At 38.3% G+C, this 72,089-nt stretch overlaps 2 long non-coding RNA genes across 3 annotated transcripts; one reads left to right on the plus strand and one right to left on the minus strand.

Moving 5' to 3' along the window:
- Window positions 1-5,418: 5,418 nt before the first annotated feature.
- LOC111265344 (uncharacterized) lies at window positions 5,419-21,907 on the minus strand. Of its 2 annotated transcripts, none has more exons than XR_002683401.1 (4): window positions 21,761-21,907; window positions 21,511-21,615; window positions 14,015-14,313; window positions 5,419-6,226 (listed from the first exon to the last, which is right to left on the minus strand). It is a non-coding gene; the product is annotated as an uncharacterized LOC111265344 (long non-coding RNA). The 2 variants fall into 2 exon arrangements; XR_002683400.1 differs by having other exon boundaries at window positions 14,015-14,343.
- A 174-nt stretch (window positions 21,908-22,081) lies between these two features.
- On the plus strand, window positions 22,082-44,153 carry LOC147752824 (uncharacterized). The gene is made up of 2 exons (XR_015313021.1): window positions 22,082-22,353; window positions 42,231-44,153. It is a non-coding gene; the product is annotated as an uncharacterized LOC147752824 (long non-coding RNA).
- The last annotated feature ends 27,936 nt before the right edge of the window (window positions 44,154-72,089 follow it).

Consider the following 72,089-nt stretch of genomic DNA (forward strand, 5'->3'; position numbering starts at 1 on the left):
ATTCAATGAGTTCGAACCAGGTATTACTAAAGGTACTTCTTTTCTTAATTTGGCTTCATGTGTGATTCCATAAGACAGCGGGGTAACCATCGATGAAGGAAATGAAATGCCGAACTGTTGCTTTTTACACATTCAACTCAAGGGACGATTTAAAGCCACATTTATTCTTCATCTTATTAAACGGCCCTCCTAGTCAAATAAAGCTGAGGAAATCAGTCGAAATTTCCTTCTACATACACAACTCAGCGACATTTGGTTCGAAGAGGTTCACAATGTAGCGAGCTCTAGCTTGACTCCCCGCAGCAATACCACGTTAAAAACTGACCGTGAGCTTGACCAAAACGGAGGTGACAAAGTTTAGAGAGGGAGGCATGACAGCAGTCACTGATATTTTATACATCGGCAGCTCGCCTCCTACCTACATTAACCAATTGTCGAACCTACGGTTGCTATCCTCCACGAACGGAAGAATTTGACTGTGTACATCACAAAAAGGTGGAGAAAGGCAGTGATGGCCGCGTGAGTAATCAAATCGTTTCATCGCTTATCCCTTGCGGCCGCTCTCAGCTTGTTCAGTCCTAAAATAGCTCTTATCGCTATGGGATGCGCGCCATTTAAAGAATTTTACACTGAACAACATCGAACAATTAAATCGCGTATAAGTTTCCGTCTTCGAAAACGCACTGAACTCTCGTATCCCCTAGCCGATTCAATATTGTTATCCAAGGATCTACCTCACCGCTTTGAGCTCCTAGCAACAGAAGCCCTTAAGTTCAACTTCAGGCACTGGAAGCAAAATTAGTGCAGATTGCTCCGGGTGCGATGAGGGATAACGAGTAGAAAGGGACAAATCGGCTAAACAGATGCGCCGTCGTTCACTTTGCCGCGTATGGGTTTCACCGTAGACTATACGGAACACCGGGTTTTACGAGCCTAGCGATAGATGTGGGCGCTCCAGATGTGGGGCAAATCACGATGGAAGACTTATGTAATCCTTATGACGCAAAGTATTTTAGATGGATCTATATTTCCTATTACTATCAGCTAAGGTAAATTAATGAAATGTGATTGATTATTATTACTGTGATCAGACATACCATTGTTGAATTGAAAAAGGAAAAGTCGAACATAAGTTTGTCCTTTTCGCCAAAATATGCGATTTTTTTGCTTGGTCAGACCAATTCGATCTTTGATTAACCCAAACAAATTGACTTCTCAAGAATCATACTTTTTGGTCATATTCCCCAAGAAAGAGAAAGTTGCGGGAGGAGGTAATGTCGAGTAGATCCTATGCAAAAAGTCAATTGAGATGAATGCATTTCGGGAATAACCGAACAAGAAAAATGTAGCAGCAAATGGATGTATTGTTGTCCGTTCATCTGGGCTGGGTAGCGCGGACAGCTTCGATACGGGTCGGCATTAAGGACGATTGGTATTCGATCGGAGGTAGGATGTGTTGTCCTGGCTTGGCCGGGTTCGCGCGTGGTGTGCAGTCTTCGAGTGGAACTTCGTAACACACTTCTGTAAAGGGTGGTGTCGACGGGGCTGCTGGCTCTGTTTGTGTGTTGGCCATTGCGGCTTGAGGGGAACTTATTGGAAACTGATACGATGATGCTACAAACCCGGATCGGAAAGCAAGGACAAATAAAGCAATACCGTGATTCCTCAGCACTTGTGAAGTATGCTAAGAATCTTTTTACATCCATCTACAGTAGGCATCCTTTATTAGTTATACACACGATACATTAGCTACAACATTCTTTAAAACGTGCGTAGTATAAACGCTCATTTCGTTAAATAGCAAACGCATGAATTTAAATTCTAGTCTGTACCTTTTGTTAATCGCAATACGAGCGTTGATTATATGTTAGAATCAACAATATTTTGAATTGCAAAATCTTTTATTATTTCGAATAGTTTATAAAGCACGCAGGGCGTAGGGCAAATATACAGTAAGAAGAAGGAATATTGTGTAAATCAAAAAATTATCTGCATAGAGCTTCAACAATAATCTACCCAATATTCAACGCAGACCTTTCAATCAAAGCCCTTTGGGATTTTTTTCAGGGATTTGGTCTACAGAGGTTAAACGCATTACCGAGCCCCTATAAACCGATACGTTATACGTTTTATATCAGGAAGCGTATTACATTATGTAACGAGGTACAATTATGTAATGGAAACAATTCCCACTCATTTATTTTTGTTGCTAACTGATGTTCTGTATCTTCACAACATTGTTTTGACACACCGTAATGTATATAATAAGACTCTGTAGCCGAAACCTATGAGAAACCCGATGGAAATCCGTACTAAATTTCATGCAGACGGGTTGTAGGGCAAGACACACGTTGAGGATTCTTGCAGCAATGTATACATAGTGAGATGTGGGCCAATGCACTGTCATGGTAGAAAATTCAGACTTGTTGCATCACGGTTTTGGTCTCTTGCATCTCACAGACTCGCGTAGTCCTCCAAAAACTTCTTGATAGTATTTTTTGGTGACCGTGGAATCTGACGGGATGAATTTATGATGAATGATTCTCAGACGGTCATGAAGAATAGGCTTTGATAGGATTTGGTCTAAACCGGATCCTGCTATTTGTTTCGATCAAAGTTCGTTTTTAAAGCGATACTCGAAAAACTGCTTCTTGGTCTCGTCATTGCAGTCATACGCTCACATCTGGTCATCCGGGACGACGCAGTCATTTAGGATGCTTATCTGTCCGACATTCAGCTGATTTAAGCATAACCTTCCCCATAAACCATTTGACGTCAAACGAGCGTCAAAATAGGCCTACATGAGCAAACTGAGGTCTATATTTGTTCTGCTATCATTCCTGTAGAGATTTAGCGGTTGGCAAGCACGAATTATTCCACTCTTTGGACGTTTTTATCTGTAATCACTGTTTCGATCAATATTTGGGAAAAATCGCAAAACGCTTAATATATATACTTATTCAGCTTCACCGGAGAACTTGAGATTATACTAGATTGGTACCTCCTGCGTGTAGTAGAACGTCTGTCCTTTTGGTCGAAATGAAAGTGACCATCACACCCAATCATCTCGTGACGCGAACACTCAGGCGACTTATCAGATTCAAAAGACTTTAAAACCGTCATGATATTTTTGCTTCATTCTACATAATGTTTAACTCTGAACAAGCACAGAGTAACATAACACGTTAAATAATTTAATTTTAAAAATTTTCGACATAATTTGAATGACTTTTTGAAAAGTAAGAAATAGTCTAGCAATCATTATGTTTTCGCGAGGGTAGTTCTCCTGATTTATATCAATATATTCACGACTAAATCTATATGCCTTACCTATCTAAATAGTCCTTTCTAAAAACCCTTTTTAGTTCCTTCTTAAAACCGAAAATCTTTAGCATATTAAAATATAATTACAAAATGATACAAACATTTATTTCTGGTGAATAAAGAAAGTTATTGCCCTAAACATTGGTCCTTACACGTATTTTATACTATATCGCGCCTATAGATTCTAGTGCCTTATCGTCTACGTTGCGCATGTCTTCCGTCCATCGCTCCTAACTCGTTTTTCGGTTCAAGATGAGATCTGCTCACGCTATCACTGAGATATATGCTGAATAAGACAGGCAATGTGGACGTCGTGTCCTTCATTAGACAGCTCTAAAGTATGGTTTGATTTTGTCCTGTTAGGAGACTTTCACTTGTCTAACGTATATGCGTATAAGGCAGAAACTCCAGTCTATCTTAATATGGGTATGCTTCCTTGTTGCCCTTTTATTCTTGGTCTTCTTGTTTCTCGTATGATTTCGAGCCCTACTAGCTCTTTGCTCGTTTCTATTCCGATCCTATAATTTCTGAGGACGCGGAAAAAAGCAGATTGGCCTTACGTGTCTGATAGACGTGTACCTGACACCAACCGCAATTCAGTTTGCAGACCATTTATGGATGGTGATGGCGGTATTAGCTGCAGTGGGGGATAGTAAGATGACGATAAGCAGGTGTTACAGCAGGTCGAGATCGCTTGCCACAAGCGTAGTGGAGTGGATTGGGTGCTCGAGTGGATACGAACTGGCTGTGCAGAACAGATTAGCCGAAAAGGTTGCCGTCGTCTAGTAAGCACGAGTTGTCAACAGTTGCTCAGAGATGGGAGAAGCTATTGTGAATAAGGTAATTGGAATAGGGAAAGTAAGAAGTGATGGGATATATAGGTACTTTACTTCAGGCACCCTTTATGTCTCTTTTGCTGAACGAAACCCAGTTTAAGTCTGCGGAATTCCACATCGCAGTCACTCCACTATCACTTCCGCCACGAATAGGCCGTGCTGCTACGCGGATGTCATTTGTGCATCTAAGAGGTATGAGCGTGGGCGAGTATGCGTTAGTCAGATGAGAAAAGAGTCTCGAGGGGCTATCCCGACCAACCTCACGCAGACAGAACAAGTTTGTGTGTACTGCGAATGCCGAATTTCCTTCCTTATAGCTCAACAGCTAAGAAAAAAGCAGCGTATATACCCTATGATATTTACATGAAACTAGCGTTAGAGGCGCCAAGATGTTAACGTCTGAAACGTCTGTGGCAAGAGAGGGGTAGGCGCCCCGAAAACAGATGATGAGACAGCAGATGACACAAGATAAGGCGAAAAATGGAAAAGCAGCAAATTTTTTTATCCTTTTGAAGTTGTCTCAGATGTTGGATGATTTCGTAAATGTTATTTTCATTGATATTTTAATTCAGCCAGATATAAGATTTTATATATTCTTAACTGTTGCCTTCACCAATAATGTAGAATATCATTATTGCTCTAAAACCAAGCAAAGCGAAAACTCAAGAAGACAAATACTACACGACAATCTATTGTATGTTCCTTTAAATAGTATGTATAATAATGCAGTGTACAAACTACAAAGCTATCATACGTACGGACTGACATTGTAGTCAGTTTTTCTAAGGAACACTGAATTTTCCATATTCGTTACGTCAGTGACGCGTGCATCAAAATTTAAAGGAAGACAAAGTTATCATTATGGGACGCGGCGCTGCACATATTTGTTTTTGTACAGTGCCTATGGGAAGCACTCTCTGTCTAGCATATAGATGCAACACTGCTAACATGCAAGCTCCCATTCAACGTAATCAGCCATTTACCACAACCTAAAGTTTTGTTATACACACGATAATTACGCAATCAGGCTATACATTTATTAACCACTTCAGGGTTCTAAGACATTCATATTAAGTGATGATGAAAAACTTTCTCAAATAGCTTGAAAATCAACATAAATACATATTCAAGCTACATATATCGCCTAACCTTGTATAAATGGCTTTCTTTCTTCATAAAAAAAATTTGTACTTAAACGTAGCTGGCAGAACTTGAAACAGCAACCCCTGGCCCTTTTCAACCAAGGCTTTCGTGCCGATTCAGTCCTGTATAACACTCACAGACTTTATTAAAATTGATTTGTCTTTGATAAGCCAGTGTTAACCATTTTCTGACACACCTCTCTATGACAGGGACCTAAGGATACAATTAACAATAAACCGTTTGATACACGCAACTTACTTTTACGCCGCCAGAGTAAGGCTTAAACATCTTTTGAGTACCGGTGTCACAAGCGAGTAGCGAAAGCACGGCTGCAAAACACTTTTGTAATAATTGCGATCTCTAATTGCGATATTACATTTTACAGAAAAAAATTCGATTTTATGAATCACTGAACTGCCGTTCAGCAGTTCACATATATTATATATAATGGCTAATGCCGTTTCTCCAACAATCTATCTAACAAACATCGGCTATTCACGCTTGCATTATTTTAACATGTAATTTTTAAAAAAGTGTTCCCATCGAAAAGTATAAAGTAATTTTCTTTCAGGACTTTTTGGAAACTTTTAAGGTGCCTTATTCTATTATATGACGTAGAATTTGTCGTTTCCATATACCATTATATCTCTTTACTAGGTTTTTAGCTCAATCCTTGCAAATATAAGCTCACTTTTCTATGGATCCACCACAAGAGAGAAAAGCTCTGTCGCCTTGAAAAGCTAGCGCTTGCCCTGCATGGAACAGGGAAGCGTGCACGGGAGGCATATAAAGTTGGCTGCGGCGCGCTATCTCAATGTTGCACTGAGAGTACAGCTGTTGTTGTGTTGCTCTTATCAACTAGAGACTGTCCCCCAGCGATGTCTGACGGCTTTTGTTGAATCTGGGTGGGACTTACCCGCAGACTGTGAAAGATACCAGAGGTTACATTTATTAAACAAACTGCTCGCCAAAGGTTTGAATTTATCGGGCAACGTCATTATGATATTTACTTGTAACACGGCTTCCAATAGTTAGGTCATATGTTGTATATGGCAATGCATTTGAGATAAATATGAAGCTATATATTATCGCATACAACTGTTTCAAGTGATCAAGAAAACGACGTCTATTTTATGAACCACTATAGCAAAAGAAAGGATCGATAATTTGAAAAAAAGATGAATACCAGTACCCAGTCAATTTCGTGTAAATTCCTATCTGGCATTCGCAAAGAGCGCCCTTAACAGATGTATCTCCAACGCATAGTTCCCGTGAGGATAATATTTTAATATTACTTAGATTTCAAAAAGAAGCTTGCGTCGCGCGAACCATATGGTACCGCGCTCATTATGCACATATGGAGATCCACGATCACAACTTTCAATAAATGTGAGATAGGGCTTCTCTACGATGAATCAGAAGGTTCGCGAATAATTTGTAGGAGGTTGGTTATTAATCCATGAAGGTTCTTTATGGCACAGCAGCAGCATCGAACGAAATAATTCAATTTTAGTTGGCAAGTCCTTTGAGCGAATGTTGTGGCTAAGGCCAGCAGCCGATTTTCATTAAAGTTTGCCAGTCACCTTTTTTAGAAGTTTGAAAAAAAAACTAAGACAGAAAGTAAAAGGAGTTTTTTCATTATCAAAATTGGATGCGTTACTCTACAGAAGACTAGCATCAAGCATACATGAATATATTTTAGAAGGGCAAACATTGCAAAAATACGGCCTTAAAAAACGCATTATTTAACTCGATTGTATAATAAGGCAATAATGATACGAGTAAAAAGTGCATCAAAGACGTAAATAATGCGTAAAATACCTTGATATTGCAAAATGTATATATTGTGACCAGCAGTCGTATTGAGTGTGTTTTTAATGATTATACACATACAGAAATTAGTATTACTGACGCCACTGATCCCTTAATAGCTAATAACGCCGCATACTGAAAAATATATTGAATATCTTTTTGCGTAAGCAAAAAGATCGGTCTTCTAAAAACACCAAAGTGGATTGCTAGGTCTTGTAATTGGAGCAGAACTTAAAGAATTCCACCTGATGATACAACTTTACAAGAAATGACATATGGACCATAACTTAGTGCCTCAGCATTTGTCAAAAACCAACATAAACAAGGTCCACAGGATAAAAATGATTCTTTTGGCCAGGAAAATCGTCTTCACATAATTTATTAGTCTATGCTATGCGCTACTGCTTCAACTACCACTTATCTAGCTCGCTGAAAGTTATCAAAGGACATATCGTAATTAATTTGCGAGATTTTTGGTTTGCGAGATTCGATTTTAAAGACCGAGTTATCCTGATTCCAAGACAACTTCGCTACCCTCCCCTTCACCTCTGTCCTGTCAGCCTCTTGCAGTCATCCTGAACTCAGACTGGAATAACTCAATACTGATAACTGGAATAATAATAAGGTCTTGCAGTTTTGTCGCCAGTGACTTGGTTGTTCGGGTACAGCTCCATTCATCATAGCGAATCACTTTTTTTAATACGGTGAATCTATTACGTTATATCCGTGACCCCCTTTTCTCGGTGCAGTTGCTTTGCTTAATGTTATCCACTTTTTTTTCTGTTGACTAGTTACACCCAACATAATTCACGGCCCCACTACAGTTACCCCACTACAGATACTAACCCTGTTATCCTGCAGTAGTAATCATGTTTTCCTATTACAATATTCCAATAACCTCATTACCTTGTTGTAATTAGCCTGTACTTTCGTCACAATTGTTTTAATTGCTCACGGTGCAATTCATCGTTCCGGTATGGAAGTTGATAGCTTCAAAAAACTAGTCTACTCTTTGAAATTTTTAACATAACACCGCACTAATTTTGCATTATTTGTGAAAAATTTCCGGTTTTGCATGCGGGAAAATATTAAATTAAATTTACAGTGCTTGAAAACTGAACAACTCTTTAATGTAAACCTTTCAAAATTTGTCAACGATTACCGGACAAATCGCTTACAGTCCTGTTTTTTTGGTCTTGCTTGGAATCCTGTTCAAAAATAATATTCACTCTATTTCCAAAGTTAACGGTGCAATGAACTCCAAAACAAGGCTTTACCATCTCACAAAAAATTTGCTTGAAGGGATTATTGCTGAGGGACGATTCCAAACACATAGTGAGACATTCGATTTTACCTGCAATTAGACTGATCCGCAGCTTTTGCATAGAGTTCTTTTTCCTACGATTTTAGTAAGTCTCATTCGTGTCGCCTATTTCCTATTATATGATACTATCAATTTCCTTATTTTTTTATCCCAACTTTTTCCCCTCATCACATTTGACCCGTTATCAGACTTCGTGAATCCAGCTTCCTAAAGAATAACTGACATAGATATTAAGACTCCCAATGTGAACTTAAGTTATACTCCCCCTGTATATTTGAAACTGACCCCTGGCTTTATACGCGGCACCAGTATGAGGCATAACCTAACCTTATTTTTTAGCCTAGTAATTAGCAACCTTTACTGTACTGCTATTTGTTCAATATTTGTCTTATGGGTAAAGGATACATATAGGACATTTTTTTAAATATAGGTTTCCGCAAATTTTGTAAAACGTGGAAAAATTAACAACTTCCAGGTGTTCTTTACACTTATTGAGCAAATAGCTCAAAAGATCATACTTGCTTAAATAACCATTATCCTCTACGGAGGGAAGAAACTATTGCCCAAAGAAACTAATAGGCAAAACTTCATAAGTTGCCTACCCCAGAATAAAACTCTCTTATCCCGTAAAAAAATTGTCCAAAGTGATCATGTTATATGGGAGATCTTAATCACACAGACAGACGCTCAGTTTCAGTAGAATGTGGATAGAATACGTTTTCCAGCAAGCTTCGCTTTGCGCTCACTGGTATATGGTTGCAGGTTTCGTTAATGTAAGACTAAATGTTGAGTGTAAAATCTCGGCGATGGGATTCGGTCATTTTCATAGTGTTTCGGAGTAGATGTAACCCTTGCAGAGTGACACACATCAAGTGTTATTACAGTATGCAAGCTTCCTCTAACTTTCGCTTCGCCTATTTGACAATGATGCAGACAATGAACTAGATCTTGCGGTTCATAGCAGTCAAGTTTTCTGCCGATCTTTTTGATAACCCTTTCTCTTTTTTAACTTTTTTCCTAATAGCAGCTCATCGGAACAAGCTTAGCTTTAAAACGGCTCGTTTTACACACAGACGGACACAGAGTTATGTTTAGTACAATATGCATCGAGAGATAGAAACTCGTGACAGTCAAGGTTTTTAAAGGAATGGGTTGGATTGATTAGTACATTTACGAAAAATTCAATAAGTCTGGCAGTACATCATTTTCCATAAAAATTATAATGGCGTTATTTGGCTCACTTTTTTTACTGTGAATTGATTCTTCTGAGAAATAGCCAGCACGTGATTTCGCTCCCATGGGCTCGTTTCTTCATTCGAGTGGCTGCTGACATTGAAGCATTATCACATTAGCACATACGGTTAGGACAAATGAAAAAGACTTCCGGGGAAGCTATCAAGTATATGTAGTATATGTTCGAGCGTAGATAACTTTCCAATGAAAAAGAGAAACCGAGATTTTCAGTTATGCGGTAACTTCTATCTTTAGCAGCGTTCTTTGGCGACTATGAAAAAAGTTAAGCTAACAGATTGAATTTTACTGATTTTAGTTGAAAGCGTCGAAAGATCGTTCTCTGTTTTCAGTAGGAATTCAGTGGTTAAGAAAGTTATTTGGGCATAGACCATTTTAAATTTCTACATAAAGTCTCGGCTCAATTTATACCGTTATAGACGTTCATTCCATTTAAAAAACGTTGTATGTACTGTTGTACTGGCGTTCGCACTTGTTTGATGATCAATTACTCCCAGAAACAGAACAAAAGCAAAAAAAGCTTTCGAAACAGTATTTTTCTCTATTATATTTGTTTTAGCCTTAGGCTATATTTTTTTCAAGAGTCAGGAACGATTCAGTAGGAATATATGTTACTCCATACGCAATGACATTAGTCGATTGTAGTCGCAGACTTTCATGTAGTTGAAAATTAATACGCCTTATAACTGTACGTGGCATATTACAGTACGAGATTAACAATGTATAAATGTTTTACTTTGTTGTTTATTTCAACATTCTGGGATCAGCTCCGAAGAAGCACAAAAGATCTCTTTATTTTTTGGACTCCCTTACGTGTGTGGGTTCAGCATTATATAGAAGTCTAATATGCATCTTCTATCTCGATGACATAGAATGGAGAGAACTAAACGTCTTACTTCAAAATGCGAAATGTGATAATTTTTGGATTAGATTATCAAGACTAAAGAAATCTAACCTACATATTTCTTACCGGAAGACATATAAGCTAAAATTGTACAAAAGATGACATTTAGCGTTGTGCTCTATTGTAAGCTCAATCTGTTACTATTCTCTAAAAGTTTCCAGAAACTCACCAAATTATTATGGCCGAAGCATTCCTAATTCGTGCAATTATGGTCTTAATCCTATTTGTAAATAGGTGACTCCTGTCGAAATTTATTTTTCAAGAAATTATTTGTTCTCACAGTACAAAAAGAAGTAAGTGTATCAACTGGAACATAGAAACGCAGGAAGCAGCTCCCCAATGCAACTTTCCAACTCAAAACTCATTGCGCTACTGCTAAATTACGACGGACGTCAAATGTTGTTCTCTCTGAAAGATTCTCGAAAAACCATATCTAATAACATCTAGTACTTGCCAGCCTATTTCATGATGCCGTTCATATCTGCATTACGTACCACCATCTATGTCATAATTATTACTACCATTAGCGCAATACTGCTTTCATATTTGTTTCACTCTTACAATATCATATATTTTCGAATTATGAGCTTTATTTTTCTCTTTTTTTTCATTTGTAGATCCTAATGTTTTTTTTTTATATATCGTCAAATCAAATATAAAATATATATTTTATATTTGATTTGACGATATCAGCTTTATTATTTAATTTTTGATGTCAAATTCTACTTTTGACAACACTATCATTCTCATTCCATTTAAAATGTTAGATTTTAATATTCACACTATTCAACCTGTCTGAGTAGATCTGGAGCTTTAAAGTCCTTGATTTAAGTCTAAAGAAGTTTCCTTCCATTTAATATGGCTTTACAAGCTCAATACTCTCCAATCAGTTTTATCATACTAATCATATATATTGTTTCTCTTGCTTATTTTCTCCGTTGGGTATGCTTTATCTTCAGTCATGCCCCCTGTAGGTAATTTAACGTCTAATATTTTGATGTTAGTATCCCGTGCCATCAGTGTCTTCAGTATCTTTGCTCGTGCCTTCTCCCATTAAGAACGAGATCTGCCGAAATCCGCTTTTAAAAATTGCGTAGCGCAGACGTGCGCTTACTAGGCCGCAATACTGTACGCTGGCTAATTGTACGTTCCAAAGGAGTTAGAACTGTAATCACTAGCACAATCAGTAACAAACGTTCTTTGAAGCATTAGGTTGCCTTATTGAGGACTACGTTAGTCAAAGACCACTAAAAATGTATGTGCGTCAAAAAGGAATATGTATATAAGATTTTTGACAAACTAAATCAAAGACGTAGACAACTCGTTTACTCTATGAACTTGTAGGACAGTGAGTTGGATCAGATTTATAACGAATATTTCTTTCGGCAAGCGATTTCCGTATGCTTGACTTAAATATTATAGATAAAACTTTTTTGTACGAGTTTTTTACGACTCGTATGTTTAACGAACTGCTCTATGTTTATATCTATAAGAGCTCTCATAGTAGCCTAGAGCAAACTCCACACTTATCAAAAATAAAGGTCAACTGCTCTAGTTGGAACACAATTTTTGCACTTTGACTAAACCTGGATATATTAATCTGAGTCAGTTTACTAATTATAAATTGCGTTACACGAAGAAAAACTTATTTGCAAATAAAGTTGCCACCTGAGCATGTAAAATACTTTGGGTATAATCGTTGAGCACTAAGGGCAAAGCTTCATCAACTCAAGCGCCTATCAAAATCAGCTATTCAGGCTTAGTAAAACAACCGGATCTTCAGACATGGTTTGAACAAATGGCGAGAAAGTATTTTTTAGATCCAAGATAAGAACCGTACGTTCATTTTGGTTTGTCTATTTATGCATTATGAGCGTGATTAATATTACTGTACAAATTATTGGAAAAAGTGGAAATCCGCACCGACCAAGACCAAACAATCTGATTTTTTGGTTTACCAAATATTTTATAGAAGAATACCGTCATAGAATTTACAAGTTTAGTATGGGAATATAAAGCAAACCATAGACACAGGAAATTGTAATCTGTGTTGTCGCTAAGCTAAATTATGCTTAATACGCGCGATACTCTTGCCTAGATTCACATAAACTAAGACGGCTATTGGCTAAACAAATTTAAAAAAAAACAAACTGGGACAAGCTCTTGTATAGCCTTGACTTGTTCATATATTTGACAGAGAACAGGGCAGAGTTGGTAAGCTTTTAGTTTCTATAACACATTATCAATCCATATCCATATCAATACATAATCTCATGAGATCCGTAGGGTACTGCATACGTGGCTATAACATGTGCACCAGCAAAATGACATCTTCTTACGGGAACTTAGAAAGAGCAAACCTTTGCTTGGTCACGTTAGGATTCCAAATGGTTATATGCAATCATAACCAAAATAAATGTTGAATTCTTAGAACGGCTTTAGTGTTCTGTTATTAAGATCAACTTTTGGTCCGTATTTCCTCGCGCATATCTGAGAAACCGGTTTTATTGGTCCATATATGTCCGCTTTTGCTGTGGCTCAACTTACATGTACCTTAATACTTATAGAAATACAGCCTTAATCTCTGAACTAGCTCCTCACTGTGTCTCCTGGAGAAATCGAATTTTCAACACAGGCACTGTGCCTACCTTGCCTGTGTTAGCTTGACTGTAGTTTCAAGATTGTCTTTCTCTCTTATAGTCTTTATCCAAAATGGTTCTGTATACGATGGCGCATTCAAGATATAGATAAAGTCGATAAATGTGAAATGCAGGAAACCACTAGAGCGAAAAAAATGGGATGGAAAAAGATGCACAAGCAAGGTGGCAGATGGCACTTGCTTGGTAAGGGCGAGCTCTGAGTGTAAGTTAGGAACGGCACACTGATGTCCTCATGCAAGAGTGAATGACAGCCGACAGAAGAAGAATAATGGGGCTCGTGGGCGATACTTGTGGCCCTGATATGCTTTTAGAGATGATGGTATGAACATTGCTTTGAAGGAAACGAGAAGCAATGTTACTTTGCGAGAATACTGCTAACAGAGACGAGCCTAAGCTTACAATCTATGGAAGCACTCAAAAGAGCTGTTAAAAATTCATCGTTATTAGTCATTATTTGATTAAGCTTCTCTTACTGGTAGAGCGACATGTCACTTGATTAGATCATTTTACCCAAACTGCAGTGAGTCCGTATCGAAGTTGCATACTATCGAATTGCCACACGAAGTCAGCAGAACATAAAAGCAAGATGCAATATAACATTCACTTTCTGTAAAACATTGGTAAGAATCTCTTCTCCAATAGTGCCTAATTTCTGTCTCTATCTAATAAGGAGGTCCTGCAACAAATTAATTCAATCCAGATCAAAGATACTTAGGTGATTTCCAATTTGACGACAAGAGAAAGATCCACAACAGCTTACCTAAACCTGCGAGAACAGCATCAGGGAGTGGGCTTCGTTTGCCTAAATGAGCTTGGTCAGCAATGAGCTACGCGTCAGCACATCGGCACTGGCGAGGGTTTCTGCTAGACCGAAGACATTGGAAAAAGCGTCGGGAGTTATTTATTATCGACGCACCTCGGTCCCGCATTGCTGTTGGTGTCCTCAGAAGAACGGCCTTCGACGAACCAATTGCCGTTCAGACAGCCATAGAAGACATATTGAAAACGGATGCGGTCCTCCCCCATTCGTCCTCGGTGGCTCCTCGACGTCTGATCTCACTGAGTTGCGGATATAAAGCCGTTATGTGGCTGTCATGTGGCCGTCACGCCAAAAGAGAAAACTCACGATTATTGAACACTTAACAAATATAGACGACATTTCTATCAATGCTACCGTCTACTGGAAATGAAAGCATCATCGGTTCATAAACAACTCGTTTAATTCAACATCGCGATTAAACAAGTGATATTGCGCAGTTAATTACGTGTCAGTAATTTTAGTTTCTACGTATTTTCGCAATGTAGTTAAGTTTACATTTTAATCTTCACACAAAACTTATTATGATTTTTTACACCACAATACAGTACACAAAAGACATAGTAGTTTATTAACTATATGTAATTATTAAAACTGATTATTTTTAAGCAGAACGAATTCAGAACCATATCTTCTAGAGCTGAACGGAATACACGTACATATCACCGTTTCTCCTGTTTACAAAAATGAATTACGCTGGTTGAAATAATACTTATGTGAAACCTCCTAACTAGACCCTGAGTATGACGCAAATTACCTGTTACGATCTTGATAGTAAGACCCATTTTATTGTTCGAAATTTCTATGAGAAAGAGAGAAAAGAACAATAGAATCTTTTTAGCCTTATTTCTTCGAACCTATTCAAAAAGAGCTGTGTTGTTTATCGTCTGTCCTATTAATATAAATACCTCCATCGATCTTTGAAAATCTGCCAAAACCAATTCAAGTGTGTCTCTATTCACACTAGGGGATCAAAATGTGTGTCCTTTTGATTTTTTTTGTGCCATATTTTCTTCATTCGAATAAATGTTTCGAAATTTGAAGCTGGTCATGCCGTTGACGATTGCCTGAAACATGTTTTCAGACAAACTCATACAGATTTTGTTTACCTGCCTGCAGTGTGTTAGGTCCAAATGCATGAGGAACAGAAAATGCTAATGGAGAAACCCACACCTTGTGTTTACGACACGTCAATTACTCTTAAAGTTAACTGATACGTCATTTTTCTAAAAGGTGTATACAAAGTTCACGGGACCAGCCACTATGTTGTAGACAGGTTAAAGGTCAATGTTGTATTGACGAAGCAGACAAACAATAGTTATTTTCGGCTATTTCAAAAAGTGAATGTTGACAAATATGCTCATAATAATGAGCATATTTGCCAATACGTACGTTGAGAGCTCAGCGTTTTCTTGCATCATCTTAATGGCTTGCTGAGTCTTGTTAATGTTTCTTCCCATTATACGTCCCATTGATGTTCTTAGGGTTTGTATAAAAATTGATAAATTACCATGTAATGCATAAAATATATATGTTAAAAATATCATAATATTAACTTCGTCAAAATATTTTTGTTTCCTATTATTTGCTTCTATTACTCTAAGACTTTGAGGAAGATAAAATTTGATTTCGATTCACGTCAGTCCCGCAAGAGTAATACTTATATCTGTGTGAAAATGATGTCATCTCTTGGTTTCCCCTTACTTTTTCGACATAGGGATAGCAATATTACATGCATGTTATTTTGTCAAACTGCATTATCGTGTGCCAAGTTACATGGCGAGTGTCGAATCGTGATTGACTGTTTTCGGCTTAACTTGGCCACACCGCCGGAGATACGTATTTGGAACCCGGCTGAAGACTGTACGAACCGCTCTGCGAGTCGTTTTCCCTGCCTGGTTTTTCTAGTGGCTATCTACCAACGAGACTGTTCCAACGAGAGGCTTCTCCTTTTCCTTTTTTCTTTCTCGCACATCTTTAGATTCCCCTAATTTTCAGGGTGATTCCTAACTCACCCTGACTGAGCTTGCCACCGGTTCTACTCCTTTAGCAGTTTTGCGCTTTTGCCCTTCGGTCCAACCATGTCCCTGTTCTCTCCGACCTATCCACTCGCCTTTTTGTAGTTCTTTTTTATCTGCTTCGTTCATAATCATTAAATCTCTCCCATTTGTTAATTGCTTTTTTCAGTCTTTTTTGGGCAGAGGACAGGAATAATAGCGTTTCATCGCTCTAATATGCCCTGCTCACTAAAAAATCGCCACATGATTCCGTACATCTGCCATCACTGAATGAAATGGAGATATTTTTTTCGACATCTGCAAGTCGCTTGGAATTAATGTTTCATGTGCGATAAATTACAAATCGGCATTCTGAGATAAGTAATATCTAATTAGATACCGAAGCTTTCACTTGGAACTGTTAAAGCTATTTCGTCTTTGCAATATTTCCATTAAAAATTTAAATTTATGTAGATATTTTTAGAAATATAAAAACCCAATAAAAGTCAATACACTATCTGATACTCAGATCTATCTATACGACATTAAAGTTTATTTGACAGTTTTTGTTCTTATGTAGGCACTTTAGAAACACAAGACGGTTAGACGGGGTGGCGGTCGAACAGGATTAAAAGCCACATCGACGTTGGACGTGGAACCATGGTGCTGCATTTTCGAGTAAGCCGTAATGTACGAACAAGAAGAGTGACAATGTCGACCAGGAAAAACACGACAACGAGCGGAGAAAGATATAGTGAGAGATTCGGACAATTTTGAATGAAGCTGCAAAACAGATGGCGCCATGGCCATCGCTCTGAGCGCCGATGCTCCCGTACTAGTGAAAATCTCGCAGCAGTAGCAGCACACCAAACATGGTAGTGGAGTAAAAGGGAAGTGGAGGGGATTATTTTAATTTCTCTCACTTGAGTGAACTGAGGGGCTAAGACGGAACGACGACGATGATAACAGCAGCGGAGCCGGAAAAATAAGAGGAAAAGAAAAGTGTCTGTATATGTATGAAGGATACGAAAAGATGGGGAAGAGAGAAAATAAAGAAAATAGAGATTGACCCTTATTCTTGTTTTTTCCTGGTCGCAACGGTAGAAGTTGAAGCAACTGGTGGAGTTGGAGGGGGAATAGTGGGATCTTACCTCGTTCGTCGTCAAGCTGGCGGAGGGAAATAGCCGTCGTAGACCACGTCCTGTTCTTTGTTCATATGCTACTGACGGTCCGTTTGTCCGGCGTTCAGTTAACCGAATAAGCACCGCGACCATTGCACGCATGACTGCGTCGGTACGTCTGCAGCTAGCACCGGAGAGACGGACTAACTAATTCCTTATATTCTCGTATGGTTACTGGGTGACCGTGCTCTACTCGTAAGAATGATATAGATGGCTGTCTGTGTGTCGATATGTACATCCATGGAGAATATATTTTTTTGTACATGGCCACATAACGGAGCTTATAGGTGCCGTTTTTAATGTGTGCTGCCATCAGCGGTTTCACCCACAAAAACAGATATTGCCATAATGCAGAGGCGCTCTCTGACTTGTGAAGAGGGATTTGTGGATAATAACGATAACTCAATCTTACTTGCTACGCATGCGCTGGAAGTAAAAGTAAAAAAACGGATTTTTGGACTGCTAAAGAAACCGTGTCTGAATGAACGTGTAGTTTTCATGAGTATTGAGCATATAGGGACGTCATTCCTAACATTCCTCATCTGATTTTTGCCGGAAAATGCGTTTCATAAAAAATGAAATACGCAAGGTCACACATTACGAGATAAAGACGGATTTTATAAAGTAATTAGCTGTGGTTTGCGTTTCCCATTTCTTTTAAGCTTAAACTATGGAAGAGTGGAATTTTTCGGCATCTGCCAGGTTCATGTCAAATAACTCAATCACCAGGGTATGAACAACCTTTTTAAAGATTTTTTACTTTAGGAAGACGCAATATTAAACCTTGTGCACCAAAAGAGTAAACTGCTGTGTTATAGCTGCGTCAGAGATGAAGGTGACTCGCTTCTACCGTGTAATCGTAAATTAAGTTCGCCCAAATGGTTATTAATAAACTGGAATCCTTGCTTCGTTAATGATAAGAATGATTGGTTCTTTACAGTCAGACGCATGTTAGAGAACCTTGTCAGTTTCTATTTTTAGCTTAATAGATCGAACGTGCTGTTACAGTGAGCTTGTCTGACACGTGAAGTACCGTCCATCTCTCAATTACGAAACATCTACTACACAGTTTCTAAGATATATGACAGCTCTTACGAACACCGTACAAGAGTAACGTCCGTTGCTCAAGGTAAAAGGGTCACCCTAGGCGGTCGTCGTTTCGGAGAACTCATTACAAATGCATAATGATAATGATACTATCTACGAATTTACTTATTTGCGAAAGCTTGATGAATGCGTTTTTTACGAGACTTGACCGCAGAACTTAGGAATCCGACTCCCCGACGTTACGAAAAGTGTTTTACGGTCAAAATTAGCGCATACGTATAATTAAAATGTGATCATGCTTGCAGCTCCATTTCGTCAGCTGTTGAAGAGCAGTTACATCAAATCAAACAATTATAAAGTTATTAGTACTGAATAGGACAGACCCGATAATTTTTTACTGATGTCGTTCGCGTGCGTGTGACTCATTAATCTGCCTTTAGTGTACTATGTATAATGTTGTTGTTTTGCTTTATCCAGTGAAACGACACAAGATTCCCTTATCCAGCTTTTTAGATACACTCGTTTCCTTAGCTTCAATTTTGAAAACACGCAGAAACAGGTCGTGCACAAAGAGATCTCTCAGGAATAGAACGCATAAGGAGCATATCTCCATTGAGAAGTCTGCTGAAAGCAAGTCATTGAAGGTGAACGTGCAAGACTAAACTAAGAACAAGCGTATGGTCTTTTTTAAGGTTTGGTACTTACCCACTATGCTTAACTGTTTATTGAAAACGTCAACTGAAGTACCATGCTATGGTTGGGCGTAAGCTCGCCGTATTTTGTCGTAACGCTTTGCGGTGTGTTTATGTATGTATATGGACTGAGGACATGAGTTGCATGACAGCTGTACGAAACTCTTCCGTGATTTCCTTAGTCACGGTGTCTATAAACACACAGTGGATAACAGTTAAAGGCAAACGTAAGCCCTCCCAGGCGAACGCTGCTTGACCTGGTTTGCATCTTTTTCAATATTTCCTGAGAATTCTACTCAAACAATTGTGTGTTGTCTTGACCTTTTCCCTAGTTCCCGTTTATTCCAGATAGCGCTTTGACTCCTCTCTAAAGAAGTCAAGGCGCTATCTGGAACTTCATGACCCTCTGTGCATGCCGCCCTGGCTGTCGTTAATTGTGCGATTCTTATTGAGCGAATTTGTTGAACCTGCTAACCTTTGTCGCCGACACTAAAGTAGCCTTTGAGTAGTCAACTTAGGCATTTACTAGTAAACAGAACAATGGAGTGTCCGTACACGGAAGGGTCAGCTTCACAGCCCTTCCTGCGATAGATTGCGAAATATTTGAACTTCTTGCCAGCTTGCTGACTATAGTTTACCAATCGGCGCGTTTAGATCGCTAGTGGGTGGAATGATGAAGCTGTACTAGATGAAGCCAAAGGGTTATAAGCATTTTGTTTTGTCAATCCATGTAATCACATTTCAAAATTCTTCAAATCACTGTAATTCAATAATACTTAGACAAGTGATTTAATGCATTATGTATAAGTATGTAATCTATAATTATAATAATTTCAACAACCAATGCAACGAGCGATGAAGATGAGCTTACCCTGGTGTTAGTCAGAATGCTATTTGTCTTATTATTCGATTGTATGTACGATCCTGAATTAATGTTGTGCGATTCCTACTTCCATTGGTTAATTCGAAGACAGGGAGTAGGAAAAAATGTGTGTAGTCTAAACAGATGTGTTAATTAAGTAAACTTACATTGAAGTATATACGTGAAAGAAAAGAAAGCTATGTAGTACTATTTGATGTACCCGTGAATGCAGTTACGTATGAAAGCACAACCACCTCCCCAAAAAAAAATAGTTCGTGGTTCAGTTCTGATACGTGCTCCAAAATAGAGCTACCTCTTTGCACGTCTAATAATAGTATCTGCATATTCAGTCATATATGGCTTCCTGTCGTCATCCATACACGCACAGCTTGTATTTAAATGCACCAGCACTAATCAATGCTAAAACCAAGAGATGCCTAAGTAAATTAAGTGAGATACACAAGCACATGCGAGACATTTTTATGCATCAAAACACGTTACAGCATCCATATCTAATTTGGCTAATTTTGCGCTTACCATATCATGGATGATATCTTATTTTTCCTTTTTGGTCCCATATAACAATCATAAACATATGTCAGCGTAAAATTTCTTTTAATGCCTTTTTTTTTTTTAATAACTAGGTTGCTTTTGTAAACAGTTCTAACTTATAGTATATAGCACCAAGAAGAGCAGGCGTTTGGTGGTAGAGGCTAAATGGACTGTGTACATGTTCTTTATGTGCTCTAACGGCTAGAAATTTCAACTAAAATTTACAAGATAACTTCTTTATACTGGTTGAGTAGTATGTGCCGTCGGTGGAACTAAAATTGGTACACAAAAATCTAAGCTGTGTTTGACGAGGATATACAAACAGAAACTGTGCTAATAAACGAATAATTACAAACTACTGCTATCGTTCTCGCAGTTATAGATCATCAGTGTTGAAATATCATCATTTCCTTCTGTACACGTTTTTAAACTGTAAACTTACTTCTGCTTAAGAGTTAAATAAACAAACAAAAAAAAATGGTTATGTCGATAGACAGAATTTTTGGTATCTTAAAAATGACAAGTGTTTATGACATTCTCGGCTAATGGGTTAAGGGCGAATTTTCTCCCTCAGATATTACACTGACAAGAAAAATATACAGATTAGAATCCTGTTTCCATTGTGAGTGGCGCTATCTTGAGAACAAACACAGCTTTTTCAAGTCGCGACAAATGGGCATGCACATACATTTCAGGGAACTCTCACAAAAAGTACTCCGAGAAGCAGTAGAGACAGTAATTGCTGAGTTTTTTTACACTGTTTTGGAGCTTCTTGAGCACGCTTAATTCGAATGCTCTGAAAAATACTGCAATACTATTCGTTTGTTGGAAGGTTTACCTTGTAATAAACATTTACGCTTTCCTCAGCCTTCCGTTTGACTGTTGGCTGCTAACAACAGGATCGAATTAATAACATGTTATTCAATTCCGATGAAAAACATTACAGTTTCAATTGACAGAATCAAAAAAGCAACATATAACAGAGAGAGCCCATAAACGATGAAACATTAAAGTTAACAGAGGAATGACCAAAGAACTAATGTAAATACGATATGTTTTATGCAAATTTTGCTCCCATCCAACAGCGCCCTTTTAACGAGCAACGTACCTGTCTGCATTAGTCACCCTTGCCTTTGTTGCTTCCTTTAGCTGTAGAAATCGCTGTTACTTCGAGCCATCTTGGAGAACGCTTCCTTCACAGGCATAGCGGGATCTAAGTGTACAATATCATTGCCTCTGGATTATACTTCCACAAAATGTGTAATGTGTTTAGAGTACTATTCTAAAAGGTTTTCTTTGGGTCAAGAAAACGGATGCTGTCTCACTAGATGGGTGCAATTATTTAAATTTACACTTACGGCTTCGCTACTTTTCGGTCTTTTTTTCTGTATTAAGTATCTCCTCTTTTTAAGCAGGATACCTAGACTTTTCCGATTAATGCACCAGCCATTTTCACCGTCAGCACTCTCCAACCATCAACTGCTTGCACTACTGCTCCAAAGTAGAAGACCAGTACGAAGCAACATATATTGCTTGTGATAAAATGTGACATACAATGTTGAATGTGTTGTTCCATGAACCCGCTCTAAATCGCCGATTCTAACAAAGACACTTCCATGATTGTTGACTATGCATATGTAGGTCCCCTTACAAGCAGACGAAATCGTAATACCGTTCTGTTAATGAATTTTCCTGGTGACCTGTAGCCCGTTTGTCTAAAGCGATCACTTGTAATTTAATGCATATACTATTGCTGGAATACGATACGCGGAGTTCATTTTGCGTAAATCAATCTATAATCTGTTATATAATTTTTACGGATGGTAATATTATGTTTGGAGAAAAAAGTGTTTCTAAATAGACTTGATTGTACGTACCCTGTGAAACCCTTTTGATAGTCCCCAACACTGATTGTTGATACGTAGACTCCAGCAAAAATGTTTGAATCAAGGTAAGGTATAAAAGATAAGGTATAAGAAGAACAAAACACTTTCGAATAATATTAAGAACGAAAATACATAAATCTAGGCAAAATTCTTTTTGTGTAGGTTTCTTGTAGTCTAGCTTCTAAAGACCGACGTGGTATTTAGGTTACAATTATTTTTGCTGTGTTGAGGAATGGATCGATAAACAAGGGTCTGCTATATTCCATATACGTTGTACCTCACCCGAAGGCTACATATAGTAGTAAACGAATTAGAAAAACATAAAAGTCAATGTGTTCCATAGCAGGGCGCCGTAGCGCCCATTAATGATCATAAGTAAGAGAGGTAATAAATACGCTAATGATTAGTGAACTTGTGCAAAAAGGTAGCTACAAAGGGCACTATATTTTACACACTTGCCTTCTCGTATTCTAACTTAATTTTAACCATTAATAAAGAGCATAAATCCCACGATCTTTCCTCGAGTGGTAGTACATCGTCTTTCTCAGTCTACCGATGCAGTAACGAGGGTTGGTTGAAATGTGATCAATCATTAAAAAACCCACATAGGCGCAATAGTGGGTCCGAAGCATTTTAGGTAGAGGATAAAGAAATACTAGAGAAGCAAAATGTTATTTCCGTCTGGAATGCGTGTATATTGCAGTAATGATATTGTGCAAGGCGCAATATCGATAGTGGCTATACGATTTGAGGTATTGCCTTGCGTCATAATCGGAGAAGTAACATAACTTTTACCGTTCCCTTGACAACAACGATTCTATAACTATAACATTTTATCTCTCAAATCTTATCCACTCCGACAATCATCTGACTTGAAGCGGAAATAGACTTTCCATAGTACAAACTACATGCGTTATATGAATATCAGTTCCTTATGGCTTACACAACGGGTCCTTCCTAAAATCTCTCGAGTTTGTTTTGAAGAGCAGGTAATGTGTAATTGTGCAATCTAACCCTCGTCCTTGATTCCTATACCTAATACCTTTATTTCTGCTGCTGCTCGTAGTCTCTGTTTACCAGTATAGCAATGGAATCCGCTTTCGATTTCAGCCTTTTCTGCCAACTTTTTGCGTTACACTTAAGAATACAGTCAACACGTTAGCTGAAACACGTAAAATATTGCTCTTTTCGTTGATTCTCATGTGCGACCGCATTTTAAGTATTTATTACAAAGCATAGAAAAGGCAATGTTTCTTTTAGTCAGTATGCTACGTGCGATTATAAGGCTTCGGTCAAGAACCAAGTTGATCCTAACGACGCCGATTTTGAATGCGTCAACCGAGCCAACAACATTTACCTTAAGTCAGACTTTCTAAACCTATCAAGAAATTAATTAAAAGCTGGCCCGCGACTGTCTTAATCTACGAGTGTTTGTTAACGTTAGCCGAAAGCCATCACATCCTAAAGTTCTTTCTTCAACGGCGCATCCCACGTTAATGATATCTGTCAGGCGTGCTTGGACGACATTTATAAGATGTTGTTATAAAAAGCTAAATTAAACTACGATTGTCTTTGGAACAGAGTTAGTACGACGACGAAGGTTAGCAATACTTGATGTTAAAATAACATTTTGCATTTCAAACTGCAAAAACGTATTAAGATTATCAGTCGGCAAAGGTTCCTCTGAAATTAGTTTGGCCCAAAGAGTAAAGCGAAGTCTAGTTTATACAGATCTTTATACAGAGTAACCTATAAGCACAGGTGGTAGTTATAAACGTATCAGCTTAAAAGGTAGTTTTTAGCATTTCGCAGAATCTATTTCTTCGTTACTCCCACTGAGCATAGAAGAGATCTGCTTATAAAAAAGGTATTTTGTATATTTTTGCTAATAGTGTGGCATTAACCCGCCGTGTGTGCATATTTTAGTTTCTTAACCACGCTCGAATCCGTCCTTTACGTTGTGAAGATCTGATAGTTGAGGTTTATATTATGATGCATAAGTCTATCATGTTTAGAATATATTAACGCGCAACCTGCAGCCTTCTACCCGCACCTGTTTTGCTATTAAACACGCGTTGAGCACACTTGTCTACCGAACATAATTAGCACAAAAATGTACATGTGTATATTTAATAATATAGCAGCACGGACGATGCTGGTGGCCGCCTTATAAATTCTTATAAAAATAATTTTTAATCATGGAAAATGAGAACGAAACTGCAACCGTCAACTTACGACCAATCAAATCAACATAACGCTATATGGGAAAATGCAAATTTTTTCATCTCGTATTTGGTCGATTGGCTTTATAGGCAGCACCAATTTTCTCGGAATGGATTTTTAACAATCCAACTAATTTGAAAAATTGCTTGCCGTTGGAGAAACAAACAGACATACATAGACTTTTAGTAATATTGTGAATTAGTATTGCCAGCAAACACTCAGTATTATTATTGCTGCTGTACATCACGCGTGATACTAACTTACGACTGCGTATGTGTATAGAGTAGACGTTCCTTTTGATAACAACGTGTGATATACAGAATCTGTAATGTCTGTAAACTTATCACAATCTTTACCCGTCAAAGTATGGTATAATATATCGCTGCACTTCCCAGGTGCTTAAAACTACAGATTTCTCAAAGCGATGACGTATTTGAAGCTCTCTGCGAACTCGCGCATCTTCTAGTATTCTAATAATAAGATGTCAATTTTGAAAGACTCAATTTGACTCTTTCGATTTGGATGTGGTATATCTAAACAAATCGTTTCGTCAAATAGAGAAACTACATTTTTGCGGGTGATTTCTCGTTAACGGCCTGACGCCTTACGCCAGAGAAGCACAAGTAGATCAGGTGAGATTTTATTTCAAAATTATATAAGCGGCTAAAGCGGTACAAATTGGTATTGCCACAGGAACGGCCTTTTGCGGTCGATGACGTTCAGCTCCGTTATTTTGTATGCTACCCAATTGATATTGAGGAAACAAACCAAAAAAGTAAACCACATCTCAAACCATATCTCAATAAAAAAATAAGAAATTTAGAGCTAAGAGAGAGCGAGAGAGAGGGAAAGTTTACTAAATTTTCTATTGAAATTTCTTATATACAAAGAGTTTTTTCTATAAAACATCTTGCATTCAAGCTAACGACATTTGCATCTTCTTTTGAATAGGTCATGATGGCCAGACGGACTCGAACCGAAAATCCACAACGTTAAGAAATATTAGCTTACAGAAGTACAACTGAATAGGTCACTGGGTTAGAGTAGGTTCATAGTAAAATTTATTCAGATGCATTAAGAAATTTACATTGATGCATTTCTGTGGTTTGAAGTAGAATTAAAAAATAATTAGCAACAAAATGTCATTTTTGTTATATACACGTGTGAACACAAATGCAAATGTATTGTATGTAAATGAATATTTCAAAATGCGCTTATTTTACCTAATACCTGCATTTGCTGCTAACCACTCAGTTCATTATGTCGTGGCGATCTTGTATGTCAAAGTACCCTAATTTATCAAACTCAATGCCCCTTCATCACTTCGCTTCAGTTAGCTATCATTGAATGTAGCTAACCAGTTTTAACAAAAACTTATGAAACTTAAAGCTTAGATGAACAGGTTTATAAGACAGCTTATTGCTAGTTGTCGTATAATTACATTTAAAATACTCAAAAACATAGCATTTAAAATACTCGCCCTGATTTGTTACTTCAGTAAATGGGCGTCCTCTTTTTTTTTAGTTTTTAAACTTTAGTCATATCTAAAGCTTACTAACTTTTCTGGAACGCTAATATATGAGAAGCAAAACTTAAGTATAAGGAATATAAGGAACATTTAATATGTACCCGTTTTCGAATAAAAGTACTTGACTTCAATCTTTCAGGTCAAGCAATAACTCCGATAATGACAGCAGTTAATTGACATCCTATAACTTTATCACTGACCGCTATAAGCTTTCGATTGAACTCGATTTAATTTAACGATTTAACAAAGCATCCTTGAAGAGAGTTTTTCAACTCTCTTCAAGGATGCTTTCGAAGCTAAAAACTCCCAGAATACCCTTAGCGAGGCTCGACGTCTTCAAAGACGGAGCACTAATATCATGCGCTCTAACTTATTGTAATGTATAAAGCAGTTACAGCAAACAGCGAATGACGCAGCAAACGGAAATGTACTGCGTCAAAAAAGTGTCAAGAATTCGGCTTTGCAGCGATTGCACGTCTTTAGTCGTTCGAACCCCTTTCGCCCCTTCAGGTAGTAATCCCTCCTGCATTCGGTGCATTTGTGCCCTCGTTTTTATAACCAATAAAACAATTTTTAAACTTAGTCGTTGGAATTTTACTTAAGCTTTACATCTACACTTCATGGATATTGAGTCACAATATCACGTATTTATTTTCTGCCATTTCACTAGTAACTTAATCCGCTGCTATAGAGCTCTACGGTACAGGAGTCTAAGGGCTTGATAAAGTCCCAAAAGACAATTTCGAAAGAATGTTGAAATTTGAATGATTTTTATATTAACAAATTTTCTTATAGCCTTCTGTGGTAGTCTGTAGGGGTAGCGTCTGGTGAGAGCGAACAAGCTCCCAACTAAAACTCCGGCGTTTTTACTACTGTGGTTTCTATGGTGTCAGGTCGAGAGCTGACGTGCATTAGGAGTGATTAAATTTCGTTTACTAATCTTGCCCGCTTGAGACATTTATTTGGTCTAAACTAAAATCCACCCCCTAATGTGTCTGTCTGCGATGTTTATAGAAGACCTATTCTTTTATCACAAATCGTAATTAAGTGCGAGAATGACTCACTGATGTAGCTTGACAGCGGAAAAAAGCAAGTGTCAAGAAATATCGGTTTTTGTTCCGTAGTTCAGTCAAGTTTTGTCCGATGAAGTAAGTTGTACCCTTATTTGATCAAGTATCATCTTGATACTTGAACTTACTTAATCTTACTTAAGTTCTGCTTAAGTTTATGTAATCTTACTTAGGTTGTATCCTTACTTGGTCAGGGCGAACAAAGATAGTATTTTTATCTGCGCTAAAGTTGAATTCTTTAAGTTTTACGTCCATTCTTAGTACCACTATATAGCACGTACCACTATTAGACATTCAAACAGCTGACTCCTAGCACGAAGCGAAGTATTTCCACGCTCGGATACGAACCCAAATCATCACGTATCCCTCCAGTTTAAGACGTAAACATGTTACTCACTCAGCCATCACCGTGGTGTGTGCATTAAACCTGATCACTAACAATCATAAGCTTTAAGATGGGTTGGCTTCGACCACAGCTCTCAGCTGTTCGTTATTCACCTTCGCAGAGAATGTTCCAGCGGGACTCATTTCCAAATTCAAAATCTTCAGCCTAGAAATTTTCGAGCCAACAAGTACGCTGTTTGTAATACCTTTACCGAATACAAGGCTTATACGGCGAACCGTGTCCCCGCTGTAGTTCTAAGATTAACCACTCGAATTCCTCCATTTTTTATGGTATTAGCCTTCTAAAAGCTCATGGAATGTAAATACATCCAGAATACAAAAAAGTGTCGCATCACTATAGAACAGCGTCATCTTAAAATATTTTAATAAAATAATAATAATGAACTAAAAAATAAATACAAATAATAAAAAATAAGATTAATGTTTTATATTGAACGACTTAAGAGTTGTATTTTAAATTTTAACCGATAATTACAAACGAGTGATGAACAGCAAATGCGTAAGTTCTAGAATTTTATTGAGAGTATCGAGGGTGATCATATTGTCATGTAATGGTGTACCACGCCGTTTACTGGATCCATCAGTTGCGATCTGCAAAGCTTATAATTTTCTATTTAGGCCCTATTGTTCCAAGCTTGCTGTTCATAGTTTCTATAGTTATGTAAACACTTTAATCACGTGTTTAGTACGTGATGTAGCGGGTCACGGTTTTCTGTAGCTTATTTTAGTGTTCACACATCTTCATATAATTCTCTAGCGGACTGAGTGTTAGTCATGGCATTTGGCAGTCGAATAAAACAGAGTTCGTTGTTGCCTGGTCGGCTGGCTCCTTGCTTTTGGGTGTTTGTAGTTACAGTTCCCACTGGCGACGCGCTGAGAAGCCAGCATTGGATTATGCGGCAGTTTGGTATGACGAGCAGCTAATGAACCAGTCATGCTACTGTATGGGAGGCTATTATATACGTATGCAAAGTTATGTGATATAAAATCAAATGAAAACTAACGGCTTTTTCAAACAAAAGTCATAACTCTTGAAAAATAAGGGCGTTTTCTCGACAACGGCTATCTCAGTAACAAAATGCCTTGGAGCACACCTATTTTCATATGATCTTTATACTTCATCTAGATTTAAGCGTAAAATAAAAAAAAATTAGTTTGTTCTTATTCATAGATATGACTGATTAAGTTTCTATATTATTCATACAATACATATTCAGTGTAGTCAATTGTTTTGGTTTCGGGAGCATGCCACCGTAGTAATAATGTATACCCATTATAGACACCCGCTTTATAAGCTTTGTAGTAAACAATGTAACGTAAACAAGCAATATTTTATATTCTAACGGCCAAAATATGGTTAGTAAATAATTGCTAATTTGGACGTACTTAGGGTCTAAAAGCCCTAGCCGTTAGCCGATATGACCGACGGAGATATATACATATGTATGCACTCGTCTCAATTTAAGTTGACCCGCTCGAATTAATTCAATCCACCGGATACAACTCATTTATGCTACCGCTTTTTCTAGTCGTCAATTTTCAAATCCGATCGTCCTCAGGTCGACCAACGATTTCTCCATTATTTCTTTTATCGTATTGAAACGCATCTTCTTCAGATTTTTAAATTTTGGAAATTTAGGAATTAAGTTTAAGAAAAATTTGCAGAGGGCTAAATCCGATAAGTACACATATAATCGACTTGGGTAGTTGGAGCCACACATTTATCCAGAATTTTTTGGGAATAACTACTGCACGAGTAGAAAAGTATGGGTCGGTACATTGCTGTAATAGAGGATCTAGAACTTGTTATACTTGATTGGACGGATTGAGTGGCGCAATATTCTTAAAAAATGTTAGAGGGAGCTCTTAATGGGTGAGGAGCCGAACGACGCGAATTTATGATAAACAATTCCCTGCAGACCGAAAAAACCGTGAGGAACACGACACTGTGATCCGTAATCAGTGTCGTAGACCTTTCAAGATTAGAATCGCCTCCTACACACTGTAAATATTTGAAACGTTTGAATTTCCTGTTTACTTAAACTATACTCGTAAATTTGCTATGACCCTTTATGTGTTGCATAAGCTCTGCTCTTTTACCAAAAACCAAGTTGGATTAAAAATGACAACCCGGTAGCGCTTTAAGGTTTCCTATTTAGCAAGCACATATAAGGCATGCCGAGAAGAATATACAAAAGCGGTGAAGCTGTTGACACACCGAATCAAAGAAATTTGCAGTAAAATTTTTCAAAATAGGCTTAACACGCGTCAGGTGACCAGTGAGAATAATAACTGATTGGACATTGATTATACTTTTTTTGCAAGCTACATGCTTAGATTCTTTTACTGCCAATTTTTCATTCTGATAATTTTGCATGTTAGTGTGCTACAGAGTGCTATTATAAGTTATAATCGTAATTGTGCTCGCTGAAGGTCATTCCGCATTGAAATTGCAAACCTAACAGGTTTGAAAAGAATGAGTAAACTTTAGAAAGGTGGAATTAGCCGATTTCGGGACTTTGCAATCGTGGCTATCGAAATCGCTGTTATATGCAATTCACATCAAACAAGCTAAAAACCTAAGTTGCGCACAAGATAAAGACCGCTGTTCTTATACTTTATCTTTGCTAATTCTTTGGCTTCCAGGAGTCAACAACACTAAAAGTGGTATATAACACGATGTTAATATTAAATAGGCTACAGTTTCCATCTCCTATATAGCGACCAGACTTAATCAAGTCAAACTGGAGCATCGCAGGCGTTTGATAACGAACCAGAACCCGAGTTTGTCTAGAATTTTCCATGGTGCGTGAGAAAAGATATGAAGTTGGTAATATTGTGGCTTATTAAATGGAGCCGTTTGTTATATCGCTGTACGATGTAGTGGACAATGTATTAGTATGAATAAGCGGCTCTTGGCTTTCAGTCGATAGACATAAAAAGGGAAAGCTTCCGTCAAAAGTGTAGCTTTAGGACCGTTGCCCATATGATTTCTTCTTTGTCTGAAGATTCAAAGTACCAATAGCGTTAACTCCAAAATACGGCAAAGAAAACGATTCAATTAAACACTATCGGCAATGGGAGTAGAGGAAGCGTGGTAGCCTCAAACAGTTAGCTTCACATATAAAAAAAATATAACGTCCTGAAAAAACAAAAAAGGTTTAAACATAAAGGAAATGTGAAAAAAAGGGTGCGAGTAGGCCACCAGTAGCTCATTAATGTATTGCACTGATAATCAGAACAATAAGGATGCAGTCATTACAACCAGCTAGAGTAAACAGTTCGTTTGTAACAAAGAAAGCTTCGCATTAAAACACAGTTGCAAAACTATAATAGGCTAGAAATATTATGTTACACACGTCTGTTTCGTTTGTTATCTGTAAAGCAGAAGTATCTTTTGCTATATTCAACCGTATAATATAGAAGAGAACAACAGTAGTTCCATTTGAAGAACACAATGGTAGAATGCTACTAAGGAACTAAAATTCGATTAAGATGTATTCGATTGTATACTGTGAGTATACAATCTGTATATTGTGAGTTCGGACTCTGCACGCTTCATCCGAATACGGGCATTTGCCTTCTGTAGTACACTTACATAGTGTGTTTTACTTGAGCCTTCTTTTAATTAATGCCAAAAATTGTAAAAACAATTAAACCATTAAAAACTACAGTCTGTGTGAAGGTATTGAATGTATTAACAAAATCATTCAGTTCGGCGACTTTGGAGTGATTCATATCACATAAGCTATCTTTCTACTTATTTTTTTTTTTAATAATGTATCGAGAGCAAGTAGTTATAGGTCCTTCTTTATGACAAAACGTGAAAATGTCTTTATGACAAAAATCTTTATGTGAAAAAACCACAGGAGATTGTTTTATGTCTATGATATTTTGCTTTTCTACTCGCAGAACTGTTCTATGGGCCGCAGGGTGCTTTTGAAAAAAAATACGTTTTCAGGATCAGTCTACTAACGCGATGAATATTCTCATTTATAATACGGGTACTGCCGATAGACATTACTTCAAATAAATGCATATTTGGAAAAACGTTCAGACTGTTTATAAAATGCACTCGGTTTATTTAATATACCTTTATAGCATACAAATCATTGTTCAAACCTCTTTGAAATTCGCCGACAATTTTGAGAAGTAATCGGGAATGACGCTACATTGATACAGGAAAACCGATTGACGTTTCCTTGAGAAATAATTCGTACAATTTATTTCATTTCAAACTCTTGAGGTATCCAAAAGTCATATCAGAAGAGAGGCAAATTTTAGACTTTACATCCAGCTTTACATTTTTTTACACTTCCAGCGATTTCTACTGTGTGAATAAGTCCATGGAATCTCATCTGCGGTGTAGCGTCTAAGACTTGCCCTTACTAGCTAGCCATCGGACCTATAAAGCGACATGGTAGCAATACATCATGGTAATCATCTACAAACACTAAAATTTGAACCGGTTTATATTCATGATCACCATGGCAATGCGTTCAAAAAATGCACATTAGGTTATGACGCCACCTAGCTTCAGTCTTTATGGCGTTTTAATGTCGTCCTGCAAAAACGGACTGTATTCAATGCTACATGTTGTTGATTCACGGTTTCCTCACATTTTATACAGTTTTTTAATAGCTTTGTCTTGACGAAAATGGTGCGGCGATATGATGCATAACATATAATATGCGGCGACATAACCACACTGAAGAAATTTAATTCTGGCACGGATGGAAACTGTTTTAGTGAAATGCGGTTCTTTTTGTCTAACTCTTGCAATAGCGGTAATGATATTGTATTGAAAAAGAATAGGGTGCTCAATTTACTTTAGAGAGTAGTGCAGTGAAAAGATCACTTGGGTTTTGTGTCTGCAGGGAATATCTCTCTAAGCTTTATAATATAAAAAATGAACCTCAGGTTTTTATATTTAAATTGTGCGAGATTCACAACTTATCTTGTTCAAAAGATAACTTTCAAATCGTGGATCGATATATCAGTACAATTCTTTATGCATGTGCTTGCCTTTATTTATTTTTTTTTTCGCTTTTTGAGTCTTTTGTGTAATTTTTCTTTTTTGCTGGTTAAATATCTTCTTCCTAATTTTCTCAAGAGGCTCCCAACGACGTAGATCGTCAATTTCGAGCGTGCAAGCAAGTTTTAAAGTCGCGTGTACCGTGAAACGTGGAGCCATTGCCCTGCCTACGCTACGATGAGTCTGCGATGTTGTTCTAAGCTAGTATTTTCCTAGGGCGCATGATACCGAGTGTCCCGGTTTAGACTCAACCTTGCATATTTCTCCAAGTTATATCTGCTACATCTCATTTTTCATGGACTTTGCCTTTTAGGGGTAAAATGATATAGTAGCATTCCATTGTATCATTAAGAAAAAAAAAACTTTGTTTGTTAACCTCTCTCATTCTCTAAAAAATTAATTTCGACCTTTGGAACATTATATTATACACACTTATATTATACCATGAGACACCTGCGAACTAACTTTTTTACTTTTTATGTATCTGCCATTACAGTATAATTAGAATCTTATATGTTGCATCTGTATGTGTGAGACATGATACAATATATTATATTTTAAAAGATGTTTTCTCGGGATTCTATTATTAAGTCCCGAGTAGATTAAACCACAATTTTGCTATGTGGTACTAGAGCAGATCTGATCACAAGCTGACATTAAGCAGAGTACAACGAAGAAGCAAGAGGTCACACGTTAGGCCGATCAGAACAAAGGTTCGGGAATTTGTCATCTACAGCCGATCAGCGGCTCTGTCTTTTCTGAGGACGTTGTCCCTTAATCCCAGGAGCGGGCACGGCTGTTACCACAAAGACAAAGATGCGGAAATAAAATCTTCAATAAACAGCTATGACCGAAAAGCACTTTTCCACAGGTTTTTTCATAGCCCGACAAATGTAACGGGACAAATCTTTGACATTAGTGACGCAAATTCCACGAACAACATTGAATGTAGACGGAGATGTTTTAGGAACGAAAACTAAAGCATATTTCGATCGATAAAAAATATTTTGACCAAGACACGTTTGGTCCTTTTCAATAATTGTGCTTGCACTATAATGGTAAAGAAACGTCTAGGAAAGAAAATATGGTAAAAACTTTTAGCCCTCTGAATACACATTTATCGGCTGGAACATTCGGAATAAAATAGTGCACGTCTAGGCTGCAAGTAAAAGCCGATTTTATGTATATGCATTGGCCCATATAAACAAACCTTTTTTAAGATTGTCTTATTTTTGTAAACAGTAACAGTAATAGGTTGCTCAAGAGGATGAGCACGACCAATTTTCATAGGGCAAAAGTGGTCTTGTTTAGTAGATATTACATTTCCGCCGACGATCAGGTAAAGAATGAATCTCATCCTGACAATGAGAATATAACATTTTCTAGTTGCTTCTTTGTGGTGAAGCCTCTGTCGTCGAATGGGTTTTGAAGACTTCAGAATAGTGCTTATTCGAAGAATAGGCGATCATTATATATTGGGTGCACTGAAAAATCCTATTGCGATGCTGTAATAGTGTTTTGAATCATCCGTCGGAGGTGTGTCCGAACGTTTTCCTGCTAAACGGTAACGCTTTTCTTTATTAGAGAGTTGGGTGCTTGCGCAGCACAGGTGCCGCTCTTTCTATCTATGTAGAATAGACTTTTAGCATAATGTGTTCTCCAGGTTTCAGAGACCCATAGTATACTATGTGTTTACATATTACCCAGATACATAATTAACGCTTTTTTGCTGCCTCCTTGCTTTAGCTATGCCGGGTCAGGTCTTCCGCTTGTAGCGTTGCCCTGTTCGATTGTTGTATTAAATCCACCTCTCGTTACCTGTAACAGTTCTAAATGCCACACTGAGATTCGCTCTGCAGCCGCGAAGAGCAAACCAACAAACGCACCTTTGTGCTCATCACTAACTACTAGGAAACCTACTTTTCAACGCGATACACTCTTTGCGTGGGGACCAACAATTTTTCACAATGAAACCTAATATACGAAACTATAACGCCAGCGATAATCGAACGACTTTCTCTAGTTACTGATTCCACCGCATTATTGTTGAGCAATGTGCGCTTCTTAAGTGAGAAGCATCTTTGAGATTAAAATTTCTTACTCGAAATTCCCTGAACTGTGGCGCCATTCTGTGAATCGATACAACTATATTTTTAAAATTTTAGATTTTTAAAAAAAAATATAATTTTAGCAGCAATATTCAATTTGCTATAGTGCCTCCAACTTTGGATCTAAAGATGAAGTGAAACGAACTTTCCCATGAAAGTACTTTTTTAACGAACAAACCGGTTGTTTTTAGTATGACTTACCTATGAAAGATTTAGTACGAACAAACAGGCGTTATTTCAAACATTTTATATCGCTAACAGCTTTTCGATAACGGCGGAATTTGAAGAGTCGAAAAACGTTAAAAGGTTTCTGCGTTATTTATATAACCTTCCTTCTTTATTCATACATATTGTGTTGCACGTGTCGTTACCTGCCAGGGATCACTTTAGCTCTTGCGAAAAATGTGTATGAAATTGGTCAGATAACAAAACGAGCGCAAAACATAGCGTTAATATTAAAAATTGAGGCCTTAGACCAATTATATTGCACTAGTCGCCAAGAAGGTACTCATCGATTAGAAATTTCTTTTTCATTCGATAATATTAATTGCTGTTGAAATGTCGATGGTTAACTGCTCGATGTCTCTACTGGGAAAAAAATAAGTAACAGTAAACTTTACAGTTTGGTAATTGGCGTACTCGCTTTTGGAGTTTGATTTTTACTGTTTCTATATTCACGGCACGTAAAAGTTAGTGCCGAACTTTGGAAGCCAGCATAGCTTGCATTGAAATTGACTCCATCTAAAATACACAATAAATTGTCTGGCCAATCATGTGTAGGTATTATGATATACTGTCTATAAAAGGAACTAACAATTTAATGGACATTTGGAATCAGATTATATTCATATAATTTTGAAAGAAACTATGTTTCTGGCTGCTTGGAAATAATGTAATTTGCAGTGGTATAAATACAGAAGAAGGTGTTTTTTTTTCTAGTAATTAAGTCTGTTTGGAACCTTTTGTCCTCTTTTTTGTTACATATTTCCTGTTACATATATTCGATCCTTCGTGCACCATTTGCATTTCCCCCGTCACAAAGTCAATAAAAAACATACACATACGAATGTAACTACTTTTAGTAGCTTTTTTTTAGGCGGATTAAGGATAATTAGCCGTTCTAAGCGTCCACGAATTAGTCTTGCTAAGCTAAATGGCGTGTCTTCAGTCTTTCAATCGACTGACTACTCAAGGTGTACGATGATAGGCCCTATGAATAAAAACGGAATAACTCTATAATTAACGAGGCAATATAATTTGCGATATGAAAAGCTACTTAATGCATACAAACTCGAGTTTGTCTCCGAGTGTATCACATTCCATCAATCGTTACTAAGCGACCAACTTGCTTTTGATATGAATCGTAATACAAAATTGTAAATCGCTTTTATATATGTTTAAACGCATACTGTAAGGCCCTTTATGGAAGCAATTTGCATATCCAGATTAGCACCTAAGCACCAGTTGGTGCGACTTCCTCCTTGTAGTTTTTTGTAATTCTGTATGACCGACCTATAAGTATGTATAATTGCCATATTGCTACGAGGTGGCCTAGAATAATGAGGCTGACTATACCTAGTGCAGAAGAGACAGCAATTATTCATGACATTGGAATATGTATATTAGGTTAATTAGAAAGCTTTAAGGTTAATTTAGCTTTTTGTTCTTGCTTTTAAGTGGTACTACCTCTTGGACGAGGTTAGTCTCGCCCACTAAAATAATCTATTTCCGTGGTCTTTCTACACCATTGGGTTAATATTACAGAAATATAGCTACAGTTCGTAATTGTGCACTCCATGTGGCCGTCTGGAGAGTGGTTTATAACTTATAAATCAAGTTTAATTTATTCACCTTTGCTGGTGGTAGTCAAAAACATCATATATACAGGCCAACAACACAGCGTCTTAGTATCAAAGTGGCTATATAGAACATAACTTAAAACACTTTATGTCATATGGCTTACACGAGCCTTGCTGAGTTTATGTAATGTATTTACAAAACTTTCCAGATGTCTTAATAATGGTACCATGAAACAACTGGTGGGATGATATTTAGTAATATTTCTCTCGTATCTGGAGTATTTACCTGTATAGTCAAATTTGCAGAAACCCGGTTTTCTGCAATCTATAGCTGAACCCATTCACGACAAAACAGACGACGACATATCTGTATAGCCGATTTGTCCCTCTTCAGTCGCTGCTCTTCATCGCACCCGAAGGAAAATAATTTTTATTAATTTCCACGGATTTTTAGTTCAACTTTCTAAGGTTCTTGAAGACTTTCGTTAATGGAAGCTCAAAGCGACAACGTAAATCTTTGCACAGCAGTGGCGAGTGTACTTGTAGACACGAAAAGTGATTTTCGGTCACTACGTGTAGTCCCAGTGCTCTCCTGAGAACAGGCGGACAGAGGGGAGGCTTTGGCGCGATTTAATTGTTTGAGGTTCTTAATTGTACGATTTTGCCAAATAACGTGTGTACAATACATTGTGATCGGAGCTACACTGGACACAAAAGCTAAGCGCGGCTACGAGAAATAAGCGATAATGCAACCTGATCGCCCATGCGGCGAATGCGGTCTTCCTGCATTCTTCGATGACGTATGCAGTGAAGCTTCTGACGTTGACAAGGAAGAGCAAATTTAAATACAGAAACCAGACATAGGTAAGCAGCGACTTTGTGAGGTATAAGATATCAGAGGCTGCTACTTGTATATTCTTCTAAATTTCCACGCCCACGTCCCCAACCGCAGTCTGGCTTACGGTCAGTTTCAAATCTTTGATTGCCGTATGGAGCCAGGCTAAATCTAGGGATTAGGTTGTCTGTCTGAAACAGACCGGCTGTCTGTGTAGGGGCGAAGTCGTCCTGTTGTCGATGGCCATTCTGCCCTCCTGTAGAATAGCAGCAAGACGGTTGAGCACATTCATAAGGGTACCCACTTCGGCCAGCGTGAACATAATCTTGTGGAGAGTTGTCTTAAAATTATCAAACACGGCGGATTACGCCGCGCGGCTAGTGCTCTCTAGATGTTGGTCATCAGGATCCTGCACGCTGTTTTTGTAAAGCGTTTTCTCCGAAACCAGTGTTGTTCTGTTAAAATTTGAAATGGCGTGCACGCTTTCTCAGTAACGGTCTACCCTAGGGTAGCGGTATGTACACATTTATTAAGTAGTTCCGTCCAACACAATGGCAAAACGACGACGTATTTGAAGTGCTCGTTCACTTCCTCTTTGCGTAGGCTCTCAAGACCTTGTATTAGCTCCCGCATTGTAAAATCTTGTTAAAAAATACCACGTTGTATTGAGATATCTCTGTTCTCACGCTGCGACAAAAACGGCATTGCGCGTGGTATCGTATCCCTTCTAGCAAACATCTCTGAGAAGTGACTTATAAGAGCCGAAGAGCTAATCGAGCAAGCCGCTGAGCTGCCGCGGTACGTTAACCTTCTCTACGGTTAATGTTCTGCATCGGCGATCAGACGCGTCTCCAGCCACTTAGAATATTGCTGCCTGTGTGATCCATATGTTTTTTTGATAAATTGTCTTAAAAACAGAAACTAAAGTATAGAACTTGTGCTGTATTTTGGCCATCAGCTTAAAGGGCATCTGGAACCTCCGGGCAAGGCTGCAAGTACAGTTGGACCACATCCTCTGTTTCCGATGGGACGAAAAAGCCGTACAATAGACTGGAAAATCTCATGCGGATGTCGTGCATAAATTTTGATGTCCACCACATGAAGTAGAGGAAAGAGAGGTGGATGCGATACAGAAGCTTACCTCTATCCAAGTGCCGCGACGGGGCTTGGTGTTTGACAGTGCGCATAGGTAAAGTTTAGATAGTGAAGTCTATCGCCACTGGTATGTGAACACAAATGTTTGTGCTCTTTGACAGTGAATAAATCTCACCTTGAGATATTATCCTATTCTTAGTTACTACAGTTTTAAGTATATCGATGCCCGAACTTCTTGTACATCCTAGAAAAATTGGTGTCGAAATGGGATTGATTATTCAGCAATCATAGTCTGCAAGCGTGCCTTCAACAGCTCTAATGCGATCAAATTCGGCTGGTCCAGACGAGCATTGAAGTCGTCGACAATGACAGCGTTTCAAAGCTACTGACGAGTTTATTTACCGGTGTGTACGGTGATTCGAATTATCCAGCCAAATATAAGCTGTAGCGAGTTTTAGTCGCCGGCCACGTAAAGCAATGACGTTATTCTTAATTAGACACGACGTGAAGTCACTTATCACATGATTGTAGAGGACAACGATGCCTTCACTAGAACGGCCTGGACCGCTGCTCTTCAATGTAGGGCAGTACAAACCCTTTCAGGCTGTGGACATCGAAGGCCTTTATATCTATACCGTCCACTCTTGATCATCGGGTGCCGTGGATACGAAGAACAGAAGAGCTGAGAATCTCGCATTTTTTTAACCGGCTTTTTTCGCACTAACATCATTTGCCGTTTTACAATCCTGGCTAAACAGAGAATGAGAAGTACATACATTTTGGCCCGGATTATATAACGTCCCTGAAAAATCTTTACCTTATGCCTTGATTGCTGATATACTTGTTATTTTTAGATTCCATATATTCGTGGTAATAGCAGTGAAAACAGCAGCAAAAACACCGCGATTGGCCCATCGGAGATGTTAATATACTTCTCTGCTTTACATAAGATACTGTCGATATCCATTTTCAGCACAGCACGAGTAGTCATTGACGCTTTATTAGGAAGAATGTCTTATTAGGAAGGAGAAAAAGGCTGCACGATTGCTGTCTTCCATTACTAGCGCTTTTTCTCGTAGCCGAGGAGGGATTGGGTCTCTTCAAAGATCTCTGGGAGATGTCTCGCACTTTACGTTAAGCCGCTGTCACCAGTTCCACATGCTTCTGTTTTACTTACAAAAAAAACTTGCTCTTCCAGCTCTCTCACTCGATAAAATAGACCGATTGATCAATTTTCTAGCGCACACATGTCCCAACGTTTCTGTCTGTTGACAGCCTGATGTTAGTACTGAAGGTAACTTACAACATAATTTGACTGTTAAGTCGATTTTCGGATAGCTATTATTTTACATTTACTACCTGAATCACGCGTAAACGTTCATATGATTGCTTATTCGCCACTCTTTAGGGTACAGTGATTACCGTGAGGATGTGCCCGTTTTCGAGTGCCGATAGGCACTCCGGCGTTTATAGACTGTAAATCGCCTCTTGCTGTTGAAGCTTTGGAATCTCATGGAACACCTGAACAGTTGAATCTCGTTTGTTATTACTTCTGGTTAAAAGGGGCTTAGGTTGCTGTCTAGTTCTGCCAACGGCACATACCGCAAAACCTGTGTGGATAAAGAAAATTTTAAGAAAGAGCTTATAAAGCATTTGAACAAACGCTGTCAGGTATTGCTGATGTCTTTTTAATCTCGAGCACAATATATGTTGTATTTGCTGCATATTTCGCAGCGAAAATCAAGGGAAATAATAAACATATCTTGAATTTTTGAGGAACTTATTTTTTTTCTAGAAAATTTGTATAATCACACTAAAGCAACATGTATACAGCGCAGTAAATGCAGAACACTCCAGAGAAAGCAAAGGCAGCTTTAAACCAAACAAATTAGTAAAATGTATGGGTAGCAAAGGCTAAAATCGCTGTTAAATAAACTTTATTTCAATATACTCGGCGTACTTGATCGTATAAATAAAATTGTAATTTCGAGCTATTTTCATGCTAAGCTCGTTTATGCGTGAACCACAATATTCTCTGTTTTTGCTTTGCGGGCACTACAGGATCCAGGTATGAGGATCTTGAACAACAGGTCGAAGCACCTTATGACTTATCGGTTCGATTTCTACTCGAATATTGGCTTTTGCTCTTGGATGGTTGCTAGTCTCTCTAGCTAAACCCTGTTTTTCCCCACAGGGAGCAGCTGAGGGGCGTTAGGTCACAGAAACGCCGCGGCAATAAGAGGTCTGCACCTTCCCAATTTCTACAGCGCTTCTGCTACAGCGCTTGATCAGAAAAGAGATGTTTCGCGGGCGGTATGTTTTGCTGCATACTGCTGGAATCAAAGAATAGCACCTAGATGCAAAACGTCTAATGCATGCCAAGCGAAGTTCTTCAGCAAATTTTAGTAACACACGACACTGAACTGAAAAACGATAAGTTGTTATCAAATGCACTTTACCGCTTATATTCACTATAGTAACAATTCTATAGCGGAAATAGGTATGCGATTATTACCTTTCTATAATATAGTTATTGAATACTCCGATAATGATTTGACCAAGACGCAGGCGTAATACACTAAAATAATCTATATAAAACGTGGCAAATGAAAATTAGAAAAAAAATCCAACCTTTTATTGTATTTGAGTTGCACTTGCACTTTTTGAAACTTCGAACCGTTCACTCGAATATCATTACTCGGACCTTCTCGGAAGCAGGCGGGTTGTGGTTAGCGAGAGAAAATAAAAAAATTCAATTAGTCTACATATATAGAAAAAAGATCCGTTTCGGAACTAGAACGACGGAGACCGGTCGCTATATAAACCTTATGTTCCATGAGAGTTGTGCTACTAGAAACATTATAATATCTTGATTCAAAAAATTCCGTGAAAGAAATTTTGAGGTGGAAGATTTTTATGGAGAACGCCTTCCAAAGGCAAGTAATGAAGAATTGAAAGCTGTCATGGAAGCCGACCCATCATAAAGTACGTGGGTTTTCACACACAGCACTTACATTTTGAAGGATATAAAAATACCCTACTCGTTCATCTCACTTACATTGATGAGATGAAAAATGGACAAATGGCTGCCGCATGATTTGAATGAAGGCCAAGTATAGAAAGGTTTTACCCTCTCGTTACGGCAGTGATATATTCTAGCACCGAATTGCCACTTGTGATATGAATAAAGGCTTCTACGATAATTGCAGATGGTCTTATTAGCGATTAGATGCGACTGCACGGGCAAAACATCACCCTAAAGCAAATGTATAGCTGCAAAAGTTTGAAGAGTTTGCTACGTCACGTTTCATACTGAGCGACCTGATATTATTTTTCTTCTCGATCACCATCCTCACGATAATGTATTAAAAAAGGGTCTTTTAAATAATAATGGTGTTTTTGAAGTTGTATTTTGGATCCTGGAACCATAAGTATTCGAACAACCAAACATGCTACTAAATGGTTGAACTGCCATACTATACTACAAAGTGCAATGTGATAGTTTGATTTCCTTTTAAGTTTTTCAATAAGAGTTTAAACGTTTCAAAGAAATAAAACCATTCGACTAGGTTACTAATTGCTTACTGAGATACGTTTATATGTTCATGGAAGACTGCGAAAACTGAATTTTCTGCAAATATGAACTGTGTTAGACAAAAATTGTGACTGACTGCCAGAATTCTCACTGGCTACGTTGTCTTCATATCTTGCTCTCACTTATTAGTTGGGGACATGTACTACCTAAATCCTTCTTACTATGTACTCCAATAATCATATAGTTTATTACTATTATCAAACCGAGTTATCTGAGCTTGTACTATATTATAGCGGTGTTCTGTAATAGGGCCATTGAGTGACGCTTATAACGTACCCCATGATGTCTTATGCTTCCTCGTATCCGTTAACTTGGCTAGCGAAGAGGAGCACGAACAGAAGAGCAAGAGAGTAAGCGAACGGGGAAACGAACGAAACGGAAAGGCGGCCAGACAAGCGGCCACTCAGCGACGCAGCAAGGCATCCATCCAAGAAAATATCCAACCCTGTCTTTTCGAAGCGACACCAGTAGTTCGAGAAAAGACGAAGAAGACGTACGTCCTTCGGATCGCCCGAGTTGTCAGAACAGGCAGGCAACAATGACGATGATAGCGCCGTCAAGACTGCAGCTGCTACTACTACTACCCATACAGCTACTGCAGCCTGTCAAATTAGAGGGGAGAAAAGGTTACGCGGCCTGAAGGCCCAGCACCTAACACGCAACGGCCTATGAACAAACGAACGCTCAACTTGAAGGGCCAACGATACTAGGGGGTCGTCAGGAAAGCCACACTGGCCGAGTCGGCTCCTCGAGCGTGTGGGAGGTGGGATACCATGCATTTTGTGGAATTACAGGGCTGACTTGTTAGCTGCAGCAGCACCAACCAGCAGGAAAAGGCGCGTTATGAGAACATTTTCTTAGTCGTAATCTTAAGTCTTCTTCAGCGTCTTTCTCCTTTTCCAGTTCTTCAGTCTCCAATTTGAGACTCATCAGAGATGGAGACGTGGCGCCTGCTGACTGCCAACAGCGACGTTCTTTCGACGTTTCAACAATTTAAAGCACGTTCCCTGTGTTACTGCTACTGTTGCCCTTAGTGCTACTTTTGGTTTCATTGTAGTGTTCCTTCGTGCCAATAGAAGACCTTTTTGTTCCCTCTTTTTCTCCATTCCTTTTTTCTTTTGGTGCGATGTGAAGCTTTGCCTAAGCGCATGTTGTTGGATTTAGTATTCGAAGGGCATCATGCAGGAGGCATTTACATATGTACCGCCATGCCTTACATGTATTCCGAACGACGAATAGAAGCAAACGAATAGAAGAAGCAAAAAGAACTGGAACACCGAGTACGATATGGGACAGAACGAGTGAAAAAAGAAATATAATGTAATGAAAAACAGATTCATGCAAAATCGATATTTCCGGCCGTCGACGCCCATGTCCACTGACTCCCGGGAACAAATAAGTATTCGTAACCTGTTAGCATAATGTCTTATCGGATTTTTGTCGATTGGAACGTTTGCATACGCAACGAGAAAGGTCACGTAATTGTCAACATAAAAATTCTGCGGAATACTTTAAACTAAAGGTAATCGAAACTAAAGTGAGGCCGCGATATGGTATGATCTGACTGCTGAGTGTTTTTGCCTAAAATAGCAAAATCGCATTAGCAACTTGGCGAACACAATTTCGTATATTACCGCTAAAAATACAGTGTTGGCGTATGTACTTAGAGATATGTTACATGCTATTTTGTAGTTGCCGAGAAAATATGTTCAAAAAGATGTTCGAACTTTGCACACATATGTTCCCAACAAATTTGATATGCTATATATAGTTATGCAGTTTCATCAGCACCGTCTAATGATGGCGTGTACGATGAGTTCGCGATTAAATTCTTGAATGAATGATAACAACTGGACACGCATCAGTAAAAAACGCAAGTAGACGTCGTCAAGGGCATTTTTCAGCCGCTAACACAAAATATAATAATGTGGTACCGGACATGTGAATATTGTAATCCAATGCCAATGCCGCGAATCACAAAGCGAAACCGCAGAGTCGGTTCTGTCTACTTCAGACCAATAAACAGGTCTGCCGTTGTTATAAAGAAGGCTCAAGTCTACGACGCGCGTAAAATATCTACAAAAAGATACGTATTTATTATATGAGTGTCTCATAACATATATAATGTTATATAATAATAAATAAAAACACTCTTGGGATTAACCGAATCAACGCACGGTAGCTTTTGTTTTAGTGAGGATTAATGATTTCCAACCTTAAAAAGTTATCCATGCGACAGATATACTCCATACAAGCCAGCTCTTGTTCATTCTACTGGTAATATTGCGCCATTACGATTAGAGTTTGTATGAAGTTTACAAGATCGTACAAAGCACACACAAATAGTCGATCATGGTGACGAATTGCGCGCATGCAGTACGAGCAGTCACAATATATACAGAAGTTGCTCCCAATGTGCTGATGATATATATCATCCATTATGGTTTTTCGGCTTTGTGGGGTTTTTCCCATTGCACAATCTTATTTAAGTTTTCACATGTCTTGTGAGTCCTCCAATCCCACCAGTGTGACTTAAGCCAAAAAAAGCAGTTACACTTGTTACGTGGAAGCACGTCACCGTGATTCCCTCTAACAATACATGCACAAGTAAGTTGAGCTAAAGTCTAACCTACTTTTTTCATTACATATAAGAAGAGCTACTCGTGCACACAACAGCTGTTACTAGTTAAGGCCGATTTCGCTTGCCTTAGAGAAATGTACTTGTTGACAAAATAGAATAGTTTATGTAAAACTGTATAGGAGAAAGCGCTATTAAGCCTAAAAGGGTCTAGAAAGAAGAAAGAAACAAAACGGTTTAGAACAAAGTATGTTAACGTATTGGATCCCAACGGTCTTAGTTGGTTACTTCGCCAGTATTCATAAAGTCAAAATAGTTATCAGGCTTGTTAAATTTCGAAGATATACTAGCTTTTCACTATATAAAAGTGAATGAAATAATTCGCCTTATTAATTTTGAGAAAATTTCATTCAAATTCAAGATAATTATGATACTTGCAGAAATAAATACAAAAATATACATAAATTATGTAAGTCTGGATCAGTGTTATGTTTAAAGGCCAGCTAAAGGATTGTAGATAACAGCTCTATCGAAACGGCGCAAAAAATCTTCAATTGACCCCCGCTATTAATGTAACACTACTATAACCTTGACTTTCCTTTTGCCCTTGTACAAATGTAAGATTATTTACTGTGATAAGTATCTAAGTATATATACCTCAGGCCACACCTCAGTGACAATCAACTTTATCTATGGTTAAAATAGTAGAACAATTTCGTCAGTAGTGCTTAATATAAAAACTCGGCCTGTTATCCATCTTAAGTGCCAAGTTACCGACCGCACTATATATGTATAAATGTTAGTTTAATAATAAGTTCCATATTAAATTAAATAATTACTTGAATTACTTAGGTTCAACCCACCTATGATCAAATATGAGCTAAAGTTGAGCGAACTCTAATATATTCTATTTACAATATCAATTTAGGTAAGCTTACAGGTAAGTGTGGTTCAATGAAAAGTATTCACCCCAACTACCTCTAATAATGGGCGATTGCCCGTCACTTGTCGACTAGATTCATAGCAATGCCAGTGTCCCATAAATGCTCCATTAAACCTCTAGTATTTCTGAACTCCAAAAGCTTCTCTTGGTTCACATAAGCATTCGAATGAAGGAATAAAGGAGTAGAGTATTTTAAAGTGGTATCTCAATCATATCGTCAATGAAATTGTATTTATTCGCCTCTGCTGATAGTACTTTATTAACGCAAATCAACTACACAATATGAGAGTGTATATAGAACCGTTTAAAACGGTTTGTATCATATGGGTTATACAAGTGTTGTTGTGTTTATAAAATAAATTCAGAGATTTACCAGATTTCCTAGAGATGTTGGTAAAGGGCAACGAGCGGCATGACATTTATCACAATTTCCGACGCAGCCGGAGCCGTTACATGTATAGTTAGGCCGATGAATCCCTGGTTTCTGCAAAGTCTATTGTAGAACCTATTCGCGGCATAGCGAATGACAGCATATCTACCGTTAGCATATCTAACCGGTTAGTTCCTTTTCCACTCATTGCCCCTCATCGCACCTAAAGCAAAGTAAATCCTATTAATCTCTGGTAATTTTTGCACCAGTTATCGGGATTTGTTTGGCCTCTGCTGCTACGAACCAAAAGCGACGACGTATGTCCGAGTCAGCTAAGAGATACGCAAGGCGATTTCGGTTCACTATATGTAGTCTCAGTGTTATTTCGAGGGAGGAGGCATTCGCGCGATCTAGTTGTTTGAGGTTATTCATCACAAGATTTTGCCAAATTATGTGTACCCTCTATGTTGCGATCGGAGCCATTTCGAGGTCGAACCAGCTGAGAGTGGTTCCGAAAGACAAGTGATAAAGCGGTTTGGTCGCCCACGTGGTCAAGACTGCCCTCCAGTATCTTTCCATGATTTACGCAGTGTAACTTCTAGAAAGAGCAAACCTAAATACGAAAACCGGTTTACGTAAGTAGAAGGCAACCTGGAAGAATATAAGGCGTCAATGGTCACTGTCCTGCTTCATCATCTCTGTCTTGGTCAGATTTACGGTCGATTTTGAATTTGTAGCTGTAAAACCAGGTTATAGCTTATTGGAACCTGCTCGACCCATATTTTACTTGATCGTCCTAAAACAAGATGAGTTCGACTAATTTCTTCGATTTTGTTATTTGATCAAAGGGGCCCTTCAGCAAGACGGAGGAAAACAGTGGACTTAGGCTAGCGGAGGGAGAACGTTAAACCACTCCGTCGGCAATGATTATTCTGTTCTCCTGTAGAATCGCAGTGCGAAAGGTCAGCGTGAATATTAATTTTGTCTCTGAACGCGGAGTGAAAGGCTCCTCTGATATCGACGAACACCGCGTATAGCGAATTGCGCGCAATAGCCAATATTCCCTTGATGTAACCCATCAGGATCCGACGCGTTATTTCTATAGAATGTTCTTTCTCGGATCGTGTACGCTTCCTGAATAGTTATCCAGTTTTTTAGAAACCAAGCCGTATAGCAGCTTGTAACGGTTTCCTTCACGTGCCATGCTGACGGCGCGATTGGGTCGCCCTTTTTTAGGAACCATTAATATGGTAGCATGCCTTACATTAAACTAGGTGTGTACTGGTATGTAAACAAAGCATTAGGTAGTGGCATCCAACACGGGGCCAGAATGGATGCGCATTTGAGGCGTTTGTCACAGACGCTAAACGGACCGCCGATTTCCTGATTGCGTAAGCTCCTAAGACCTTATATTAGATCCCGCACTATGAAGTCTTGTTGAATAACACTGCGCTGTATTGAGACCTTTTTTATTATGATATGCAAAAGCATCACGCATGATGTAGTATCCTTTCATGCTAACATCCGCGAGAAATTATTTATGAGAGACAAAGAAATAGTCAGGTAAGCCGTTAAACTGCCGTAATATGTTAGCTATTTGTATGGTTGACTCTCTGAATTGGCGATCGAACGGGTCTCCAGCTGTTCAAGGTATTGTTGCCGTTGTGACACGAATGTTTTTCAACAGATATTCTTGAAAAGGGAGGCTAAAAAGGGAGGGATGTATCTTGAGCATAAGCTTGAAGGCCGCCTGGGCACTTTGGACAGAGTTACAAGTATAGTGTAGACACGTCTTATGCTTTTGGGGGGAGGGGGGTGTTGTACTGTAGACTAGATAATTTTTATCAGATGTCGCTCACAGGTTTCGGAATTTATCATGTCTGTACAAGAAGTTCGGGAGGTGTGTAGTGTAACGAAGCTTTCTTTTTTTATAGCAGCCCGCGCAGTGGCAGCTTGAATAGTGAGATTTATCGTTACTTGTTATGTTGTTATCTATGTTAGAAAATAATTTTCACTTGAAAACCTTAATTTATACCTACTTACGTTTGTCGCAAATATATCAACGACCGAAATTCCTGTATATTCAAAGTCGATGTCGGGGTGAGATAGACGAGTTAGCAACGAAGGTCCACGAGCGGGTCTAAGAGGATCGTGGAACATAGGTTGCTACAAAACTTAGTCACTGACAACATAAGACTACATAACGTGTCTATCTTTTTCAAATTCTATGCATTCATAATAAGCCCACCGGCACTCCTGCGCTTTCTGCCCTTACGTTTGACACTTGCCGTTCTAGTTTCAACACTTGATGAAATAGGAGCGTCATGAAACCGATTGATTCATTCTCCAGCGCACGCATGCCCACACATTTGATAAACTGTTCTCTTAACCTGTCTAATGTTGGCTTTAAGCATACCTGCTAAGTCAATCATAATATGATTTTGCGGTACGCCAGCAGAAGCAGATTTACCGAAAATACCATAAGGCAAAATACAAGCGATAAAGACAACCTATTCTTTTGTTTTCTCAGTAAAATTAATATGCAGACAGTGATTTCTCTTTTGTATATTATTATGGATAATCACCTATCCGAAAGCTCGTTGAAAGCGTGTAGTTATATAAAAATGAAGGTATTACGTAGAGACGGTCAAATGAGGACACTTGGACGTTAGAGAAGTAACCGGTTCTAAAAGATTGACGAATTCTACCGACAATTCCCTAGAAGTTTCTATATGAAGTCTTATTAATGTTGGCATGAGAGCTTCTGAAAGTTCAATTTTCCATATGACGCGACATAAAAGTAATAAAAAAAGGTGGCAGATACTTCCCTTATTAAGAAATCAAAACGTTTTTAAGCATATTCTCCTCCTAGCGCTTGGATCCACAGCTCATTCTATACAACTATTTTCGTTTTCTTCTAAGGTCTTCAAAATATGTCCTGCAATAAACTTGTAAAAAATAAGTTTCAAACATGCCATTAAATACACGTATGTTTATTTGCACAAGACTTTGAAATTGATGGTGGAATGAAAAAAAGCTATAACTAGAGAAGTTAGCTAAAATCTCTTTAGTAATTGTTTTGGTTGGCCTTGAGGAGCTGACGCATGCTGTACTCTCAGGTCTCTGTTATCCATTTAGTAGCTACCGTAAAAACGTATAGTAAAAATGCCGCGATATATTAAGCCACATGAGAGCCCATTATTGTGACAAATTTTATTGGAATTTAGCAATTGAATACGGGGTAATTATCGAATAGGTTTGTTTCATTCGTCTCGACAACGATAAGGTCAGGGAAAAATATAAAAGTGTTTTTTGCTGTCATACATAGATATACTAATGGAGCTGCGGCTTTTAAACGTTAAACATACAACGCAGTTTTTTTGTTTGAACAAAGAATAGTTCGTTCAGGGAAAAACGTTGGACTGAGAGAGGGGAAAAGCTTTGTTTAAAGTGGTTCTTTTTCAAAGAAGCGCCTTTCCTTTGTTTGTTAGGCGGAGGACGCTTGAGGTCGACAGATTTACGTTCTTTTAAGAAAACACTGTTTGCATTCTTTGTTTCAATTGTTGTCAAATTTATTAGACTAATATTTTTCGAATGCCTTAATCAGTAATTGTCTATTCGACATACGCATGTGCTTTTCATTCTAATTAATTATTGTTTTTATTCTTCGGTTACATTTGTCTTAAAAGGACAATCTAATATTTTTGAGATGCCATTGTATAGAATATTATTAAGGGACTGAGAAAGCTATTCAATAAAAAAGAACTATACTTAGATTAAATGGGCTCCTGTTTACATTTTTTCAACTTAAGCAGTACACCAATGAGTCATCGTTCAGTTTTCAACAGGCACTATATGATGGTCCCTGAAATCATGTTATATTGACTTGAACAACATAAAGGCGACTTTCGCTCGACGCTAAGCTTCACACTTTGATTCTTTAATAAGATTCGGGTGATACGAGAGGCGATCAATATAATTATCTCCTCCACTGCTGGGTTTTTTCGGACTGGCAAGAGGACCTTGGATAAAGCAATGAGATAAACAGCCATGCTGGAACGTGTTATAAAATGTATAGCTGGAAGCTGTCAGCCATCACAAAAAGTGTATTACATGTCAGACCTCATGCAGTGCGTATGAAACGCAATTGCAGAACTAACTGCAACATACAATACATTGAATACTACAATGAAATGTGTGTGTCTACCGCATTGATCTCTAAATTAACTTCCACTGAACCCCCAAATGGCTGTCGTATAATGAACATATTGCATAAAAAGCAATTAAATGGTAGGTGGATTGTTTAATTTTATGCTGTACACTGTTGGAGCCAAATATTGCATGTGCACGCTATCATATGCAATGTATCATTCAAAGCGTTAATGTCCTTTTCCTGCTTCTCTACAATAGCGTATCATTGCGTTCAATTTTTAGGCAGCAGACGAACCGTGAAAGAGCGGTTTACTCGAATCAGTTGCCAATGGAGCTCTGTTGCTTTTACAGTTTCATTGTTTTCAACGGTCCTGATTTGGACTAAGCTGTTCCAGCTCTGATAGTTTTGTGATGATTTGGAAACGCCGGAAGTGATTACGAAATCAGCAGTTTGAAGTGCAACCTCGCTGGGTTTAACGATGCAGCTTTTTGTGAACCTTTAGACCATACTTAAAATCTATGAACTAGCAATCTTTATATAAGGACTATAGTTTTGGAAATGTCGCCACATTACACAAGTGAGAGTCCAAAAAAAGTAGTATACTCGGACGATTGTAGTATACACAAATATAAAATTATCTAATATATTTACCAGCGATATCCAAACAAGCAAGTAAGATTTTCTTTGGCCAAATGCTAATTTAGCAGAGCGATAAAGAACTAAAAAGGTTCTACTTTCAAAGAATAATCTTATTGTCATGCGCATATATTTTTTTAAAGTTTCCGTCTATAAACGATCGCTTCTATTCAGCTTATTAATTTTACATTTGAAATACAGTCTTCAAAGGGGTTGCGCTGAGCATTCCACTAATTTTCCATAATAGTAATGCAAAAGAGTGAGAAATAATAGCTTCAAGGCAAGTTGTTTTAATTTGTATAACATTCATCTAATAAAGTTACTTTAGTTTTACCGCACCAACCATTTTACTCCTTTGAAAAATTTTAGACAATTGTACTTAACTACGTTCTTACAAATACTTGCAAGTAATTTCATTTTATTGCACACGTATCTCTTATTGTTTATGAATATCAAGTTTTACGTTAATAATTTCCATGGCTTCGCTGGGCCGTCCGGATATGTTTGAAGAACTGGCATAAAAGCGCTTAAATCTCACCGTACATAACAATATTACTGTATATTAACTAACTAGCTGACCTGTGACGACGCTTTGAGCAAAATATTAATGTTTCATAATAGAATAATTATGCTACAGCAATTTATGTTGAACAAATTAATTGGGATGGCATTCACAGGAACCCGTCATGTTGAAATTCCTAGTATTCTTTCTAAGACAATATTCAAGTAGCTAGAACCGTTCGGTAGTTTATTCATATATCCTACACACATTGCTCTAAGGCTCTATTTTGCTAAAACAGTAGCCTGAACGTAGTGAAACGTTGTATGGCCCCATGAAAGTAAAATGCCCTCTAAACGAAATGTAAGTGCGAAACAAGATATGCGTAAAGTATGCATATTGCTTGAGGTAGAAATGAAGCGTGGACGGTTGTAAGTGATATTTACCGGTATCTAACAGTGAATGTATGCATCCATGTTTTTTGAAAGAGAACTATACACAATACACACCACAAATAATGAACTCAAAAGGGGCGCACTACTCACGCTCAAATAGCATATGTATACTCGCTAGACACATTAGTCAGGAGAGTGGAACAAGCCCTCTCAAATATTCCTTTTCTCTTTGTTTTAAACCGCATAGTTTTTTATTTAATTTGAATGCGTTCTTTTTGGAAGCGGCCATAAGGTTTTTGTAATTTTGCTGTGTGGTGAACGCAATCTTATCGAATATAGGGCTTCAAGAGCAAGATTTTCAGATAAAAGAAATCAATTTTTGGTACGTACTTTATTACTGTTTTCTGTTGAAGTCAAACAGAAGGAAAAACAGCCCGAGACACTTGTGCTGCACATAATGAGAATGCTGCAAATAAGCGGATTGATTAAAAACAGTTTGTCAGAATGGCGTCTTAGGCCTGGAGAATAGACCAAACCCCGGGTGGCTGTATGAGGTCGATGACGGCTTTAGATGGCGCGCATGTCGTTGGTGGGCATGGAAAATGGGCTGCAAATGATTAACGATAATCAGGCATTCTGAATCTATTAGTTTTATTAAGGAGGTTGCTCTTGACTTAGTTTGTGGGGCCTGAATACACCTTACATTGAGTGAAGAACATATGGAGACACCACTTCTTATTGTCCCAGCATCTTACCCCCGCTAAGCAGCGGTCAGCCACAGTTACTATATAGAACCGTTATGGATCCTTAAAATAGTGTCTCTATGCCGACGTGGAGTACGCAAAGAAATAAATAAATGCGGCGGAAAACCTTAAAACACGAATTAAATTAGATCTTAACCTCAAAAAGAACATTACTTGCGTTTAGAGAAACTTTGGGTTTAGAGAAAGATTGGGAAATGCATGAGAAAGAAGGTTGACAGGAAAAATATATATAGAACAATAGCATATATTAAACAAGGGTGTACAATAGAAAATGTAAACTTATCTTGTTTTATGAGAATACCAGAGACACGCGATAAAACTTATTAAAATTGCCCTGCAAAACTTTATATAAGAGCTTCCTTTGCAGGCACCATATTTCTTAGATCTTGTTCCTAATAATTACCCTCTTCTATAATCGTCAGCGATACAATCGAAACGGTACGCTTGTCAATGGAGAGAGTATCAAAAATTGACGGGACGAGTCCTTTAACTCTAGACCTGAAAACATGTGGTGACACGAAATAGGTAAATTGCTCAGATAATGGGAAAAGGTAGTATAGAGTAATGACAAAAGCACATAAATTGATTCATTGGTTCAAATGGAAATCTGTGTTTTTTGGTAAGAAAAAACCGCCACTATAACTAGAAAGCGTCTTTCGCTATAGCAAAAAAGTAAGAGCAAAACACTACCGTAATATGAATCATAAGGATGTTTTGCTTTTGACAATTAAGAGAGAAAAGCTGACTATGCAGCTTTTTTTATCAGTAGTCAACATCGAAGTTTGTCTACTTTCTCATATAACTTAGTAACACGGTGGATACCAACTTATTGCGTCCTTTAAGAGTGTAACTATACATCAATTACCCATTGAAACGTCTAGATTCAGATAATGTATAGCCGTACTTCTGTTATACAATATACCACATGCTCGTACACTTCTTCTGCCAAAAGAAAACAGGGAATGTTAATATTTTTCAGAAAAAGAAGCTCTGGATTGCAATGAGCAGCAGCCTGCGTTTTCAATTTTTAAACAAAGCGTGAAATGAAATCTAGTCTTCACCATCTTATTTTACAGTACTCTATGATTTAGATTACCTGTGACCTTTGTGACCTATGTATTTCTCTCAAAATATTGTATTTCGAATATGGTGGACAACAATGTACGACCTGAGAACGTGTAGTCCTGTGAAGAAAACTCCAGCTCTAAGAAAATCTAACTTGCACCCGTTTGATAACTTAGAATAGTTTCTATTATTTATTTTGGCAGAAATTAGATATAAAAATGAAAATAATGAGAGATCATTTCTGAGAATCACAACTGTTTAACTGCGGAACTACAATACGTGTATATAAGAGACAAAGACTCCATTAATTTTAAACAAAACCTATTACCTAGATTTATTATAGAAACAAATGTTTTCTGTAATAGAAGAATACATGCAAATAATGCTAAAAAAAATTCCCTAAAGAAAAATGACCTATCAAACGTTTATATTTTCTACGCTTTAGAGATGTTACATGCCATCAGATGATTTTCATGAAGGCCTTTTGTACCGGTTGGTATCAAATACAAACAGATAAGCGGTATATAATTTGATATATTTTGCCAAATTGTATCATAAAGCGCGAGTTTTCACAGTCTTCCATTCTGTTCGGTTTTAAGAAATATTTTACAGCATACGTGATGCTGTTGATGCCAACACAAGGGAAAGCGATAGTCTGGACATCAAAATAAGTGTGGCAAAGAAATGTGAAAAAATATTTAGCAGCCCGAGCCGTTTGCACACGAAAGAGTGGACCTCTGTTTTCAATTCTTTAACGTTGTCTCCCGGAAGATTCAGATAAACTACACAGCGCTGCGGAAGCTATGGCCTTAGACACCTCGTACACACAGTGGCCGCATTAGTTTGTTTAGGTCTTAGCTGAATGGAATTGCATTTGAGCATCGATTAGATTTGATTTAGATGACTTGTAGGAAGTTGGACTGAGGACGAGTCATCGATGGTAATATTTTGAGTCCGTGGCGGTGACTGCTTTACAGCATGATCAAATCTCCTTAAAAACTAGCATTGCCATTTAGTAATGTCACATAGAGTAGCTACTTTTTTAACAATATTCGATCTTGTCATTATCTGTAGAATATTGAATAGAAAATATTTTTATTCGAATACTTCATATGATAATCATTCTCAACGCCTCTAGTTCGATGGCTCCACTATGTAGCCTCAACGGCAACGCTGATGCTGGGAGCCCACCCAGCAGAGGAGGTAGCATATGTTTAGATTTTATGAGCCACTTGACCCCGATGTGTACAAAATATGTATAATAATAATAGTAATGTTATGCATATGGTTAGGACTAGCAACGGCTGAATGGAAACTAAGACGAGATGGCCGGACCTTTACAAAAATCAGTAGATAAACCAATTCAAATAATATAATCATCATATAAGGATAAGAATAACATTATTCAGTATTCGTTATTTTCAAATTATTGTATTTGTACTACAATGTCGTAGGAGTATTATAATTTTATAACACTTGATGACAAATCTTTATATAAAATTAAGGATTCTAGTATTCTTATGTACGTAAGAAGAGTTATTTACTCTGGCAGAATTAAGAAGTAATGTCATCAATTTTAAGCTAATTTCCTTTTCTTTTTTACTGTTCGCTTACTTCTACATACGACTCAAAACAGTTAATCAATTTTAAGTGAAGCCTGTATTAACCAGCAATGATAACGGGTGAACGCTGCATTTGAACAAACTTCGTTCACGTAAGTGTAACGCTGTATAAATGGGTAGCCAGCGCAATAAACTGGTTTAACTAAGTCGGTGCGCGAACCGAAGACGATGAGGAAGCGAATTTTTTTCATATGATGGATGGTATTTCATGACATTTCGTTATTAACATTTCATAACAAAGTTTAAAATATCAGTTTGCTGGCGTCAATCTGCGCAGGCAGCCAGCCTGTTATGGATATAACAGGCCTTTAAAATTAAAACCCAGTGTTAAATATTAGTGGAAAGTTACGTAACAGATGAATATGAATACTTTTCTCTAATTCATACGATCCACGATTACCTATAGTACAACATCCGGTTTTGATGTAATCCGCGTATTGTTCCATACAAATCGCAGCGATAAGTGCATATCAATAAGTACACGATAGATCTATAGCGCCACTTCCCCTTTTGGTAATTACAGAAAAAATGTGGTCGGTTGGGTCACGATATTATCTGTTAACTGGTATATTAGGTAGCTGAATTGCTCTTTTAAATAAATAATAATGAACAATTTGAATTTAAGCTAAAACATAGTCACTGACCATTTATCAGGAAAGTGGTGTTCAACTACGTTATCAAAGACTTTTACATCATACACCATCAATACTTTAGAATATAAAGGGACAGCATCTGTTTTGAGGCATAGAACTATTTTTGCCATTCAAGAATTATTCAAAAGTCATCTTAAAATACGAAGATGAGGCATCAAAACATAAAAACACACATCAGTTGAGCAAGCTAAATGAGTGATGTTAAACAGCTTTGTTGTTTCTACAAACTGAGTGCAAATAGCCCAAAAATTAACTATATGCTAACATATATAATGCTAAGTTGCTGAACAAAATTCAATATTTATAATGAAATTAGTTTAAGCATATCAGCAAAGTTAGGAATACGTCGGGCGAGTCGAGAAGGTAACATGTTGAACGCGGAAACTGGGAAACAGAGTCTGCAAATGTATAGAGTTCCATTATCTAATCTGCTTTACGGTGTCCACAGTGAGTGCACAACTTATGATGAAAGTCACGCATAGCAAATCAGAATGGTCTAAGTATGGCGTTTGCTTTGCTCCTTTTCGTATATTGAAGCTGATGTCCGAACGACTGAAAATGGATCCTGCTGCCAAACTAAATGTCATCCATCAATAAGTTTTCATTTTTGCTTTATAAATGGAAACTAAAGTGACACCGTTCGTGAATATGCGCATTTTGCTGGTAAATTATCTGAACTAAAAGTTACATATAAAAACCTGCCACTTACGGGAATGAAACTAAAATTCGATTTAAAGTAGCAAGTTGTGTATTAGAGGTGCAATAACGCAACACACCGACAGTGAGTAGGGCTCTCCAAACTGCCAAAAAGACCACCATTCTGAGGGCTTTTTTCAGGTCGAAAAATCCAAGGGATCCCTGCGTTCTTGCCTGCATATACTGGCGCGTACAGGCTGGCTATACTCGTGTTGTGTTGAAATGTGGGACGCTTTCTTTTCCTTTAAAGCGAGCCGACGGGTCAACCCAGTGAAGATAGATCCCTTAGCGAAACAACTTGCTTTTCCCCGGTCGCCTACTACATTCAGTCTCAACTTTCGGCTTGAGATAAAGGCATGCTTTTATATACTATAACGTTAAAAAAGAACCTTTTGGCTAGCTTGAAGTGAGCCCCACATGACCATTAAATTACATAATATTATACCATACTGCATTACGATATTGGCAATGCAAAAGTTCCCAAATCTATTAGCCTGACTACTACAACCTGATGGTAAACACGCCATGTAGCACTTAAAAGCATCAGGTCAGATTTCGGAGAGCAGAAACTCGACATGTTATAAAGCAAACTCCTTATCTCCTTGCTCTCTAGTAAAATTACTCAATTTTTTTCCAAGACGCAATTTTTCTTTGTAACGAATATCTTTTTGGCTACTCACTTTAAAAAGTTTTACGTCGAGTCCTCACGATGATTTAAATATTGTACATATTGATCTGAAAGCGAAGCAAAGCAGGTCAGTTTCGTACAACTGTACAGCCTCCGGACAGGTGTGTCTACGAAAATATCACAGCAGGGCATTTGATCCTATAATAAAACATAATAGTAGGCACGTAATTTTAAAAACAGCTAACGATTGTAGTGCAAAAAGAGTATCTAGTATCCCGTTGATTGCGTACCAGAAAAACTATATAAAAAATTAGCATAACCGTTAGTTCCATTTATGATTTCGTTATATATAATAAAAGCATGTATTCTATAATATTTCTGTCAATAAATACAATCGGATGGAAAAGTATTTGGGTTCAAAGCAACAAACGAAGCTCCATAAAATGCTTTTCCATAGCTGCCTTCTAATTCTTCTTTATATGACACCTTTCGGTACTTCTGAATAGCGTTATTCAAGGACTATATATATATATATATATATATATATATATATACACACCTATGTAATGTCTACGCCTGGATTCAAACTCTCTATGGTTAGCAGGCAAACTTGCTATCACTGCAGTATAACTCGGACAACTGACAAAAGTCTTACTCTAAAATGATCTAACTTTCCTCCTGATGGCAGATCCCTTAGCTCTCAATATTACCTCCCTTTTTGATTATGCACCATAAGTGACTGTGTACAGCACTGATTTTATGTCATTAAGGATAAAGAACGACATTGAATGAACACAAAATAACCTCTAGTCACTATTGAATCGTCCATCGAATTTTAACTCAATAGCACATTTTGCCGACGTAAAACGACGCAAAATAATATGGCCGGCCTTCCGGTTGCACTGTAGACCAAAGCTGCCAGATGAGGATGGGCAGGTCGCCGAAGGCTGACCGCGGAGTATGCAGCTTACTAACTTTACTAGTAGCAAACCTATGTAGTTGCTAGCTGAACAACAAAGTAGATAACAGCAGTGCTGTTATTTCTACTGACGAGATGAAGAAATTGCAGAACTGTGCTTGCGCACAACACAGAGCAGCAGCTGCTGGAGTGGTGGCAGATGATGTTTTGGTACGAGACGCGAGGAAGCCAGCTACTTGCCGTCAGAATGGTGCTACGCTTACGAAGTAAAAAAACAGACGTGAAAGGATGAAAGACAGACAGTTGGACGAAGCTGACAAAGCAGGGAGCTATTTATGAAAATAGGCTCCAGAAAAAAGGGACGGTTGAAAAGTATAAAGGCTGGCCGAAGACATTTGTCTCGGTTATCTATAGAGTCTCCGTTCCTTGGACGGTGCAAGCACACTAAATACGCAGAAAATATGGTTTTATTCTTTCTTAAATTCTCAACATAGGTAATACCTGTGGAGTTGTAAACGTGGATGTATATATTTTGTCTAAATTTATGTTTTTATTTCACTAATATGTTGAGAAGGTATAACCTTTTTTTGTAAAAACAAAAGTCTTCTTACCTTGTAAAACAGACCTGAGTTATGTTTATTGCTACCCTGAACCAAATCCTCTCCAGTACACAAATAAGTTCATACATATAGTCCAAATCAAATGACTTGTTGAGTACAGGTAACTAGTACTATACTAGATCACGCAGAAGGTAAGTTCGTTTTCCAGCTAAGTAACTCTAAATGGTGTCAACTTTTTCGATCAACTAACTTCGCTTGCTAACATAATCTATTTAGATTTCCGCATATTTCTTTTTACAGTTGGAATAACAGATCGATCTTTATTGTGAAGACAATCATCGAGGTAACCTATCGGTAGAGTATACTCTGAGTTATAAACGGAGAACAAAGAAATTTCGTTAATTATTTCGTTAAGAATTTTTCAAGTTGCTAAAGACTTATAAAATAAAATATTATCATGCAACACGATTATTTTTCCTAGTTCTTTTCCCTCAGAGTGTTTACCTGGACAATTTTTTGGCTCAATTCAACAGTCCGACTAAAGCCTTCTTAACCGCCCTCCAATAAATCAGGATGAGATTATAATCTTGATAAATCTGAGATAAAGTCACACTAAAAAACTTCTTTTTATTGTAATAAAATCTATTAGGCACCAGTCGATTTTACATACTAAGTTTTGGAAAAAAGACACCAGCTAAATTGTCGATGGTAGGAGTTTATATACGTTTCGAGTAGAAATTTCTAAAAGAACTTATAAACACAGTATTCAGATTCTGTATTATTCTTAAACCTAGCCAACTGACTCAAGTTAATATTTTTCGCCTATACCAAGACACTGAAATTAATTGGTATATGCTAAATCTTGCTATAAGAAACACATACGTGTTCAATTTTTTAACCTTAATATATTTGTAGAAAACTTCTTTATTTTTTATTTCTAAATCTGACCCCTTTGGCAAAAACTTATTTCAGGTTTCTGCTAAAAATCGATATTTGATTAAGCGGATAGACTTCATCTCGATATGCCAGGATTTTTCAGATCCTGGGTGAACCGACCGTGCAGTCTGAATCGACCAATCCGCTGCAAAGCCTATAGTAGAATTCCACGAAATCATATGGGTTGGTCATTATGAAGGTCACCTCAGAAGCACACAAATCTTTTTCTTTAGTTAGATTGTTGTCAGAGATCCCTTTTAGGTTTCAAGTATCGATGTCATGCACAAATAACCTTTTCTCGCCGCGAGAGCAATGGTATGCAGTTTTTTGTGCTTTCATTATTTACTTGTTGCGCTGATTCATATCAACTGCAGATAGTCACCTGTGAAGAAGCATGAACTGATGCGATCTCCTGATAGTAAAGTAGTGCGCGGTTTATTGGTCTGTGTTCCGCTTTCATTTAGTTTATGTGGGACCTGCTTTATTTCTTTTAATATATTTTCTACTGAATCTAGGTGATCTATGAGAGCTGTGTTGTTAACCCCGAGGTATGCAGACAGTTGTTAGGGCAAAACGGCTGAATTTTCATATGGTAGAACGTATCGTTCAGAATCATCAGCCGCCCGGAGTGTGGTCGGTGATTCAAATAAGGCTTTGACTTAAATTTCGACAAACTCTCTCAAGTACTGGCCATTAATTTTCACTCATCTAATCTCACGACCCTTGTTGTGTCAGCTGCATATTTTCCAGCTAGGAGGTAACGACAAAGGCAGTCACAGACATGGATTTTTTTTAATACCATGATGTTGTCGCACACAAGACTGGCACCGACTCTACTCTAGCAATAGTGTAAAAAGCGCAGAAAATGTAGAATAATGTAGAGACAAAGCGTGCCAAATTTTAAATAGGACAGCTGAACAAAGTGTTAAAGAACCAATGGTTGAAAGTTTCTAAAATTACTTTTTGGTCGACTTAATATAAATTTTGCTTTCAGACCGCAAATTATCCTTTTTTGTATAAGAAAATAGCACAGATATCTTGAGTCTGCTATGAACTTTTGGGGAATTATCCATGTCTTATACTTGAATATAGATAAGGAAGGTGAATAAAGAAACCTATTTTTTTAATTAGTGTCTGGCTTTCAGTCAACTGTCTTATTAATGTCGATTTAAATAACATGCTTGCAAAGATTCAAGTTCTTAGAAACTTGCGTTAAGAAAAGTTATTGTAATTAGAAACATAATCAGAATGCATCTGAATAGTGTATCATAGCTTAAGCAATATACTTACTAATTATGTTCATTTATTGTACTCATGGACGATTGAAAGAAATGTTTAGTAAATATTATTTTAATATAGGTAATAATTTATGTATATTAATATTATGATCGCGAGGTCGAGCGAAAATAATGCCATTTCAGTAAGCGCTCATTTTACGCGCTATAAGCAGTTGTTAACGAAAATAGGTCTCCTTGTCGGAGTCAATTCTTTATTCATCAACGAAAATTTAACTTATCAGCTGGTAGCGATGCCAATATAGCCAGAGAATGTTTTCAATTCAAAATTATCGATCATCATAGTCTGGTTGTCACACAGACCAATAAACCGCGCACTACTTTTCTTTACAATCAGGAGGTCACGTCAGTTCTTAACGCTTATTCACAGGTGACTATCTGCAGTTGATATGAGTCAGTAGTACAAGTAAATAATAAAAGCCCTGTAGAAATGAATGCATTCACTTAATGGTTTAGCCTGATCCTTGTCTTAACGCATTAGGAATTACTTAAGATATAAAAATTTACATAAATTTAAGACTGCGCGTTATATAAACTACGGGCACACAAGTATTTGGAAGCTCTCAAGACGCTGGTTTTGAAGGAAGAAGAAGCTAGTAAGCAATAAGGGAAAGTACATTTAACGTATATCAAAATATTGTTTTTTACCTTATGGTGGCTGGTGCACAAGCTATCCAAGTCGAAAGTTCTGGAAAAGATCAGTATGGTTTCCGATTGCCAATACACGTCCCGGAAAGGGCGTTATATGCTCGCTGCACTAGACAGGGTGCTACGAAAAACAGAATCAATACGGAAAACCCATATAAACGCGAAAGATCCCTTCTCGATAGTGATATTGGAGCACAAGCTCTACATGGCAGGGTGTCAGCGATCTTCCCCGTGAGAGTTTAACGAATAACGTATTTGCCTGCAAATTCTAAGGACATGTGGTGGTCTTGGTTCGAACCCGGGCATTGACACACTTTGTTTCGTGTTGGAAACTAATCTTCTGATGGAATGCCCAACGCAGAACCTAAAACAATATTTAGCTGCTTGAGGAGAAGAAATGCCTTGTAATGCCCCATCAGGATGGGGCATTTCAAGGCATTCCGAATACTTTAAACGTCGCTATGTAGCCACGCGACAACCTTCGTTGTAATTGCGGTCATTCCATACGTAATCTCCTATTACGGAATTTTACATACAACGACGATATTGTTTAGAAAGCTTGCTCCTGGAGGCTGAACTTGAAGCGTCTGCTAACGATCTCACGGTTATTTTATAAGCGAAATAGCCACACGAGAAGGACGTAAGTGTGACACGTCTTGGAATCTCCCTGTAGATGGCTTAGACTGGCCCTGACGAAGTCAAAGGCGGTATTTCTTATAAGAAGGAATCTTACGCGGGTATCTCTTTCGTGCTACATGGTGAGCAGATCAAAAATTAGCCAAACATTTAGAAGCCTACCTGGACTAAACAGTGAAGGACATCCCCAATATCAGAAGGCCGCTAAGGACATAAAAACATCAGTCGAAATTAGGAAACAGATGTCAAACGTTAACAGACCCATAAAAAGAAAACAAAGGCTATTAATGTCGGTATGGGAGCCCATTGTTGTTTTTAGAGTGCCAGTTTAGACTACCCCGCCGATTTCTGTGCTGTCGAAACCGGTTTTTACGGGACCCAACTAACTCTACTCATAGTATAATTTCCTCCTATAATTAAAGCCTAAATTGAGAAAGCGAAAAGTGAACTCACCTTCCACCTCACCCAATCCCTTGTAGACCCCGAGATCTTCTAATCTTACCTGCACCGGATGGGCAAGGCATCTTCAGACTCATGTATTCACTGCGATTGAGCTCAAACGGATCACAATACGCACCCCAACACAGTACGCCGCTTATGACATCGTAAGGTAGAAGGCTACCTACCTCATGGTACAATGGGAATTAGCAGCGGAAATTAAGGGCTTTGTAAATTACATATGTGAATCCAGGAAGCAATGAGGCCAAAGCGAGATTCTTGCCAAACGCATCCTTGCTGACGAGAATTGGCTTAGCAAAGAGCTTTTGGCCAAACTTAATAACGAGGAAGAATTTACCAGGTTAGCTTCTATAGAGAGATCGGAAGGGCAATTCTGCCTATCGCCAGGGATTTGGCTCATCTGGCGTAATGGGAAACACAGCTAGAGTGACCCCGGCTTGTTGAATTGGTGGTAATTGCCAGTTCTTTTTTCCAACATGCTATACTATTAAAAGAAGGTTCGGGCTGACACGAAGTGAAGCATAAAAAGGTAATTAAAAATTTATTGATAGAGGTTTTGGCGGTACCAGATCGAACTGTTTGGCCGAGCCCTGTAATCGGCCCATATAAGATAATCCTGATGTTCTGTTTTACAAACGGGCATGACTCAAGGCCCCCGAGAAATAAGTCTTCGAGTTAGCTTCCATTGACACGAGTTGAATCATATTCTTGGCACTTCTACCAATCCTGGCTCAGCAACTTATTCTATTGGTGTGCACTGCAAGTCTTACGAATAGGAAGCCTTTAGTAGGAACTGTTTTGTGCCAGGATTGCCAACAACTACTTCATGAAGATCAAGAGAGACTTGCAAAGATTGCTAATCTACTGGCGAAATCATACTCGTGGGTCGCTTTTTCATGAACCGTAGCCCGTAACAGTTAACAAAAAAATTTCCTCACAAAGAAGTCAGATCACCTAGGTACACCAAAAACAGCGAACTTTGTTGACACCAGATTTTGGCTCGTACCGCCCAACGTGTATTATAACCGAGGAGAAAAATAAAATTTTATATATAAAGGAAGAGTACTTCTTAGTAATTTTTCTGATTGTTTTTGTCACGTTAAACCGAACTGCACATATTACGCAGAATTTTGATTCACTTATGCTACCTGGCCCTTGACGTTTTCAAATCCTAACGTCCTCATGACCCAAATACACAGCAGGTTTACGCGATACGCCTTTGCTTGAAGCCGAGCGGAACAGTTGCTTTTAGCAGTGAAAGACATTTCCATCCGGCTGAGTTCACGGCTCTTGAGGCCCATCCGAATACCGTCTGTTGCAAGGTGAGAACAATGCACATCTAAGATAAGTACAAAAATTCATTTCTACCGATATAAGATTAAAAAAAGATTAGTTTCAGTTAAGTATAGTTAAAATTAGTGTTCGGATCAAGTATGTGATAAATCTAAAAATATGTTACCTAACTTCAAAACTTATGTTCACTTGACCCAAATATAACTATGACCTTTTATTTTTTTAATCTCTATTGTTTACCCACTCGATTGACGTTCCTCCTCTAATTAACTTATGCGTCAATTGAGGTCTCTCGTTTTTTACGTCCGGCACTTTCACAATTAGGTATAACTTCAGACACTTAGCCCAGAACGAAACGAAAATAGTTTTGAAAATTAGCTTACGAGTAGTAAACAGGCAGGTTAGCACGACGCGATCATAGGCTGGCCTTTAACTGCTATGTAACAGCACCCTCAAAACCGGACGTCTTGTAAATAAATACCTTGTTGTTTAAATGCCAATATGTCTGGGAAAATTCGAGTTCATGGCAAATGATGATGAAAAAATTAACTACAGACTTAAAAATATATATTTTAAATTATCGTATCCGGTTCTTCCGTTTATAAGACTTGTATAAGTTCTGATCATACTGAATTTCGTCATTACATGTGTTGAGTAGTGCCACCCACTTGATCCCTTTACTGCGTAATTCCCAAATTTACAGTAATTTTGTCTAAAACCACCAAATTTCTATAATCCCTTATTATCTATTTGACCATAAATACGTGTAGTCTTACGGATTTTAAATACAACATGAAAGTACTTTAGAATATAAATACTGTATGCATAAGTAACATAGAAAAAAAACTATGTTGCATGCACTTAAACTCGTAAGTTTGTGGCTTTGTCTTGATGACAATCTTATCTTCTAACAAAAAATGCGACCATAAACCTCTAATAGCCACCGGGAACCGTAGCCGTTTGTATAACAGAACAGGGGAAAATTAATTTTATTCGGTTGCATACGACGGGAAAGAGTACTGCTATATGGTCAATAATGAACCGCCTTAGTTAGTTATTCACAATTACATTGCTAGCTGATAGTTGTGAACTAGCTGCACCATATCGGTTCAAGGAAGATAAAATCTAATATTATTCAAAGTACTGAATGAAGAGCTCAGAAACATAGAGCACCGCGGTGTTTATTAGTACGTTCTCATTTTGAAAATTCGTTTTCTTCGAGGTGTTACGCAGATTACTTCGTTACAGGCGTTCTATCGATCGAATCGCATCACTTTGCCAGTAGTAGTGAAGTTTATTATTATCAGTGCACCTTCATGCTTCATATATATCTGATGGGTAATGTGCTCCTTCCAAAATGTGTATTGTTACCTCGAATAATGAGTCTTTCTTTAGATATTAAATGGCCTGCCTGCAAATAGGTTTTAATGAGTGTAAATAGACGCCTGCACTCATCAATAGTTTTATCGTTCAGCACGGGACGCGACTGTCTTCTTAAAGATGTATCCAAATGATGAGGGTTACAACTACCGGAAATAGCGCTACCTACATCAGCAGCGGCGTGCGATGTTGGAAAGTGATCTTGGTATCTGGCTGCTATACTACTCTGCTCCTATTTTGGGACTTTGCTCCTTTTTTAATGTGGTCTCGTAGGCATTTTACAAATGTTGTGTATAAGATTAATAAGCAAAGTAAAAGTGGATTTAAAGAAAAAAAATATAATAAAGGACTCCAGCATAATGGAAACGCGAAGTATCTAGCAGCGGACTAATTCAACGTGTCTGATGCAACGACTGCTAAAAATGGGTATTTTTTGTGTAAATTCAGAAATATGAGAAATATATTGGTAAAAAAGGGCCTTTGTCGTGACTTCGCTGAATTATTTTAATGCAATCCCTCAAGCTACACAAGAGAAGAGTTACACATTGTGGGTCTAACTTATTTCAAAGAATTTAATTGCCTGTATTGAAGCAAATCTCCCTCAGCCATTTTTTTGTAATACGCTGTATAGAACTCGGCCCAACACAAGAGTTGAGAGCTGCAAAAATAGATGAAATTAAATTTCAATAATTATTTTCAACGGAAAGTGTGTTATGTTGAGGTAACTGCTTGGGCAACTAAGCTGTATGCAATTTTCACTGCCTTAACGACGTGCTTTTGATTCCTATTTTTGGAGCTACATCAGAATGGAGTAGCAGCAGGAATAAACTAAGACCCTGATCTAATGCCTAGATTGGAACTGACGGACTTTGAAACTATTTATTGTGCCGTTATACCTTCTTTTTCCGTCGTGCTTTCGATACGGACTATAAGATGGCGGAGAGCAATAGCTCTAGGATATGAGATATAGCGTGAGGACAAACTACTACTGTTTATGTGCTGGTTCAATACACTAGTTGCTTAAGTACGCTAAGACGTTTTCTCTAAGTGAATGCAAGTGCACCTTACCAAATAGTAGTAGCAAAGCAGTAAACAGTATAATTCGATTATTAAATATACTTAGGTTATATTTAAATACGACACTTAAGCATAAACATTTTGGATTAACGGGAATATGATGTATAACAAATAGCTTTGATCACGCTTACTACGATTTATTTTTAGAAAAGTTAGTTAGAAACTCTATTATACATTTATTTAACTCTGTTTAGGCGAGATTGCGAACCTATGAAAAAAAGCAATGCATTTACAGTTAACATATAATATCTATGATAACTGAAGCTTTGCGCGCAAAGGTCTCCGCAGCTTTGACCTTTTATTAGAGAAGAGTAGTGAAGCGCGCTAGGAAGAATTGAAATTTAGAGACCAGTGGTTTAGAGCAATAGAAACTAAAGTTGCAGGTAGGCAAAAGCATTGTACCAAGGTGAATGTTTCCAAATGTACCAGTGAGATGACACTCTTATTAGTAATGCTTGTGTAGTCTAGATCTATTTTTGCCCACTCGTACGGCTTGAATAAAGTATATTTCTTATATTATCGTGTTCTAGCGGTAAAAAAGGGGTACAAAATGTTTAATTACAGCTCCTTCCATGATTCACCTAGAAGTCATGCGAATAGTATCGTAATCACTTCTACCTATGAGCACAAGCCGTTATAATAATTTTTTTACTTGCTCATGTAAAACTAAACAGATGTGTCTGACAATTTTATCCTGGGTTGGAGAAGTACGGATGTCATTCTAGTAATACATTTTAACTGAATCGGCTATTGGTTAAAGCCAACAGTACTGTTTCATGCAATTACTTATGTTTCTGTTTAGTGCTGGGAGTTTCGTGAAAGAACATCGACTCGCCAGTATGAATAGTACTCATATGTGAAAAACCCGGTGTAATAGAGTAACACTGTGAAACATTATATATTTGTAGTTACGGAGCTTAAGTATAACTAATAATAATTTTATTTTTGCGAAATAGATTCCTGTTACGACAGCAACATTTCTGTCGTGACCTAAATTATCGCTCCTAGGGAAAATAGCTAAATGTATTATATTTGATATAAAAGGCCCGAATCTCTTAGGATTTTCCCCTTTTCTTTACCAACGAATGTTACTCGTGGATAAACGTTTATCTGCTTTTTGTGCGACGATTCCGAGTGCGAGCGTCCATTTTTTTTACAAAGTCTGTTCTAGACAACATTGAAAGCGACTAGTGTCCGTTAGTTTGTGTCGCCTGGAATAGTCAAGTCCTTTTAATTGCCTTCTATAAGCAACACTTTTGAGGTGTAACAACGGGTTTTTGTTAATTCTGTTTTCCTTTTTCTTTCCTCGGTTATCTTGAGCGAGCGATTAACGAAGTTGAGCGACGATAAATATATTCCTGCTACGAATTTTCTACTACTGTGGTAGAGGAATACCTCACATATTTAAACATTTGAATATGTCTTTCGCACAGGATTACCTCGTTGACATTTGTACGATAACTGTTTTTTCGGTGCTCGATATGACGTAAGTCATTTTGCAAAAGGATCTTTAGGGACTGACGGTTTGTAAAACGCGCGAACAACTCTTATGTCACATGCAAATAATCGAAAACGTTTCTTATTATGATCGCTTGCCACTTGTACGACTTGCATAGTTAGCAGTTTAATCTCAGTTGCTCGAGTCGCAACTTAGCCTGTGTAAGAATAATATGATGTTTTTTTGTAAAATTCTACTTAATCTCGGAAGAAGAAGGGTCGAATTTTATTATACTGTACCATTTGCCTTTCTTGATTCGACTGCTATAGACTAGTGTCTGCGGCCTATGATTGTCGTCGTTACCGGCGGGAAGGTGGGTAAAGTGAACTAAGCGTAGGTGGGGGATACAGCCGCAAAAAGGGAAGCATTTGGGAAGAGAAGTCGTACATAGAACAGTCAGCGAACAGCAAGAGAAGCGTTGGTTCTAGTGTATAGCAGCAATAGTAGTATTAGTGAGAGCAGTAACATAACAGTTCCTCCAACACCGATGTTTAACTTTCCGATGCTGTCATCCTGGAACTTTTAGTTCTCTTTCACCGTCTCGCCCGTTCTCATGTTGCAATAAAGGAAAGCTAACAGATAGATATGAAACTGACGAAGTGTCGCTGGAATGCTCGCCAGGGCCACTGTTGAAAGGTCCCTCGCGCCTTCTGGTGGTCCGGTATGTGGTGGACATTACGACAAGAATGACAGCTATGGAGATAGCGGTGGCCGTGACGGCAGTAAAGCAGCAGCAACAGCGGCAGCACTGGAAGTCCAAGCGACCACCAACATTGGGGCGATCAGCTTAGTCTGCCGCGTGGCCCAGTGAGGCAGTGCAGAAGCTGATTTTCTTCCTTTCTTTTCTATCCTTCCTTTTACTTTTTTACCTCCTCATGCTTCTCATACGGATTGTTGTTCTACGTTGCCTAGCCATTGCCAAATCCCTTACCCACTCCACTATTCCTGTTCTTAATCGCACGTTCTCGCCACTAAGAACAACGCTGTGTTATTCCCCACCCGATTCTTGCCCCCTCGTGCTAGTCCGTTAATTGCAGTTACATACCCTTCACACCGCTCCGCATCCTCCGTGGCTTCAACAACCCCCTTCACTAACAAATAGACAGCCGCACAGACTGGCAAACAGCCTTGCAGCAGACCAAATAATAGCGGCCCGGTCGGCCAGCGAAGTCACCCCCAGTCAGTGGCAAGGCGCAACGTCGGTCACAGGGCGAAACAGGAATCCAGAATGAGGTAGAAATAAAGAAAGGCAGCATAAGCAGCAGCAGCGGTCGCTGGCAGTTCAGCCGTTGCCTTGGTGGCGGACACTACAGAAGCCGTTTTCTTGGCCGCTGCTGCCGAGGGCAACTCTAATAAGAATTACACGCACTTACGGGACCCTGTAAGCGTGTCTCCTCTGCGGGATACTGTCGACTGAGCTACTGGCACTGTCCGCGCCATTAGGTGCAAGCATTAAGTGTATTAGCAGAGAGAAAAGTAGGAGAAAAAGTGAACAGCCGAGAGGAAACAGACAAAGATAGGGCAAAAAGTGAGAGGTCGACAAAGTCGTTCAGAGTCTCACGTTGAGCGAGTGACAGCAAAGAAGAAGCTGGCGAAGAGTCTCTGACCAGTTAAACTCGATTACTTAGCCGAAAGGAGACCGGAAGTTCTCATGTTTCCCCGATTGCGGTAGGAACCCAAAACGAAGGGGTGCGCCGATGACTGCATCGATTTAATGAAACGGGAAGAAAAGTAGTGAGAAGAGCTGTAACTTCATGTTAATGTAATAACATTCTAGAATGGAAAATCCAGTGTGTATGCATATTCTGTACCTATTTGGAAATACCGTGCGGCACAATTCGCCAACGTAAATATCCATGTTGGATATAGTTTTGCAGGTCTTATAGCAGAATCCTAAGTAGGCTAAAATCATAACTGAATGAAAATATTTACGAAACAAGAAACACGATACGGAGTCAACGATTATTTTTTTTGTGACTGTACACCGCTCAGTAGTTTTCCAGACAGTTCCTAAAGATACTTGAATGTTGGATAGATGCATTAGCTGATGCCAAAAAACATTACGCATGAGTCGTAGTGCACGCGCATACTTCATAAATACCTGACCTTAATTAGGTAAACGAAAACTTAACCGCCTTCGTATACACGGTATTAAAAGGCAGCGCTGTGGCATAGCACTGGTTGTTCTATATGGGATTTGTATATTAAATAATGTGCTGGTATGGTATGTAGTGCATCTAGGTGGTGTCAACAATAGGTTTTGCTGAACATCAAATGCAGCATTCACGTTGTAGACTCGGAACGACACATAGCACAATCCAGGGATAAATGGGATTGCCTACATGTCATAATAGCTAATACAAGACGTTTAGTAGAAGTCAAAATACTAGTATGAACAGTTCCTACTCATGTTGACGAGGTCGATTACTGTAAGGAATTATCCTCACTACAGCGCCGGCAATATAACCGCTACTCAATTTGCTTTTGAATGTTAAACGAGCTAAACATCGGGTAAATAGGTCGAGACTCCATTAAAGCCAAAAGATTCGGCAGGATACCAATATCTCTTATGACTAGCCGATGTTACTGATACACACGCATTGTTTTGACTACCGTTAGCAAATATTATATTTGCGATACCGTCATAACGTCTTATTATTCAGATCACTTGTTGAATCAAACTTGGAGATACCCGAGTTTGACAAAGTTAGTTAACCACGTTCAGGTTCGGCCTACCTGGCTTGAGCGTGGAGAGTCTAATATGATGGATTTAGACTTACGTAAATAGCAACTTAAAGCTACATGTACTTACGTAAATGTTCTCTGAAGGGATAGGCACACATGAACGATTTTCATAGGCATTAAACGTCGCAAAAACGAAGATTTATATAAATGTACATATATTTTTTGGATGTACATAATAACGCAAAAAAAAAATTGTAACTAATTCACTTTCTGGATCTTCTATTCATTTTATATACTGCTGCCTTGCTTTTCGAATACTCTTGAAAAACACTTTGGTATCATTTTAAATGATGCCATTTGAATCGGTTAATTTTTCGCTACCTAGCGTTTCTGTCTGTGGTAATATAGTAATATTTGTAGCCAACTAAACGTAGCCTAGTTCCTACACTTGATGGCAGCAAGAGGAGACGCTGAGTAGTGAATTCCAATGCTGGGCGAAGTTTTGAGCGGAGTTCGGACAAACGGTTTAATTGCGAAGCTATCGCTTTTGCGCTACTCGAAGCCCAAGCTGTGGAGGTGTCAACAAACTGGATCCGTTAGCATATGTCTGGACTTCCGTATAAACACATTCAGAGTACCTCAACTAAGCATTATTTCGAACCCGTAATCGATAATGCAGAAACGTAAGAACGCTTCAGAGCATGTTTGTTGAAGCGACTCCAACTGGAAGTATCACCGCCGCTCTCTAAATATTATGTGCGTCGAGTGTGTAGTGAGGAATGCTTGTACCCGTTCTTTTAAGAGCAACGGTTCCTGCGTTAACGTGCCTATGGGCCTTTTAGTTCAAGGGGTTCTCCAAAGATGTTCGAAAATTTTGTCAATACTGCAAATTCGCAAACCACTTCGGCACTGTTTCGCCCCTTGACTTCATGCCATTTACATCTCTACCATACGGACGACAATAAATAGAACTGGATCTCGTAGATGATTTGCCAACGCATGTATTAGACGTATGAGGTTATGCTAACTAGTTAAAGTCCAGTCAAGTTAACAATCCTTTTCCGCCTCCATTGAACGTGACAGCACATGTCGATGGCCTCAAAGTGGATGGTGTAAGGAAAGTGAGTTGAAGATCCATGGTTGGGTGTAATAACCTTGCGGCTTATTGCTGTCATACTACCAAACATAGTACTAACCTGGTGGCAAAACTGATGTACTAGATTGTATGCTTTTCAATGATTCGGTATATGCAGTCAGAGCAGTTCCGCGATTGTAAATAGCTACCACTTTCTGCCATGCTGGCGAAACGGGTACGCGTGTCGGCGTTCGGGACATTGTCGAGCGGGAGCTTAAGCGTTTCCATCTTATACGCGGATTGTATTTGCAGATTAGAAAGGGTAACGGTTCGGTGTGAGACTTGTTGTCGGAGTCTAAGGAGCCCGAATTGCTAAGGATATGCCTACTATTTAATAGCTTGGTGCACGAGACGCGAACGCTACGTAGTGTATAGTAGAACAAATGCGCTTCGACAATTTGAGCCCGGCAGCAGAGGAATCAAGTGTTCGAGGTAAGGCAACAGATTAGAGACGATCTATGCGTGCCAACAGACTATCGTGGTTGATAACAAACTAGTGGTCAAACGGCCAACAGAGTCGGGAAACACCATGGATACTAAAGCGTATATTGGGAAACACAAAAAAAGCACGACCCAATCTAGCAG

The sequence above is a fragment of the Varroa jacobsoni genome, unplaced genomic scaffold, assembly GCF_002532875.2.
Source record: "Varroa jacobsoni isolate VJ856 unplaced genomic scaffold, vjacob_1.0 scaffold_959, whole genome shotgun sequence".
Taxonomy (NCBI): Eukaryota; Metazoa; Arthropoda; class Arachnida; order Mesostigmata; family Varroidae; genus Varroa; species Varroa jacobsoni.